General features: G+C 46.4%; 1 protein-coding gene and 1 long non-coding RNA gene across 2 annotated transcripts; both read left to right on the top strand.

Moving 5' to 3' along the window:
* The first annotated feature begins 5,025 nt into the window (after window positions 1–5,025).
* On the top strand, window positions 5,026–9,689 carry LOC142930432 (uncharacterized). Its single transcript, XR_012946375.1, has 3 exons — window positions 5,026–5,445; window positions 8,557–8,679; window positions 9,537–9,689. It is a non-coding gene; the product is annotated as an uncharacterized LOC142930432 (long non-coding RNA).
* A 24,804-nt stretch (window positions 9,690–34,493) lies between these two features.
* LOC142930444 (fructosamine-3-kinase-like) lies at window positions 34,494–50,861 on the top strand. Its single transcript, XM_076072802.1, has 4 exons — window positions 34,494–34,718; window positions 48,303–48,425; window positions 49,279–49,436; window positions 50,190–50,861. The coding sequence occupies exons 1-4, from the start codon at window positions 34,641–34,643 to the stop codon at window positions 50,206–50,208; spliced, it is 378 nt and encodes a 125-aa protein (XP_075928917.1). The 5' UTR covers window positions 34,494–34,640; the 3' UTR covers window positions 50,209–50,861.
* Window positions 50,862–72,089: the final 21,228 nt, after the last annotated feature.

Genomic DNA, 72,089 nt, shown 5'->3' with positions numbered 1-72,089 from the left:
AAATTATTGAGCAGCTGGGCGAGTAGGTGAGTGTATGGGTGAGTGTGGGTGGGTATGTGGTTGGGTGAATGAGTGTGTGGGAAGGAGGTTAGGTGGGTAGTGGGTGGGTTATACATTGAGTGAGTGCGTTAGTGACTGGGTGAGTGAGTGGGCAGGTGGGTGGGTGAGTGAGTGGGCAGGTGGGTGGGTGAGTGGGTGGGTTAGCAATTGAGTGGCTCGGTGAGTGAGTGCTGGGTCGGTGAGTGGGTGAGTAGGTGAGTGTGTGGGTGTTAGTTAGTGGGTGGGTGATTGATGGGGTGGGTGTGTGAGTGAGGAGATGGGTGGGTGGGTTGGTGAGTGCATGAGGGAGTAAGTGGGTGGTTGGGCGAGTGCATAAGTGAGTGGGTCAGTGAGTGGGTGTGTGGGTGTGTGTAGATTAGTTTGGTATGAGATTGAGTGGGATGCTGGGTGAGTGGTTGAGAAGATAGGTGGGCAAGTTAATGAGTGAGTGGGTGGGTAAGCGGAGGGGTGAGTGACGGGTTGGGTGAGTAAGTGAATGGGTGAGTGACGGCTGGGTGGGTAATTTAACATGGGAAGTTGAGTGGGTAAGTTAGCGTGTAAGTGAGCGGATGGTTGAGTCAGAGAGTGAGGCGCCAAGGTGGTGAGATGTTCACTATTTTGCCTAGTATACAGGAGGTGGTAGATTCGCTCCCGACCCTGTCGCCTGTATATTTGGAGTTTGCAAGTTCTCACCCGTGGTCGCCTGGATTTTGTTCTAGATCCTCAGGGTTTTCCCTCTGCATTTAGAAGCAACATGCGTTTAGAGGATTTGGCTGCAATAAATGTATCTGTGATAAGCCACTCGTATATCTATCATTTGTAGCCAGGTCTACTCTGAAAAGGATCTATATAGCTTAATGGGCCTTGCCTGGTGAAATAAAAAGTAAATTTCAGTTTAAAGCTTTCATGACTGCAAGGATTCATCTTCTTGGTTCTTTCGGTAAAGTCACGTAGAATGGGAATAAAATAATAAAATAAAATAAAACAATGAAATTCTCACGACATTTTGGCCACAACACAAGTGGCCTTCTTCAAGTGAAGAGACAGGTCTGTCCGGACGACAGAGCTTGAATGAACGCTGACATGCAAGGACCGCGTCTATTAAGCTGTGTTGGCGGAGTTAAAATATGAATTTGCATGTTACCTGCATCACCTCCGGAGAGGAGGAGGGAGGGGGCTGGGAACACAGGCAGAGAGGAAACAAGAAAAGGGGCAAGTGCAACAGCCAAGGTGCGCTGTTGTGTCCTGAGTTGCCTTATGACTATGCTGTAAACTGAACTACTATATAATACAATATTATACCTTCCAATCTAAACTACATGGTATAACATCACATCATAGACAAATTCCACTTTTGAATTATACAATGCGTTACTTTACACTACCCTATACTTTAGATTATAAAGTATTATACTTGTGATATTACACTATGTCTTATTCTATGAACCCAACTATATACCACACTGATGTATATTAATTATGCAATTACGATGCTATATATTGCCTTATGAGTTATGTTAAACATTACAATGTTATACTATTAATTATTATACTACATGTTGTAAACCATACCATTGACCGTGGTGTGAGAAGTATTAAGAGGCAGTGCCAGCGAAAGGGCTGCGGTCTGAAAATCACCATAAAATACAATCAATTAAGAACCGAAATGGTTTAAAACATCTTTCCAATGGTTACTAAGCCAGAATCCATCTTCTCGGTTGAAATTGTCTCTGTGCTTGTATATGTGGATGGCCTCATGAACGAATCTCTCATGGTAGCCGGTTGGCTTGCAAAGAACCTCTGTCTTGGAGAAGTCAATGTCATGTAAGCCCACTGAATTATAACAGTGATCTGCCACGGCAGAGGAGTTCGTCCTACCGTGTTTCAAGTCTGCTTTATGTTCGCGGATGGGGTCCGATATATGTCGTATGGTTTCTCCAATGTAGCTGCTACCACAGAGGCACTTTAGTTTGTAAACGCCCGGGTACTGTATGTCTGGAACCACATCCTTTACAGATGGAACCAGATCACGGATTTTTTTGTACTGTGTTGAATCGGACCTGGATCTTGTGTTTATTCAGGATTTTGGAGATATTTTTGTGACCCCCGCAATGTACAGTGAGGGAAAAAAGTATTTGATCCTCTGCTGATTTTGTACGTTTGCCCACTGACAAAAAATTGATCAGTCTATAATTTTAATGGTCGGTTTATTTGTGGTGAAGGTTGTTTTGAAAACGAGCTATGTAGCTCATTGGGCCTCACCTGGTAAAATAAACATAATTTAGTGTGTAGGTGAGTGAGTGGCGTGTGAGTGAGTGCATACGTGTGTAGGTGAGTGGGCGGTGGGTGAGTGAGATATTGGGTTAGAGATATAGTAGTGGGTGGCTTGCTGAGTGGGTGAGTGGCTCGGTGGTTAAGTTAATGGGTGGTTGAGGTAGTGGGTGGTTTAATTAATAGGCGATTTAGTTTGTGAGTGGTTGAATTATTGGGTGGTTGACTGATGGGTGGGTGAATAATTCCGTGGTAATGGGTGAGTAGATGAGTGGGTGGGTGGTTGGGTGAGTGGGGGATTAGAAATTGAGCGGATTGCAGGGTAAGTGGATGTGTAAGTGGGGTGGGTAAGTAGGTGAGTGGCTGAGGGAGTGGACAGCTGGTTGGGTGAGTGGGTGGGTTAGAAATTGAGTGGGTGGCAGGGTCAGTTGATGTGTAAGTACTGGGTGAGAAGGTGAATGGCTCATTGAGTAAGTGAGTGGATGGGCGAGTAGGTGAGTGGATGGATGAGGGAGTGAGTGGGTGGGTGAATTAGTGGGTGGGTGAGTGGATGTTTGGGTGGGTGGATGAGTGAGTGAGTGTGTGGGTAGGTGGTTAGGAGGTTAGTGTGTGGGCTAGAAGTTGAGTGGGTTAGTACCTGAGTGAGTGAGTCGGCGGGTGGGTTGGTGAGTTCATTGTTGGATGAGTGGGTGAGTATTAGTGGGTAGGTATGTAGGTGAGTGATTGACTGTGTGGGTGGGTGAGTGAGTGAAGAGATGGGTAGGTGGGTTGGTTGGTGGGTGCGTGAGTGAGTGAGGGAGTAAGTGGGTGCGTGAGTGCATAAATGGGTAGGTGAGTGAGTTAGTGGGTATGAGATTGCGTAGGTGGTTGGGTGAGTGGTTGAGAATTAATTTTCATGAGTTAGTGGGTGGGTGAGTCGGTGAGTGAGTGGTTGGGTGGCGTATGGGTAAGTGAGCAAGTGGTTGGGTGAGTGTGGGGTAGTGAGTGATTGAATAAGTGGGTGAGTGAGGGGCTGGGTGGTTGGCTTGGGTAGTGAGATTGTGGGTGGGTAAGTGAGTGGGTGAATGGGTGTATTGGTCGGTGAGTGTGTGAGTAAGTTAGTCGGCACGTGATTGAGCGGGTGGCTGGCTGAGTGCGGGAGAAGATGGGTGGGTGAGTTAGTGGGTAGGTGAGTTGGTGCGTGGTTGGGTGAGTGAGGGGGTGGTTGGGTGAATGGGGGAGTGACTGGTGGGTGGGTAAGTTAATGTGGGAGGTTGAGTGGGTGAGTTAGTGTGTAATTGGGTGAGTGGGTCAGAGAGCGGGGTGCCACTATGGTGAGATATTAACTACCTCACTGAGTATACAGGAAATCGTGTATTCGATTCTGACCCTGCTGCTTGTATATTATGAGTTTTAATGTTTTGCCTGTGTCCTCGTGGATCTTTCTCCGGGTCCTCCAGATTTATCCCTCCGCATTTAGAGTCAAGATTTGTTTAGAAGATTTGGTTGCACTAAATGTCAACTTGATAAGCCACTTCGTTCACGTATCAGTTGTAACCAGATCACTTCTAAAATGTTTTATATAGCTCTGTGGGGCTTACCTGGTAAAATACAAAATAGTTTAGTTGTAGTTTATTGGATGGGTGTTTGGGTAGGTGGGTAGTTCGGTGCGTGGGTGGGTTAGAGGTTGAGTAGGTGGCAGGATGAGTGGGTGGGTGAGTAGATAAGTGGCTGGTGAGCAGGTGGGTGGGTGAGTGCATGATTTATAGATTAAGTGGGTGAATGGGTCAGTGTGTGATTTGGGGCATGAATAGGTGAGTGGGTGGGTTCGTGGAGTGTTGAGTGAGTGGGTCGTTGAGTTAGTGAGTGGGGGGTATGCAGGTGGGTTCGTAGGTAAGTGGTTAAGTGAGTGGCTGGGTGTGTTGATGAGTGAGTGGGTTTTGCGATTGAGTGGGTGCCAGGGTGATTGGGTTCATGAGTGCTTGGCTGGGTGTTTGAGTGGGTGGGTGGGAGGCTGAGTCAGAGTGGAGCGCCAGGGTAGCGGAATGTTAACTCCCTCACCATTTGTATAGGACATCGTGGGTTCGATCCGGATCGTGACGCCTGTATATTTGGAGTTTGCATGTTCTCCCTGTGGTTGCATGGATTTTTCTCTGGGACCTCCGAGTTTTTCATGCATATTTAGAAATATATATTTAGAGGCTCTGGCTGCTATAAATGTCCACGTGATAAGCCACTTCTTTGAGCTATCATTTGTTTGCCACGTCGTTTCCGACAAGGATCTGTATAGCTCAGTGGGCCTTACCTGGTGAATTTAAAATAATTCAATTGTAGTTGAACTATTTTAAGTGAATAGGTGGATGAGTGGCTCGGTGGGTTGGTGAGTGGCTGGTTTAGCAAGTGAGAGGTTGGATGAGTGGGTGGGTGGTTGAGTTGTTGGTTTAGAGATTCAGTACGATGCAGGGTGAGTGAGTGGGTGGGTGGCTTTACGAGTGGGTGGGTGGGTGGATAAGTCAGAGAATGGGGCGCCATGGTGGCTAGGAGATATTAACTACCTCGCATGGTATATTTAACTTCGTAGGTTCAATCCCGACCTTGACGCCTGCTGTATATTTGAAGTTTGCATGTTTTCCCCATGGTCGTGCAGGTTTTTCTCCAGTTTCTCCAGTTTTTCCCTGCATATTTAGAAACATGAGTATTTTGAGCATTTGGCTGCTATAAATTTCTATGTGATAAGCCACTTCGTTAGGCTATCATTTGTGGCCAGGTCGGTTCTGAAAAATAGCTCTGGTAAAATAAAAAATGGTTTCATTTATAGTCTACATAGGATTGACTTCCCAGGAAGTAACACTCATTGTATAAACCCCAGAAGAATATTGTTTTGAGTCACCCAAACCAGAATGTGAACTGATATATTCGTATTTTCAAACGAGGTTCTCGGCCACAGACCACCTGGACAAATATGATGTAGTTTAGTTTGCATATGAATTATTACTTGGGGTTTGTTGACATGATAAAGTTAATGTTTTCTTTGACAGGTCTATTGTGTTGTACACTCTGACAGGGGCTCAGGCTTGTTGGGGCAGCATCTGGCTGAAATGCACCTTCACAACAGGAAGATTGGAGAGAGGCTTCACAAGGAAGAGAAAACTATCGGTATTGAATCATGAAAATGTAAAACATTTGGAAAACTAGGCCCACCGATCCAACCCTAGCATCATGTCAACTATGTGTTATGTTGACATTCCTTCGCACTGAGAGTAGGCATGCTAATCGGATCTAATGAATATGTGTAAACAAACACACATTTCATACAGCTGTTTATTAATCGTAAAAATCAAGCGATTGAGCTAGTAAATGAGATACACACATGCTGTCATTATTTCATACATGAACACAACCAGCCAGCCAGCAGTCATGATTTTCCACACCTAATCACATTCATCTCTTTGTTTTAGCCATCTTTGTGATGAAGGGAACTGTATTGTTCATGTGTGTGCACTGTACTTTTCAGAATATGAATTATGTTGGGTAATATATGAATTATGGATATTAAAAGTATCTGTATTTAAGTCCATCAGGGCAAACTCTTCTGCAAAGGAGACTTAAAGCATTCAACATTGCGTCCCTTTATATTTTTGCTAATCGCAATATTTTTCGATTTAAAGCTTTCGTGACTGCAGGGATTCATATTCTTGGTTCTTTTGGTAAAGTCACGTGGAAGGGAAATAATAAAATAATACAAATAAAACATTATATAATAAAATGTTCACGAAGTTTCGGCCACAACGCAAAGCAGACGTCCTCAGATGAAGAAACAGAGCTGTCGGAAAGACAGCGTCTTAATGAACACTGGGCAGTGAACACTGGGCAGTGTTCATTAAGACGCTGTCTTTCCAACAGCTCTGTTTCTTCACCTGAGGACGGCTGCTTGCGTTGTGGCCGAAATGTCGTGAGAATTTTATTATATTATGTTTTATTTGTATTATTTCCCTTCTACGTGACTTTGCCGAAAGAACCAAGAATATAATCGCAATATGTTCAGGAGATAAATGTCAAGGTCTGCTAGCCAAAAGAAGGTTTTAGGAGAGAGTTCATGTAGTTTTGCTATTCATTCATTAAAGGGCAATACAGTAAATGCTAAAATAAATGTTTTCAGCTATTTTTTTATATACGCTAGATTTACAAGTCTATAATGTACAGAAAATACCATGGTTGGTCAGACCATCGCTTGGCAGCTGCATGTGGCTCCTGGGCAGTTCAAGTGTGGCTCTGCAGAGGTGCTGCTAATGTGTAACTCTTCAATTTAACTTTATATGAAGTGAGAACAATCTGGTATCGGAGGCAGGCCATGAGTACTCCCAGGGCACTCAGATTTCTAAACTCAAAATTCCACAGCCAGTCGACACGAGTCAACTTCTGTATGGCTAATCTTTATCTCTTGTGACTCCCGCGGCCATCTGAAGATTATGGTATGCTGCTGGTAGGGTCAGGAAAGTTGGTCAACCTTGGTATATATCTGTATATGCGTTGATGACTTTGTGCAATGTTCAGCTGCTCCGTCACGACAGGGGTCCCAGTCAGTTTGAGACTGCTAAATTAAGGTTCTCATGTGCTTTACAGATTTTTATAAAAATTTCAGTCTTGAATTTCTCCCAACAGGTATGGACCCTGGGCAGGAGGATGTAGGGTATGTGGGTTTCATACGGCTATATGCTGTGGTTACATCCCACATGTGATCTCCGCTTTAAAGTCATGAAACTGGTTGTAGCCCATTTAAATTTTAATATACCCGTTTAACACGTAGGCTTTCGCGGCCAATATCCATAATATCGTTTTTTTTGGGTTAGATCGTTGAAATATAAATTTGTCGTTAAACCCGCCACCACCGACACAGCCAATTCGTAAGGTTTGTCACATAAACAACATTCCAATTCGTGAAGGGCTCACAAGTGACGTCATCACATCTATCCCTCCAAGGAATTAAACAAGAGGATTTCTCTACGAATTTGGCTGTCCACCTAATGATGATAGTTGTAATTACTGGCGAAACGTCATACTCAGATTGTAAATGTTGTGGATTTTCTCTCCAACACTTCGGTTTGCTGTACTAGTAGCGGATTGGCATGTTCCGTTTACGTGACAACCTTACTAATTGGCTGTTAGGTGGTGGTAGGTTTAACGGCTCATTTATTTTTATGCGATCTAACCCAGAAAAAACTATATTATAGATTTAATATACCTTTTGTTGAAGGACAGCCTGGGTGACCAAAGTTTTATAGGAACGGCAATAATGTTTACTTGATTAAATTATTTTTATCATGGAGCGGTGAAATCAGCTGTTGTTCAGATGTCAGTCTAATTAGTATTACATCGTTGAAATATGAGAGTCCTTTGTGTAATAGTCTATTAACCACTGATGATGGTAACATTGGTTTAAGGTTACATTTTAAGAAGAACTAGATTGGCGTACATTTTATCTTGCATAAGTACACAAATTTATAAAACAATATATTTAATTAAAAAATGCATTTCTTTTCTTCCATTGCACACAGTTGTACCATTGATAACAGGGCACACAGTTACAACTGACATCACCAGATGTCACTGAAGTTCCCTCAGAGATCGATCTTGCATAACCAGTGTTCACATAATCAGTTATGTTTTCGCTAATTACCAATTACACTCAGCCGGGTTTGACAGACTTGTATGAATGTATGTTGAACTTCCTTTCCACCGTACATAGCCAACCGTTCTAAACGGAGGTGTGGGAATTAAGCGCAGAACCTATCATTAGGATCAATGCTGTTGTAATTTTTTATGAGGATATCAATTGGTGGCTAAAATGAGATGTTCAAAGACTACAGCATGATAATCGGTACGTAACATGAGTGTCGAATTATGTCTTAAGAATTACCCAGCCATTTGTACGTAAAATTCAACGTTTCTGGGTGACATCTTAAGTCCGTGTTCTTCATTGCAAGGCCCGCGGGCCGGTGGCAGTCCCTGGTGTCCTTTTTACTGCGACCCCTGACGTGCAGTCCCCGACAATACACACAAGTGAAAACACCCCATCATGCTGTCAAACCCCCCAATGGTTTCAAATGTGAGATGGCTCTTTCACTGATAATGTCTTTTTCGCGAAAGTGGCCCCCCTCCGAAAATGAGTGAATATCACTGTTTTAGGTCAAGGATTGGCCAAATAAAGTAGGCATTATTTGCTTATGCTTTTAAATGTCCGTAATAAAACTATATTTATGCCACCAGCTGAATGAGTGGCAGGAGGACTGGGTGACGTTCTTCTCACGGCAGCGACTGCAGCTTCAGCTGGACATGATAGAGAACGACTACGGTGAACGGAAAACCCGCGAGCTCTGGTCTCGGCTTCAGGTTAGTAAGCTGTTTCACTCTCGCCCTTAACCCTTTCCTGTTCCGAGACGACTGCTCATTTCAGGATGGGTCTCGTTCACCACCGAATCTCGGAACGCGCAAGCGGTTCAGCGATAATTTTATTTAGAGAGGCATAGCGCCGTTGTTTTTAAAGACATTGTACTCGCCGCAGAGCACCGTAGCGACAGGACAGCACTCTATTATAGCTGGTACCAAACTGTGCTACACACCTTTCCGCACGGCCTTGTGGGATCCTCGGTACCGATAAAGTTATTTAATTTTTACTTCCTATTACGTTCCGATGACGTACACGAGATTCAGCGGTGAACGGGATGCACCCCGCAACTTGCAGTCATCTCGGAGCAGGAAAGAGTTAATACATGCAGCAGTGTAGCTCATCATGTGCACAGCCATATGGGAAACCCATTTGATCGCAGTGGGTTTTCGAGGTGACTTTAAAGGTAAAGTGGTGTTTCACACGCAGGTTTTCGCGACCAATATTATTCATGATAAAGTTTTTTTTGGCTTAGATCGCGTAAGTGTAAATGCGTCGTACACCCACATCCACCCAACACAGCCCATTATTAATGTTTATGACATGAACAGAACGTGCCATTTATGTTATTGCTCGGCACTCTGGTGTGTTAGAGAGGAAACGCAGAACATTTTCAAACGAGTACGACCTTTCGCTGGTGATTACAACCAGCATCATCAAGCAATTGCCAGAAGCGTTCTGACTTCTGGCAATTGCCTAATGGCAATTGGAGTGGGTGTACGACGCATGTAAATTCATGCGATCTAACTCGAAAACAACGTTATCATGAATAAAGTGGTGTTGTTTTTTGCGTGGTGTGCAGCTTCGGTTGGGGGATTTTTTCCGGGACGTAGAGGTGGTTCCGGCACTGCTCCACGGTGACCTATGGACTGGGAGTGCTGCAGAGATTAATGAAGGACCCGTCATCTTTGACCCAGCCTCCTTCTATGGGCACTCGGAGTACGAGCTTGCCATCGCTGGGTAAGAAAAAACTACAAACAACCAAAACAATAGCAGCAACTGCCGTTCACTGCCCTGTCTATGGCATGCAAGGTTCATTCGTATAACCTCAGTGTGGCAAGGGCTGGCTCATTAAATAAATAACAGAGACCAGGTAGAGTTGTGGTTGAGATGTCTACATGCTGAGGTCTCCACCCTCTCTATTTGCTAACTTACAAAGACTCATCCTTCCTTGCTAAGGCTTTTTGGGCAAATCTTGTTAAAGCTAATACGGTGCACAAAACAATAGTGGAACGATAAAACTCTTACTTATCCACGGCACTTGAGGATGCTTGAATGTTCCAGAAACACAGTTTGTCGAACAAGGAACCCCTGGTTCAGAGACAAGTTGCCACTGATGTGCTTTACCAGAAATCCAAGCTGAAGATAATTCATTACACGTCAAATGGAATTCAAACCCTCAGAGCTGGGATATGCTTCAGTGAACAAAAACACATTTGACATGATGTTTACTGTGCAGCCATTGGTGACCAAGTTGAGACCACAGCATTCCTGCCCTCAATTCGCAGGAACGTTTGTTGATAGATGGCTCACTGAATTTTGAACGGAGGACCTCAATGGCATTGGCTCGGTGCTCTGACATTGAAATTAACCTCAAGCCACTCAATTTCCTGCATTACGTTGAATTTGTGAAAATGTTGTTCATTGTTATGTTGTTCGTGCTGGAACAGCAGCATTGTAAGATTTTGAATGTTTGGTGTTGTTTGGGTACAGGATGTTCCAGGAGCTTTAGCTTCACGCTTCACTCATCCTACCACACTTCACTCATCCTACCACGCTCTCATCCCAAAGTCACAATCCTTCGGCAAGAGCCAGAAGCTCTAGCAACTCTTCCACTACCTGAACCACTGGAATCACTTTGGGACAGGATACCGAGGGTCATCCATCTCCACCATGCGCAGTCTCCTCAAGTGAATGAACGGTGCAGGAAATCGTGGGCTATGGTGTATGACTATAAAAATTATTATCGGCCATGATATACATTGTTGAATAAAGGCCTTCCCTAAGCCACCACTCAATCTCACAAAACTAGTCCATTTAAATGCTGTGCAATGCCCTAGGCATTCCACGTGAGTGTGACCGGTGGTCCCTTTGTTCCACATCCTGGCCGTGATCTCCACGCGAAAACTGGGTCAGTTAATGTCCGAATCAGAATCTTTAATTAGGCTGGACGAATCTGATGAGCTATTAAGCTCTTTTTTCACAGATGTCCAGTCGGGGCGAGTCAGAAAGTTACAACAACAAACAACAATACAAACAGATAGGAGGGCAAAGTAAAGGAACGCGAAGCAAATTTTGATTTAACTTTCGTGACTGCAGGAATTCATATTCTTGGTTCTTTCGGTAAAGTCACGTAAACAACAAACAAAAACAATAAAATAAATACCGCTTGTGTTGCGATTGAAACGTCCTGAGTTTTTTGCTTTTATTATTTTCAATTTATTTTTTATTTGTTTTTTTTATTTAATTTGAATTTTATTTCTTGTTTTCTATTTACGTGACTTTACCGAAAGAACCAAGAATATGAACGCTAAGCAAGTAATGAAATAAAAATATATAACAGTTCAAATTGCATTAGTGCATCAATTCCTGCCAAATCTTTTTTATCACCAAATGCCATTTTGGGCAAGGCAGCATAACAAAAACAATCCCAGATGTTTGGCTAGTACCAGTTACATTGTATGTGTTTGTTGTTGTTTTTGCTATGGGAGTAAACCCTTGCAGAGAAAGGGACCAGAATTAGGAAAGTGAAACCAGGCACTCCTTCAGAAGATGCCATGCACGGGCGTGACCACTGCACCACCCTGACGCCCAAACAAATGTAATTCAAATAATCTACAATACTGGCAAATAAACCCTATTAGTGTCAACCGAATATCCGGACAATCTGGCCTGTGTATAGCTGCATCGGTGTTTCTATAAGTCGTATTCAAATTGCCTGCTATGAATAATATTTTAAAGTACAGGTTGCCCACCTCTGGTTTTATTTAACTTACCAGTTGTACTCATTCTGTTTGTCACAGGTAATATGGCAAGGAAAATATTTCGCAGCACGATTAGGACAATTATGGTGACACATGTGACCCCCTCTACACAAGTAACAGTTGAGAGTCAATGCAGTGATGTTGTGCGATTGGTGCAAGCGACCCCATCATTGTGTTTTGATGTTGAGCGGTTAAACTTGCACTGTTGTGGGGTGAGGTCAAGGCCGATGGCTGCTTCCAGCGGTGTCAAGATGAGCGTTTTGAAGAGGCTCGCGAAGGATGATACTTGGCAGTTGGGTGCAGTCTCCCTCCATTAACAACAGAGGGCAGAGGAGCGACGCTCACAACAATTGGCTGAGCACTGGGCGTATACAACGCATGAAGTCGGCAGCAAGTTTATCTCAGGGAGTTGACCCGCGTGTTCACGCTATAACGCGGTTGCCTTCATTTAGGGAACGCGCACCGCCATAAGGCGACTTGTGAGCGGTCGCCGCCAAACTACTTTTTTGAGCTGCGCGGTTGAGCGAGACGAGACGGTAACGCGGCGGCGTCCCCTCAAATTGTTTGTAACCCAATTCTGACTGCGCTTGGACATTCATTACGGGGGAAATAGTTTTCGCTTAGCGCGGCACTTTTCAGGAACGCATCTACTGCGTTAAACGAGGACTCGCCGTACAGGTGCTGTGCACACTGTACTCGGAATCAAAATCCGAAGCGCTATCAAGCTCTCACTCACAGGTGTCCAGTAAGAGGCGGTGGGGGGGTCACCAAGTGACACGCAGCTTGACCGTGGAGTAGACAGCGAAGACGCCAACGTCGCCTAGGCAACGCCGCCCCCCTCTGGCTCTGCCTGCCTCGCTCTGTGCACGTGAGGTGCCAACCACGTGACGCGGGCCACTGCGCGCGTTGCGTCACCGCTCACCGTGGGGGGCCCCTCCGCTACGTCCACATCGTACAGTCGCACATTCATTAATAGTCACACTCTTAATCATGTTTATGGTCATCGTCATTAAAGGTGAGTTTAATAATAATACCACTACACAATGTGTGCATTAATATATACGGCATGAATAAAACGCACCTGTAAATATCCTAAGTAAGTTTGACCTGACATTATTGCACAACAATTGCCCAGCCACCGTGGGATGTTTATCCTCCAATGTGTATCTGGCTCTGACCTGACTTATATAAAAGTGCAGCTCTGCAATTGCTTGGTCACACCACCGCTGGTGAAAAGACTTTCATGAGAGCGAATTCTTTACGAGTATTTGGTCTACTTTTCCATATAACAATAGGTTTTACCCTTTCTGGCAATACAACAGGTGTCAAGATGTTAAAACACCAAACAGAATCCTCATTCAAGGAATCCTGTCTGCATTAACCACACGTACTTGTGGTGAACATGCAAACATGCTCTGATAATATATGCATTGTCTTTGAAACTGATTAGTCCACACCAGGAAGGTCCCATATTCTACTTTTCCACGTTGACCAGATGTGTTGGAAGAGCCGGCTGAAAGCCACACTTTGCTGCATCACACGTGACTTGCCGATCAGCTAACTGTGGTGTGCCCATTTAGCGACCTCTGGTCTGTGAGTTCAGTTTACTAACCATTAACAGCATGGCAGCTTTCTAATTGGCTTGTGTGACAATTAACCCATGTCATTATCTCTTGCACAGCCTGAAATAAGTTTTGGCGTCAGGGATGGAAATTATGACTCACCCACCTGCACCTGCCTTGTGCTCCCAGACACCTAAGGACCTTACTACCGCTGTGAGAAATTGACGGGCGTAGACTGCTGCATGGCGATGATGTATTCACGTCGTTCCTGCTGTTTTCCTCTTTTGCTAGGTGATGCAATTGGTGTGCCAACACCTCCAGATGCAGTTCCTGAAGGACGTGGGCATTCGGGACATGTTCGTTTTGCCTGTGATGAATGAGTTTGTCCAAAAACACAGGGAAGTCAGCCTGTTCATCGAGGTGCGTTTCCCATGTTTATTTCACTCGATTGGTCGTCTGTTTGCAAGGTCATGCTCTGCCCAGAGGTCACCCACTGAGATTTTTTTTACCGTAACATTACCGTCACTTGGGTTTGGTGATCGATTCAACGGGGCAAAAATATTTGTAAGAAGCGTAAACATGGCAACGTGATCATTGTCAGACCACGGAGGACCTTCAGAATGCCGAGTATGATCTTTAAATTGATCCTGGACTCGTTCGGGGGATATTTGAACAATTTGAATATTGGGGCGATATCGTCTTGCTACGGGTCTGAGTGAGAAGTCTCCCAGCCGTTTTTTGAGTCCATAATCGAGATTTTTGGGTTAGAGCACGTAAACATGCACTCAATAATACACTAAATATGCACTATTTATTTATATATACAGTGAGGGAAAAAAGTATTTGATCCCCTGCTGATTTTGTACGTTTGCCCACTGACAAAGAAATTATCAGTCTATAATTTTAATGGTAGGTTTATTTGAACAGTGAGAGACAGAATAACAACAACAAAATCCAGAAAAAAAGCACGTCAAAAATGTTATATATTTGACCCCCTCCCAATCAGAAAGAAATTAGGTTAGCTTTACATTTGACTGACAGTGAATCAGCAGAAGAAGCAGTCATGTTGTTTATGTGATTCCAATCAGAAGGTGACATTTTTTGTGTTAACATTAAATGAGCTTGTAGGAGAGTCCTGTCTAAAGTATCGAGTTCAAATCGGAGTAGCCTTATCCTCTCTGAGATTTAAGATAGGCTGGCCTTAAACAGAATCTGTTTAGAATTCGGAGAAGATACAGCAGAAGAAATGAGTGTGAAAGCGATGGGTATTACCTTGTGATCGCGGCATCTTTTGAGGAAGGTCAGCGTCTCGATGAGCTGTGACTTCTTGTCCCGTTGTCTGTTAAAAGCTCTAACAGATAGGTGAAAGCCCTCCCCGTAGAGGTGATCAATTCTAGATTTAAAGCTTTCGTGACTGCAAGGATCCATACTCTTTGGTTCTATTCGGTAAAGTCACGTAGGTAAATAATAAAACAACAAAAATCACGACGTTTCGGCCACAACACAAGCGGCCTTCATCAGGTGAAGGAACCAGGCTGTCTCGAGGACAGCGCTGGAGTGAAACACAGCCACGCTCAGACCGTGACCGTTAAGCTGTGTGCGAGGAAACAAGGTGCCTTGACAAAGGAATTAGCATAAAAATTAGCATTTGATTGGCTGACCTAGCATGATGAACGGTGTAGAGGTGGTATACATGTGGGTGCACATGCCGGTTGGTGCGGATTGGAATCACATAGACAACATGACTGCTTCTTCTGCTGATTCACTGTCAATCAAATGTGAAGCTAACCTGATTTCTAAATTCAACCAGCTATTAAAGAAGAACCCAGTTCCACGTATAACAAAACTCGACGTCAACAAAATCGTCATTAATCAGAGTAGCACGCCGATTTCGGACAATCTGAAAACAGTACTGGCTAGGGGACTGAATTTTGCTGTCACCCCAAAACACATACCAGTAGATGATATCATCTCTCAGGTCGATGTAGCCCTCAAAGGCGTGGCACACATCCAAGCAGACGTTGCGAGAGCTGAAATAGCCACTATTCTTAAGAATGCTAAGAAACCCATTAGTAACATCAGCAAAAATGAACGCTCTGAACTCGCGAATTTAAAAAACAGAAGTGATATAGTCATCTTCTCAGCCGATAAAGGCAACGGTACTGTAATTATGGATAAAGATTCATACAACAACAAAATCCAGAATCTGCTCAACGATGGAAGTTACTCAAAAATTAAAAATGACCCTACCAATAGCCTAGCGATAAAAACCAAGATCATCACAAGTTCGACCTCCCTAATCGACCCAACTAAACGTCCCTCCCTAAAACCTTCTGCTGCAAGACTCCCTAGATTCTATGGTCTTCTCAAGATCCATAAAGAAGGCACCCCACTACGACCCATCGTATCCACAATCAACTCACCTACCTATAGACTAGCCCGTTTTCTGTCATATTCCTTGCTGCCTTTCACTGGCAAGACCGCCTCAGCAGTAGTTAACTCAGCCCAATTTGTCTCTATGGTCAAAAACGTTGTACTGTCCCCTGACGATATCCTTGTCAGCTTCGATGTGGTCTCTTTGTTCACCAAGGTCCCAGTACCTGATACCATTGAAATAATTGAAAATTTGGTCCAACATGGACTAGACGCCGATACACCTGCACTGGTTAGGCACTGCCTCAACAATACCTACTTTACTTGGAATGGCTCCTTCTACAAACAAAATGAGGGTACCCCCATGGGTTCCCCCTTGTCACCAGTGATAGCCAATATTTTCATGGAGAAATTTGAATCAGACGCCATCCAGACTTCCACCCTCAGACCTTCCCAGGGGAAGAGATATGTGGATGACACTTTCGTCATTTGGCCACATAGCCTCCCAGCTTTGAACCTTTTCCTACACCACATCAATTCCAGACAATCCCGCCATCAAATTCACCATGGAAGTGGAGAAAGATGGCAAGCTACCATTCTTAGATGTTCTGTTTCAGAGGAGACCTGATGGCTCATTGGGGCATTCTGTCTACAGGAAACCCACCCACACAGATTCCTACTTGAAGCCTGATTCCCACCACCACCCAGCCCAAAAGAATTATCTCATCAAAACTGTATACCATTGGATTCATTGCATTTCGGACCAACACCACCTGACCAGTGAATTAAAACATGTGCACCTGGCCCTCAAAAGGAATGGATATTCTGACCGTACCATCCGCCAAGCTGTTTCTCCCTCCATACAGAAACAACCACTTGATACTCTGGTCAAAACCATCACACTACCATATATAGCAGGCGTTACTAAAAAGATTTCCAAAATTCTAAACAAACACAAGATCCAGGTCCGGTTCAATACAGTACACAAAATTCGTGATCTTATCCCATCCGTGAAGGATGTCATTCCTGACTTACAGTACCCCGGGGTTTACAAATTGAGTTGTACCTGTGGTGATTGCTATATCGGGGAGACAAAGCGACATGTCTCTGACCGAATTCACGAGCACAAATGAGATTTGAAACACGGCAGGACGAATTCTTCTGCTGTGGCTGATCATTGTCACAACGCTATGGGTGATCATGAGATTGTCTTCTCCGATACCAAGGTTCTCTGTAAACCTATAGGTTATCACCAGAGATGTGTTCACCAAGCCATTCAGATATACAAATACAGGCATACCTTCAACCGAGAGGATAGTTTCAAATTAAGCAACCACTGGGAGGACGTTTTAAATCATACCAAACGTCAACTAATTTCTAACAGCAATTTCAAGTAGTGGTATACCAAGCATATTCCTTCCGAACTTTCTCTTTCCCTTTTTTCTACTTCCCCCTTACAGCACATTCTTGCCGATCTTTAATTTTTCTATTTTTTTCCGTTTCTATTGCACACACACAGTGACCCATCCCCCGCACCCTCTACACAACAAAAGACGGATTAACTCAGCCCCGCACCCCACAAAGGTCCCCCTACATGGCTCCCCCCCCCTCCCTTAACCTGTATATAAGCCAGAGGTTCCCAGAGCCTCGCCACTTGGTGCAGCGATTTTTTGCTGTGACTGTTTCCACCTGAAGACGGAAGCCTGTGTTGCCTTCGAAACGTCGTGTTTTAATTTTTTCTTTTATTTAATTTTAATTTATTTTTTACCTTCGTGACTTAACCGAATAAAACCAAAGATTATAAAATAAAACCCCAATTCAGGACCTTACTGTGTGGATTTCTTGGAGTAAGTCTTTTATTATTATAAAGAATTACAGGGGCTGTTTGATGACACGACTAGCGAGCTGGCTTGCACTGCGGGGAACTTAATATTCAATTTGGATTCTGCAACCCTCAATGGCCTTTTTAAGTTCCATTTATGCATGTAAAACTCGCACAAACAACCATACCCAGAAACCCATAGACTCCAACAGAGACCCATGCATTCCTACAGACACTCAGACTCACACGGCAACCCCATAGACTCACTCAGAGTCCTTTTGACATGCACAGAGACCAATAGCCTCACACAGAGATCCATACACTCAAGAGACCCAAAAACTCACACAGAAATCCATAGATTCGCACAGAGGTCAATAGAATTTTAATCTGAATATTTATTTATACTGGATGAATCTGATGAGCTATGACGATCTGTTTTCACAGACGTCCAATCGGGCGGGTCAGAACATAACAAAAATACAATACAAAAACACGACAGGAAAGGTAAACAAATTGTTTAAATATATACAAATTAAACTGAACTGTTTTTATCTTACCATAGACTAAAATAAACCTGTTGGACTCGCACAGAGACCTTAACCACTAAACCTCGAACAAATAAAACCCTCTAAACCTCTAAACCCCGTAACTATCTAAATCCCTAACCATTTAAACCCATAACCATCTAAACCGCTAACCCTCTCAAACCCTTTACCCTTAAAACCCTAACCCACCAAAAACCCCTCACTCTCCAAACCCCTTAGTCTTTTAACCCTAACCTTCGAAGCCATTAAAAACCAAACCCTCAACCCTCTGAATCCCTAACCCTCTTAACCTTGAAACTCTATCCTTCTAAAACCCTAAATCCCTAAAATTCTAAATACCAACCAATCTAAACCACAACCCTCTAATGAACTAACCCTCTAGACCCCTAACCCTCTGAACTCATAACCTTCTAAATCCTCAACTTCTAAAACCCTAACCCTCAAAACCCTAACGTTCTAAAACCCTAAATCCCTAATCTAATCCCAACACATTTAAACCCCAACCCTCTAAAGAACTAACCCTCTAGATGCCTAACCCTTAAAACACCCATACCCCTAAAATGCTAACCCTCTAAACACATAACCCACTAAACCCCTAACTCTCTAAACCCATAAATGTCTTTTTGGGGTTAGATTGTGTAAATATAAATGTGTCGTTAAACCAGCCACCACCCGACACAGCCAATTAGGAAAATTTGTCACATCAACAAAAAGTGCCATTTAGTGTTGGAGACTAACCCAATATTAGTTGTGAAAGTCTAGGTGTTAAACCCTCTAAACTCTCTAACCACTAAACCCCTAACACTCTAAATCCCTAACCCTTGAATCCCCTATACCTCTAAACCCCTAAACACATACCCTTATAACCTCCTCAACTCCTAACCATCTAAACCATTCAACCTCTAACAATCGAAACCCATAAACCTCTAAACCCTCTAAACTCAAAACGTTCTAAACTCTAACCCTCTAAACACCAAATCCTATAAAGGACTTTACCCTGAAGACTCCAACCGTCTAAACACCTCACCCTTTAGAACCCTAACCCATAAACCCCAAAAACTCTTAACTGTCTAAACCCTTAACCTTCTAAACCAGACATGGGCAAAGTACGGCCCCCGGGCCGTATACGGCCCCGTTGGGATTTTTAATCCGGCCCGCCGAACTTGTACAATTATTATTATTATTAAATTAAATTTTACCTTTCTCCTGTAATGCCCCCATTTCCCCATTAGATGGCGCACTTTGACCGGGAGTTACGACGTTTTTGTATTGTTCATGCAATTTGTTAAATTGCCTTGCAAATAAATGCTTTGCTACCTGTTAAAGGCCAAATCCTTTCATGTTATTATTTTTACACGACATTTATATTAGTTCACACAAACACTCCATCCATCTGTTCCTGGCCCGGCCCCTCTGTCAAATTTTAGAACCCATTGTGGCCCGCGAGTCAAAAAATTTGCCCACCCCTGTTCTAAACCCTTAAACCCCAAACTGTCTAGACCCCTAAGCCTGTAAAACCATAACCCTGTAAACCCCTCACCTTATAAACCTCTAATCCCCGAAACACTGAAACCTCTAAACCCAAAACCTTCTAAAACTCGTAACCTTGTAAACCACAACACCGAGCAATCAAAACCCATAAACCCCCTAAACCTCTAAACACCGACAGTAACTCTAAACCCTTAACCCTCTAAACCCATAACCTTCTAAACTCTACTAAATAAAAACCTCAACCCCTTCACCCTTAAAACCCTATCCGTCTAAACTCCTCACCCTTTGAAATCATAACCCAAATACCCCGAAAACCCCAACCCTCTAAACCCCTCACCCTCTAATCCCCTAACCCTCTACACCCTTAACCCACTAAAACCCTAACCCTCAAAACCCCTAATATGCTCAACCCCTAAACATCATAACCCTTAAAACCACCCAAACCTCTAAACTGCTTACCCCCTAAAAGCCCCAAAACCTCTAAACCCCTAAGTCCATAACCTTATAAACTCCTAACCCTCTAAACCACTAACCCTTTAACAATCAAACCCCATAAACCCCTAATTCTCTAAATCGAGAACCCTCTAAAACCACAACCTTCTAAACTGTAACCCTCTAGAACTCAACCCTCAAAACCCCTTTACCCTTAAAACCATAACAGTCTAAACCCATCACCCTCTAAAATCCTAACCCATAAACCCCCAAACCTCTAACCCACTGAACCCCTAACCTAAACCCTTAAACACAAAATCTTTAAACCCAAAACCCTCTAAATCCCTAACCCTCTTAACCCCTCTACCCTTAAAACCATAACCCTCTGAACCCCTAAACCCCTAACTCTTTAAACCCCTATACCCCTAATAGCCTAATCCTCTAAACACCTAGCCCTTTAAACCCCTTTACCCTTAAAACCCTAACCCTCTAAACCCCTAACTCTAGAATCCCCTAAACCCCTAACACTCTCAACCCCTAAACCCTATAACCCTCAAAATACCTAAACATATAAACCCCGTATCCCCAAAATACCCCAAAACCTCTAAACCCATAACTTTATAAACCCCTAACCCTCTAAACCACTAGCTCTTTGTGTAGTGTGTGGTGGGTATCACGGGGTAGGTGGGTGCAGGGTGTGTGTGGTGGGTGGTGGGTATCACAGGGGGGTGTATGTGTGGAGTGTGCGTGGTGGGTGTGGTGATAGTGGTCGTGGTTCACAACTATCCATGACCACCACCTCTACTGTGTGGTGGACCGGCCACCACACAGCAGCGCGCGTCGGAGGAGTGCACGGATGGTTCTCCCTATGCGGGCCAGGCCCCCTCGCTTCCTCTTCTCCTCCTGCATCACCATCGCCTGATCCTCTTTCCTTGTCATCTCCTCCTCCACCACCATCTCCTGCACCACCATCTCCTGCTCCTTCTTCGTCTCCACCTCCTCTGTCTCCCCCCCCATCTCCTCTTCGTCCTGCACCACCAGCTCCTCCACCCGGGTTTCCTCCTCCTGCACCACCAGCTCCTCTACCCGGGTCTCCTCCTCCTGCACCACCAGCTCCTCCACCCAGGTCTCCTCCTGCACCACCAGCTCCTCCACCCGGGTCTCCTCCTGCACCACCAGCTCCTCCACCCGGGTCTCCTCCTGCACCACCAGCTCCTCCACCCAGGTCTCCTCCTGCACCACCAGCTCCTCCAGCAGAGTCTCCTCCTCCTGTACCACCAGCTCCTCCACCAGGGTCTCCTCCTGCACCACCAGCTCCTCCACCATGGTCTCCTCTTCCACCACAACCGTCAGCTTACATTTAGAGGCCAGGGCAAACGCGGAGGATGGGGGCAGCGCCGGCTCCGCTCTGTGAAGAGATGCGCACGACACCGTTCCAACTTCCTGCTACAGCAGAGATCGCAGTCCCCCCCCCCCCCCCCCCCACCATCATCCGCGTACGGACTAACTGTGTGCGGAGATATATTAACCAGGTTAATAACGCTGCAATAATGCAGCATACCATGCCCATCGTGGGTCTGGTTACAGAATCGTCATTAGTCTTGCGATATCACACTGGATGAAGGGCTACATGGCAAAGATATGGCTGCCTCATTATTTGTCCTCACCCAGGAACCAATTATAAAAATACATCCGTATATAACTGAATGTATACGTGGGGTTTGAACTGTACATGTGTTCGTTTGCAGGCAGCAGGGCTGGAACTCGGTCAAAGAGGGACCTGGGTTTGATTCCCATACTTGGGCCACTTCTCCGTGTGGAATGTGGAGTGTGTTCTACCCCCCCCCCTCGTTTTGTCCTGCATTGGTTTCCAAAATCAGAATACATTATTTAGACTGGATGAAGAGGAATCCGATAAGCTATGAAGCTCTTCCTTTACAGATATGCAGTCGAGGCACAGCGTCAGCAAGTTACAACAACAAACAAAAGGAGTGCAACGTGTAAAAATGTAAGCAAGTCACAAAAAATTGAGCACATAAGCACAAAGTACATAAAATCCGGCCAGATTTTCAACACTAAATGTAAACTTGGGCAAGGCAGCAAAACATCAACAAAACAGCCCCAGACCCCACCAAGACAACACACAGTCCCTCAATAAAATTGTACATTAAAATGTAACTTTCATTCCTTTGGGTTTGGCATTTTCCTCCACGTAACTGAACCCTGACACACGCAACGCAACCAGTGTTGGATGGACATCCTCGCCAGTGTTAGAAATTGAACCTCCAAATCACTCAATTGGGATCGCATAGCAGCAGTAGCAAAAGCAAATTTGTTCTGTACTGCAAACAACTTGGCAGGACTCTACTGAAAAAGAGTCTTGAGACTGAGTGAGGCTCATGCTGGCTAAATAAGGGTAGTAGTAATAAATGTAAATACATTAACAGGAGCAGAGCCGTCCCCCGGGTACGGTGTACTGGGGAAACCGCCCCAGGCACCGTGCTTTTGGCGGCCCTGTGCTTCGATGTTACGGTGTCAGACGTAAAATGTCTTTTTAACACGTAGGCTTTCGCACCAGATTGGCTCACAAATGATGACATCACATTCACATTTATCACTATTTAAGACCGAAACAGGAGTATTTCTCCACAATTCTGGCCGTCACCTTATGAGGCTGGTTGCAATCCCCGGCAAAATGTCGTATTCGAATAGTAAATGTGGTGGGTTTACTTTCCAACACACTGGTGTGCTGATCTAGTAACTAATTGGCACATTTTGTTTACATGATACACCTTACTAATTGGCTGTGTTGGGTGGTGGTGAGTTTAACAACACATGTATATCTATGCGATCTAACCGAAACAACCCCTGTATTGTTGGTAATACTTCCGATTTAATTGTGACTTGCCCCGGGCCCCACACCTCCCTATGGACTGCCTTGAACATTGGACAAGCAGCTCATGGCTTACCGTCGCTCAGCAGCTCCAAAACACTGTACACTGCCAGGAGCAGCAATGGTGATGGCGGTGGCGTTGCTGGTGGTGCTGGTGGCCACGGTCCGGAGCCAGCTGTGACCCAGCGCCTGCGCTGGCGTCATGCGACAATCCGGATCCCATCTGTTGAGAGACGCACCGGGGTCACACGCAGCGCACGTGGTGAGAGAGGCGTGGTGAGAGGATTGACGTTCCTTCCCTTCTCCCACGAGGTCCAGGATCGCACGGCATCAGCGGTAGTCGCGGTAGCAGCGGCAATCCTTCAATACGCAGTACTCTAAAAATGCCCTGAGCCTCGCACTGCCGAGGATCATCTTTAACGGACCTCCAAAGAGGGCGATCTTAACACCGGTGGTACTGGTTATCGGCAGGTTCACTCAGCTCCACATCTTCCTGGTGATCGGTGGAGGGCGTTCGTTGATCACCTTGGTGGGAGAAATCCTCATGGGGAGGGGGGAGGTGGTGGGGGATGATTCTTACCGCAGGCAGGAGCTGACAAAGTCAACAAACTCCGGGTCGTGGCTTTTGAGTGCCCCGTGAAGTGACAAGCTCCCTGGCACCCTTCTCTTGACTGGGGAGAACATCATGCCCAAACGATCTGCAGGAGACATGCACAGCAGGAGAGACACACAGTCACCAACCACCACTTTGCCCATCTACCCACTTGCCCACGCGCCCATTTACCCACCCACTCACCCAAGGAATTGAAAATACAAAGAGGCCCCCCCCCCCCCATGGCCACCCCCCCAAAAAGAACTACAACAGCTCCAGGCCACACCCTAACACTGAATCCGGCCGGTTGCTCGCCCCACCCTTCAACTCACCAAAGTAGTGCATTCCGTCAGGAGCTGCATCCATCATGCATCTTGGAGGCAACCCGAGGATCTGCACATGGTTGAGATAAAGGCAAAAGTCACCCGTGTAGCCGCAGCAGACTGTAGGGGCAAGTGCTTTTAGTAGTGAGTAGAAACAGCAGCAGCAACAGTAGCGGCACCTGTTGAGGGCCAGGACTGTGGCACACACAGAGAGGGGATGGTTGGCCATATTGAAGCAGGTACACACGGCACCAGGTACTCATTTGAGGCTGATTTGTACTAGGGGATGCCCAGTACCGGTTCAGATAATCATCACTGATGTTGGCCGTGAATTGGAATCAAACTCGCATTACCGGGTTTGTAGCTGAGCACGCTAACCGCTACACCACTGCTCCCCCCACACGTACAGACACACACGTGTACACACATAAAACATACAATGGCTGCCATTCGCCAGATCACCAAGTAGCCAATCGCCCCCCCTCTCCTGGCTCCCCCCCCCCATAGCCTACAACTTCAAGGAAGGAGGGGGGAATCACGAGCGGGTGAACGCCCAGTTGGAAATACCTCCATGCAGCACGGGAGGTGGTCGTCGCGGCTGTCCGAATGGAATAATTCCCTGCCGGTCGCCAACTCCGCCACTGTGCAGCCCAGTGCCCACATGTCCACTGCACACGTTAATCTGTAGCCCAGCAATACCTCCGGAGATAGGTATGGCAGGGTCCCACCAACATGCAGAGCTGCACAACAACAACAAATATATATATGTACGTGTGTGTGTATACTCACTGTGTCATGAACAGCATCGTTATCACACACTGTCACATGTACAGACACTAAGAGACTTGCACACACACACACTGGAACACAGACACACCCACACGCAGAAACTCACACCCACACGCAGAAACTCACACCCAGGTGAGGTTACTCACGTTGCCTTTTCACAAAAAAGCTGGTGCCGAAGTCCGTGACCCTGACGGTGCCAGTCACGGTATCCTTGAGTAGAACATTTTCCTAAAGGAAGAAAGGCAGAAGGAATTCACACTCGGATGTTACGCCGATAGCATTCAGCCAGCAGTGGATCAATTACGTACCACGGTACAAGCTAAACAGGGAACTAGGTGAGGCGTAGCACCGTCATCAACCTTGAGTCAAGTGCAACATTCGCTGTTTTCTGACAGCTGCCACTGGGGGTGCCCCTTTCAAATGCGTCAAGATGAGCGATGTTAGTCGAGGCTCATCACATTTAAAGCTCTCTGAAGCACCATCTAAGTAAAAGGGTGCAGCTCTATAGACAACTTATCATAGATGCTCACAGCTGCCCGATAACGAGTTACGGACCAAAAACCACAATCAAGGGCGCACGGATTTCGTGACGCTTTCCACCGCGCGTTTGTCTTGGGAAGCTGACAATGAGCAGCTGTCTGTTCAAACGCGTATTTGGCACGTTTTGAAATTCATTCTTTTCAGCTCCGGTTTGTATTTCCCAAAGTTTGGGGCAACGCTGTGATCTACATTGCTGGTTTTATCTGTGGTGAGTCCCGCAATAGCGACACGACTCTACACGACAGTTGAATTCATACCAGATCATCACCAGAGGTAACGTGACCCTGCTTCCTTCCAGATAGACGGACAGAGCTAACACATCGACCCTGTGACCAACGTGGTTAGTTTTCTCTATGGACCGAGTCCCCAATAATGACACAACTCCGGAACAAAGTCGCGCTGAATGCTGTGTCCACTCACTGGCTTGATGTCTGCATGGATGATGCTCCTGGCCTTGGTGTGGCAAAGGAACTTGAGGATGCCCCTGGTGTAAGTTTTCACCATCCCCATGTGCAATTTCCGGAGCCTCCCTTCCGTAATCACATCATAGAGGCTCTCCCTGTGAAAGAGGCAGCAGCAGCAACAACAATGACAACAACGAACCAGCGTCAGTGTCATACCCTGCAATACTGCGTGGATTCTGATAACGACAATATTAATATTCTATTTGCACATTCACGACTAATATGATTCATAGCTCAGTGTGGGTTTAGGTCATCGGTTTGCTGATAAACCAAATCAGTTAGCACATTTGTCCACTTGCTTTCATTGGCTCTGTTTCCGGGTGGTGGAATTATCCATTAGGAGATACAAACTCCACAGAGAAAGGCGTCCGAGTTGAGAATCGAACTCAGGGATTTTCACCGAGGGGCTCAAGCATTACCACTGCGCTGATCGAGTGGAGGCGTGGCTATATAAAAGTGGGCGGGGCTGATTGAGAAAAGAGGCGTGGCCTCGTGCACCCGGGACACATGACAGCTCCACAGTATCACAATGCGTGGGTGGCACAGGAATCCCAAAAGTAACATCTAGCCCCGGTGGTGTGACGTTATCACCCTCCCCTGGTGTGGAAGAGATCGGGGCTTTGATCCCGACCGTGACGCATGTATATTTTGAGTTTGCATGTTCTACCCCTGGTCACGTGGATTTTTCTCCGGGTTCTCTGGTTTGTCCCTCCACATTTAGAAACTTGCTTTTAGAGTATTTGGCTACTATACATTTCCACATCAGCCACTTTTTTTAGCTATCATTTGTAGCCAGGCCGCTTGTGAAAAATAACTGATAGGGCAGTGGGCTTTACCTGTTAAATAAAAGTTTTAGTTTAGCTAATGAAGTTAACCACGCTATGGGGGGGGGGGGGGGCGGTGGGAACACATGGTACGTACTTCAACAGCTCCAGGACAATGCAGTGGTGTCCTCTGAAGTCAAAATGGTTCAGGACTTTGATGACGTTGTAGTCCTCATCACTGCCCTCGCCCTGAAGTTCCAGAGCCATCTGGAGCTCCTTTCTCTGAAATTTATCATGCTTGGAGCTGTGCAGAGAAAATCCACAAATGAATCATGACTTAGACTTGCTTAAGGAATGACCAGAAACAAATTCTATTCAGAATTAATGAATAAATATTAGTTCCCCAAGTGTAATGGCATTGTGAGTTCCAGTAGTGCGCTCATGGAAGGTTCCAGAAAGGATCGGGAAGAGGATCAAATAAGCAAGGGATAGAAGGGGGTTTGGGGTGCTGCCTGAACGTAGTGATTCCCTAATGTGTGAATTGAACCGACTCCGAGCATGGCCCCAGCCACACTCAGGATTCCCAGGAGCTGAGCCAAGCCACGGCTGAGCCACTCATGTATCTTTAACAGCAGCTGAGCGGCTCAAGCCTGGGCCAAACCACGGCTGAGCTAGAGCTGAGCCTGAGTTTTAAAGACTGAGCCACAGCTGAGTCGTGACTGAATGTGGCTCTCACAGAGCAAGGCATTATAACGTGGAATATCATGGGACCTCCTTTGCCAGTACCAAAATATCAGAATATATTTTCTCCTTTTTTCTAGCAAGAAAACAGGTGTTAAGATGTTAAAACACCAAACTGAAACCTTTTACAAGGAATAATGTCTGCATTAACCACAATACTTGTGGTCAGAATGCAAACAAAAAACATACTCTGATAATATATGCATTGTCTTTGAAACTGATTGGTCCACACCAGAAACACCTTTCTTTTGAGCCTCGTCTCAAAAACGGTGTTAGACCAGGGGACGCCAAAAGGCGTACAGCACAAAGACAAGCGTTTTCAGAGTAATGAGAGCTCGGGGTGAATGGCTACATCATGGGACCTCCTTTGGGAGTATATTTTGGTACTGGCAAAGGAGGTCCCATGATGTAGCTGCTATAACGCAGAACGCACACGTTATAACACGGAACGCGCCCGTTATGACATGGGACAACTCCATTACAGTGTGGAACACGCCTTTTATAGCGTGGAACGTGCCCATGATAACGTGGAAGGCTCCCGTTATAACGCGGACCGCACCCATTATAATCCGGAATGCTTCTGTTCTAATGCAGGAAAGCGCCCATTATAACGTGGAATGTGCCCACAATAAAATTGCACAGCTGAGCGGTATGACACAGTAGGCGGAATGCGGAATGATCACGTGACGTGACAGCATGCCCTCCGTTACTGGTCTCTTCACATCACTGTGTGCATGTATTATATCTTGCAAAACTTTATCGTTACATTATATATGGGGATATTATGTTTGCTTAATGTGCTTTCCCTTAACGTGGCACTTTTCAGGAATGCCTCTACTAGGTTAAATGAAGACTTAATGTAATGTAAGAGTGAACTGATCCAGAACAGGGGGAGAACATACAAACTCCACACAGGAGGGCACCCGAGTCAGGAGTCGAACCGGGGACCCTCTACGTGAGGCACGAGTTGTCACCACCTCATCACACGGCCACCCACAGCACTGGACGTAACAACAACGTCGTCCTTGTGACGACACCATTCTGAATTCTTACCTCAATGGTGATACCAAGATCTTCACGGCCACCAGGGTGTTCATCTTGTGGTCAAGGCACCGGATCACCTGGCCTTGACCTCCGTGCCCAATCTTCTTCAGCACCTCATAGCGGTAGTGAAGGTGCTCATGGTGGACCTGCACAAAATTACACAAATTTAGACTGACTATATTTTAAAAATCACAACATGTGAGCATTATTTTACGAAATAATTGCTTTTATTAAGTGTTTGGCTTTCTTAAATCTGTAATTGTGGAATGCTCTGATGTCTGCTGGCCGAGTCACCCTAAAAAAAGCTCTTTAGCTCAATGGGCTTAACTTGGGAAATAAACTTATGATTGTGAAGTGTGTGGGAGAGTGCACGTGTGCTTTCTCTGGTTGGTTGGTGCTTAAGTTGCAATGACAAGAAGCCACGAACCCCGCGACCGCTGTGCCCTGTGACCGCCCCCACGGTGGGGGCCTTGTGGCGAGTCTCACCGGAATGTAATGATGTTCGTGGTCGTCGTATCCATCGTTGTTGTGTCCCCGGGATCTGTTGCTGAGCGCAAAGTACCATACTTTCTGTATGGCGACAAGCTCCAGCTTCTCCCGGTGGGTCATTTGTGGGCCAAAGAGAGCCAGGATTGCTGCAGGCAAGATAATAAAAACAGCTGTCGGTGATCTTTCGTTTAAGCAGCACAGCCTCAAAAAGTCTCAAAATTCCTTTTCAGGAGGTTCCTGCAGATGATTTACAGAGAATGGGGGCGACGCTGCTGCCATTACGTCTGCTGTGTGATCCCAATTTGAGGAATTTGCAGGGGATTTGAATGTTTTGGCCAATACCAGTTATGTCCGTATGTTAAACTGTGCTTCGGCAGCCCTGCTAATCAGAAGTGAGGGGGAAAGACAACAAACTAACAAGTTCGCAAAAATTATTGATGTAAAAGTGCATCGCTCCAGTGGCTGCCTAATGTCGGAAGAACATTCCAGATGACTGCAGAAGCACATCTGAAAGCGTGCCATGCAGTGACCATCTTTGTTCGATGTCCAGCTATATGCAGCTCTGAGGACATCTTAGGTTGCTTGGGTTTGAAAACGGGGTTAATGAATTAGATAAATATAACACAGATATGCAAGAAGGATTTTATGAAATAAGGATAGCTTTTACCCTTTCTGGCACAAAAACAGGTGTTAATATTTTGATTTAAAGCTTTCGTGACTGCAGTAATTCATATTCTTAGTTTTTTCGGTAAAGTCGTGACTTTACCGAAAAAACTAAGAATAGGTGTTAATATGTTCAAACACCAAATAGATACCTTTTGCAAGGCATCAAGTCTGCATTTACCACACGTACTTGTGGAAAAATATGCAAACAAACATGCTCCGATAATATATGGGCATTGTCTTTGAAACTGACTGGCCTGCACCAGAGACAGCCTTCTTTATGACCGTGTCTCGCCGGTGTTAGACGAGAGAACGGCAAAATTCGAACGGTACATCACCCATGCAACATGGCCACCATGAAGTCCCCCATGCATCATGGTCACTGTGACGTCCCCCTTGAAACATGACCGTCGTGATGTCCCACCATTCAGCGTGGCCATCTTGACGTCACTCATTTCTGTTCTTACCTTGTGGCGATTTGCTGCGGATGGAGCCGGTGCGCGCTGAGGACAGCGCACTCCACGTGGTGCAAGACTCGCCGTTACTCCGAGCCTCTCCAGCTCGGCTGATCTACACACGCAAAGACAAAGGTCCACCACATGGGCTTGATTAAGATGTTGGAGCAAGTGCAGTGGCCGAGCACTGAGCCAGCATCTCTGACATCCTGGGCTCCACATTCAGGAGGGTCCTGCCGAGATGTTGCCAGTTCTCAGCGTTGGGATATTTGGCCAATATCAGTTGCCATGCTTGGATTTACAATGAAAGACGTGTGGATTTCGAGGTCACACGCAGGTCAATGGGATCGTTCAAACTGTTAAGAGGAGTGAGTGGGACTCGGGCAGGACGAGCCATGGCTAGGAGGGACAACAATGGCTAACGGTCAAAGAATAATAACGGAGCGACAACCAAGGAACGGAACACATCAGAGAGCCGAGCCGCCAGAGAGATGGTGCGACGAAATCGGCGCTTGGCGGATTATTCTATGACAGCATGCGAAGGGTATCAGGGTCTCAGGGAGGGAGGCGTTCATCCATCAGTGGATAGAAAACAGCGCCATAGATGCTCACGCGTAGACGGGCACGTACACCAACAGGATCTCGGAGAGACACTCTGATAGACGCGCACACACTCAGGCGGGCAAGGAGAAGCACACCCAGGTATACAGGTGACAGGTAGGCACACGCAGTGGGGAGAACACACGTCCACCCATACTTCACCACACGAGTCGAGGAGCCACATGTACCTCCATGGTAGCAACTTGCAGACGAGGGTGCTCAGAGCTCACGGTGTCTCTCGTGCGGTCCGGGTCTCTGCGTGGAGAGCGGGAGACAGAGGTGAGGGACACGCAGAGTTGAAGGGGCGTGACACACCCACGTCTAAACGCACGTCACGTCACAATGCGGACTCTCATCATCAACACGGACTCACATCCTCACCAGTCACACACAATACGAAAAACACAAAAAACAACAACTGCCATTCGCCACTAAGTAGCGGTGATGTGACCACGGCGCCTGTGCCAGGCCAGGTGCACTTTGAGACCACGTGAAGTGCCGAAGGCTCACTGACAGGCAGTCACAGGTCAGACCCAGGTGCCATGAGTTGTCTGACTGAGATGACTGTGCCAACTTGCTGCATTTTAGATGCCCGGCTCAAAGGTTGTTGTCGTGAGCGTTGCTCCTCTGTTCGGACACCACTACTAACACTACTCCTAACACCACCAACACCACCACTACGAACACCACCACTACGAACACCACTACTACGAACACCACTACTAACACCACAATTAACACCACGAACAAAGACAAAGATCCCCCGTATAGCCTTAACAGACTGTTGGGGCAAGTGCTGTCCGCGAGCACCTATGAAGGCCGGCATGGCACACGAGGGGGTGGGTGGCCAACACCACGCCCGGCCGCCTTTGTCTCCCCAGTGGCAATGTTTGCACCTCGCACCAGGTACTCATTTAAGGCTGAGTCGATCTAGGGTGAGGCCCAGGACCAGTTCAGATAATCGTCACCAATGTTGGCCGTGAGCGGGAATCAAACCCAGGTCGCCAGGTTCTTAGCGCAGCACGCTAACCGCTACACTACCCCACTAACACCATCACTAACACCACTACTAACACCACCACCAATAATACCACCAACACTAACACCACCACTAAGACCACCACGAACACCACTACCAGCACCAATAATACCACCATCACTAACACCACCACGACTAACACCAGCAACAAAAATTCCACCATCACTAACACCAACAACAACAATCGCCATTCGCCTCTAAGTGGCGGTGATGTCACCACGACGCTTGTGCCAGGCCATGTGCACCTTGAGGCCACGTGAAGTGTCGAACGCCCGCCCGCTGGCAGGAGGTCATGGGGCAGACCCAGGTGCCAAAGGTCGACTGACTGAGATGACTGGCTGATGCACCACCTGTGCCCCTTACTGTGCCAACTTGCTGTGCTTTAGCCATCCGGCGCTCTGCTCGTTGTTGTGAGCGTCGTTCCTGCGCTCTCCGTTGTTGTTGGAGGGCGACTGCCTCCAACTGCCCAGTAGCGTCCTTCACGAGCCTCTTCCACAGAGGCCGATCTTGACACAGCTGGTACCAGTTATCGGCAAGTCCACTCAGCTCCACATCCTGCTGTACCACATCATTCCATCTCTTCTCTAGCCCGTGCTGCGTCCGTTCAGCCCCCTCGATCCGGCCAAATAAAAGCTGCTTGGGCATGCGGTGATTGGGCATGCGGGCTACATGGCCCAGCCAACGCAGCCTTGCCTGCCGGAGGAGCTCACTGATGGGGCTTTGTCCAGATCTTTCGAGGATTTGTGAGCTCCTCACACAATCCAGCCTGGTTAAACCCAGGATTGATCGGAGGCAGGCCAGCCTCAACGTTTCTAACCGGCAAAGATGTTCCATTAGGGGGGTCCACGTTTCACAAGCGTAGAGAAGGGAGAGAATGACTGTGGCTGAGAAGACCCGAAGCTTCGTGTGGAGCGACAGACCAGGTAGCTTCCACACAGCGTTACGCAACTACTGAAAAGATAATGCCGCTCGAATTATTCGGAGTGAGACCTCTGCTGTTAAACCGGAGACGGTCATGAGCACACTGCCCAGGTATGGGAAACTTTCCACTCTCTCCACAACTGCCCCATCACTGATTGGGAGTTGTGGAGGTGGAGTGCCCGATGGTACAAAATACCCAGGCAGGTGCTTCGTTTTGGTGGGGCTGATGGTAAGGCCCCACCTCTTAGTGGCACACTCCAGTTTTAGCAGCAGCGCCTCCAACTCCTCCTCTGAGTGAGCCGCAATTATCACGTCATCGGCATACATAACGTGGTTGACCAATAGGGAGCCATCCCTTGACGGCATCCGGGCATTGATCAGCCTCCCACTGTATCTGTACCAGATGAAAATTCCTCCGGTACAGCTACTGAAGGCCTCACGAACTACGTGGTCGAAATAGATGTTAAATAATGTTGGAGCCAGAGGACATCCCTGTCGGACCCCAAGGTGAACAGGGAATGGCTCCGACTCCCGGCAATGTAGTTTTACCCGGGTCCGCTGACCATAATGAAGGTCCTTAAAGATCGTGAGCAGCGGGTCAGGGACTCCGAAAGCACGAAGAACCCAGAGCCCAGGCCTACTGATGGTGTCATAGGCCTTTACCAGGTCAATAAAGCAGAGATGTAGGTCTTGTTGGAATTCCCTCCACCTCTGCTTTAGCAAACGGACAGAAAATATGGCATCTGTGCAGGACCACCCTTTCCTGAAACCACATTGGGGCTCCACAAGCCTCTCCTCAGCATGCCTGGTAAGGCAGTGTTGAATAATCCTTGCCAGGACCTTTCCCGGCACACTGAGGAGTGAGATGCCCCTGTAGTTGTTACAGTCTGTGCGGTCTCCCTTCTTAAAGATGGGGACCACCATGGCATCCGATCACCTCACTTACACCACCATCACTAATACCACCAACACCACCATCACTAACACCAGTAACACCACCACTATCACCACTACTAACAACCACAATCACTAACACCACCATCACTAACACAACTAACACCACCACCATCACGAGCACCCCCACCACTAATACCACCAACATTAACACCACCACTCCTCCCCCTGCCAGTATGGGACACCAAAGACAAAGATCCCCGTAGAGACTTAACAGGCTGTAGGGGCAAGTGCTGTTAGCCAGCAGTACGTATGAAGGCCGGCACGACACACGAGGGGGTTGGATTGCCAGCACCACGCCCGGCCACCTTTGTCTCCCCAGTGGCGATCTTTACACACCACACCAGGTACTCATTCGAGGTTGAGTCAACCTAGGGGAGGCCCAGCACCGGTTCAGATAATCGTTACTGCTGTTGGCCTTTAGAGGGAATCCAACTCGGGGTCGCCGGGTTCATAGCGCGGCGCGCTGTCAGCTCTACGACCGTTCCACACACACACAGATGCACACAGAGACTCGCACACGTACAGACTCACACACACAGAGACTCACACAGACTCACACACACACAGACTCACACAGAGACTCACACACACACAGAGAGACTCACACAGAGCCTCACACACACACACAGAGACTCACACAGAGACTCACACATACACACAGACACAGAGACTCACACACACACACAGAGAGACTCACACATACAGAGAGTCACACACACACACAGAGACTCACACAGAGAGTCACACACACACAGAGAGTCTCACACACACACAGAGACTCACACAGAGACTCACACACATACAGAGAGTCACACACATACAGAGAGGCACACACACAGAGAGTCTCACACACAGACTCACACACACACAGAGAGACTCAGACACACACAGAGAGTCACACACACAGACTCATATAGAAAGCCTCACACACACACAGACTCGCACAGAGAGACTCACACCACCACCGCCACCACTCACCCACAGCTCGGTTCCACTCCTGCTCTGGGGTCGGTCCGCGTCTCTCTAACGGCCAAACTGCCAGTGGGAAGCACGTGGCGCGAGACGCGGGTGGTGGTCCAAGGTAACCACGCCCCCGTGACGTCAGAGCCATGAGCTCCTCCCCCTCACATCTGAGCTCCTCCCCTCTGCCCCCCCTCGCAACCACGCCCCATGGTCCGCCATTTCCCTCCCCCTCACTACCCCCCTGCCCCCCCTGCCCCTCCTCGTGACCCCCCTTCCCCCCCCCGCCCCTCCACATTCGCAACCCCCCCATGCCCCCTCACAACCCCCCATGCCCCCCCTGCCCTCACCCCCCATGCCCCGCCCCCCTCCCCCGCTGCTACTTCAGCTTAGGCCGGGGCCGAGTGGAGGCGGCGCGCGCTGTGGATTGTGGGTGGCGAGCGGCTGATTTGGTTTCCCGCTCATGGCCACCGTCAGTGGCGCGCGAAAGCTTCTGAAGCGGCGGCTCGCTGGGCCTCCTCTACGTCGACTCAGCATGAAGGTGAGAACCTCGCGCGGTGTGTCCACATCAGCAGTGGCGTCGGCGGCGGTGGGGGAGACAGAGGAGGCGCCTGGCCCACAGCCGTCACGTTCTGCTGAGTTCACGGCGCTGCTTCAAGCAGAGCTCGGCCCTGCTGCTGCTGCAGTTGAGAGGCACTCCCAGAGGGCCGTGTGGCTGATGGGAATTATAATTGTGGTTAAATTATAGTTGTGGTTACAGTTGTTGGTCGTGGTTATTGTTGTGTGGTTGTTATTGTGGTGGTTGTGCAGGTGGTGGCACACGAGTTAACCCATAGCACCAGGGTCTAGCCCTCCTCTTGTACCTAGCCAGGCAGAGCAGTCAACCCATGGCACCTGAGTCTTGCCCGTGACCTCCTCCTGAACTTAGCCTGGCACAGCCGTCAAACCTTGGCACCTGAGTTATTGTGGGGACATCACCGCCACGTAGTGGTGAATGGCGACTGTTGATGTGTGTGGGCTTGTGTGTGAGTATGATGGTGAATGCGTGAGTATGATGGTGAGTATCATGGTGAGTGTATCATGGTTAGTTAGTAATACTGAGTGTGAGTTTGACTAATTCTCCTCCCTCTCGCTGTCTCTGCTTTCCCCCCTAACTACCTCGCCTGGTGTACAGGAGGTTGTGGGTTCGACCCCGACCCTGATGCCTGCTGTATATTTGGAGTTTGCGTGTCTCTGTCTCTCCCCGTGGTCGTGTGGACTTTTTCTCCGGGTCCTCCGGTTTTCCCTCCACATTTAGAAACATTCGTTTAAAGTTTTGACTTAAAACTTTTGTGACTGTGATGATGAGCCACTTCGTTGAGCTATCATTGGTGCCAAGTCGCTTCTGAAGAAGAGATGTTTAGCTCAGTGGACCTTAGTCTAGTTTTCTCTCTCCTTCCCGAGCACAACAACAAGCAGGAACAGGGGTAGGAGCATTCTCCACTTAGTGGTGGTGACGACACCACAGTGCTTGTGCCAGGATATGTGCACCAGAGATATCCATCACATAGAGACCCATAGAGTCATCACACATAGACCTATACACTCACCACGCACATACCCTCAGACTTGCACAAAGAACCATAGACTCACCACAGAGACCCATAGACTCATCAGACAGAGAACCACAGACTCAAACAGATCCACAGGCTCGCACAGAGCCCTATAGACTCACCAAACAGAGACATAGACTCACCACAGAGAGACAGACTCACCAGACAGATACCCATAGACTCAATCGTACCCATATTCACATAGAGACCCATAGACTCACCACAGAGACCCATAGACTCAGAGAGAGACCCATAGACTCACCAAACAGACCCATAGAATCACCACATAGAGACCCATAGAGTCATACAAAAACGCATAGACTCATCACACAGAGAACCACCGAATCAAACAGACTCGCACAGAGCCCTATAGACTCATAAAACAGAGACACATAAACTCACCACACAGAGACCCACGGACTCTCACAGAAACCCATAGACTCACCACACACAGATCCATCGACTCACAGAGAGACCCAAGGGCTCGCGTGTGTGGTTATTTAGTTGAAGGTGGGGGGGGATTACCAACCCCTTGCACCCATCCAGAACTCCCTGTTGCCATTGTGTGGCTGCGAGGCGACGTGAGGTTTACAGCTGGTCAGGTTTGGCGCCCCCCCCCCCCCCCCCAAAATGGCATTTCTCACAACCACCGCTGCGTTATCGACCGTCGCCATTCGCCAATAAGTGACAGTGACGTCACCACGGCGCCTGTGCCAGGCCAGGTGCACTTTGAAGCCACGTGAAGTGTCGAAGGCTCGCTGACCGGAGGTCCTGGAACAGACCCAGGTGCCATGGGTTGGCTGACTGAGATGACTGGCAGATGCACCACCTGTTCCCTGTACTGTGCCAAATTGCTGCATATTTATCATCCGGTGTTCCGCTCGTTGTTGTGAGCGTCACTCCTCTGTTGTTGGTGGAGGGCGACTGTCTCCAACTGCCCAGTAGAAGCGTCCTTCACGAGCCTCCCTCACAGAGGCCGATTCCGACACTGCTGGTACCAGTCGTCGGCAAAGCCCACTCAGCTCCACATCCTCCTGTACCGCATCAGTCCACCTCCACTCCAGCCCATGGCGTGCCCGCCCATCTACTCTCAACCACTTACACCACATATTCGTTAACGATGCGCACCCTAATCTGCCACTACGGTTGTGTGCAGGGTGTTGTGATGTCACGTAGCACGACGTTTCTCCTGGTCCCCCCCCCCCCCTCCGTTATAACGCGCCGTCTATCTATGGCCTCGTCGCATTGGCCTTCATGGACGAGTGGTGATGGTGAAAGATGATTCAGCGGTGGACACTGAATTACCGGGGCCCCATTTAACGTTCAGGTGACACGGGGCACGGTACGTGAAGAACCTCTTATCTGTCCTGTAAGCAGACTCCTCTACGTGGGATATTTAACACCTCTTAATGCACAGACAACAGCCAACTCAGCCTTGCCTGCCGGAGGAGCTCGCTGATGATCGGACAGTGTCCAGATCTCTCAAGGAGCTGTGAGCTACTCGCACACAAAGATCCCCCGTGTAGCCTTTAACAGACTGTTGGGGCAAGTGCTTTATAACATCATCAAAGGGGCGCTGCAGTATGATGCAATCAAAATCACAGATCAGAGATTTTCCTATATATGGTCTTTGTTGATCGTGAATCGAGACTAATTGTATTGATTCCACTCAATCGATCCGGCAGCAAGCTCAAAATGTCCGATTTTATCTGCAATATTCTGCGTTTCACAGATCATACAAAGCAACGGTATTGATGCCCGATTTGTATGAGTGGGTGAGTGGCAGGGTGAGTGGGTTTGTGAGTGGGTGAGTGAGTGTGTGGGTGGCTTTAGTAGTTGAGCGGGTGGGTGAGTCAGATAATGAGGCGCCGCAGTGGCGAGATCTTAACACCCTCGCCCAGAATACAGGATGTAATCAATTCGATCCCGACCCTGAAGCTTGTATATTTGGAGTTTTCATCTTCTTCCGTGGTCGCGTCGATTTTTTTGATTCCTTGGGATTTGTTTTACACGTAGGCTTTCGCGACCAATATTATCCATAATAGAGGGTTTTTTTGGGTTAGATCGCATAAATATATAAATGTGTCGTTAAAACCCACCATCACCCGACACAGCCAACTAGTAAGGGTTGTCACGTAATCAGAACATGCCAATTTATCACTAGTACAGCACACCGGTGTGTTGGAGAGTCAAACCACAACATTTACAATCTGAGTACAACGTTTCGCCAGTAATTACAACTAGCTTCATCAGGCGACAGCCAGATTTGTGGAGAAGTTAGTCTGTTTCGTTCCTTATAAAGAGGCATAGATGTGGTGACCACACTTTGGCGCTCTTGATGCAAAGTGGGGAGGGGGGGGGAGATTAATGAGTCAACGTACATTATGCATGCGCATTATGCGAACCCTTTGCGCTTGTCCTTCCGGTCCATTGTGTGCATTAAAATAGCCGGGTTTTCCCTCCGCATTTCAAATCAACATGCGTTTAAAGGATTTGAATGCAATAAATGTTTACGTGATAAGCCACTTCGTCGACCTATTATTTGTAATCAGGTCACTTGATATACCTCTGTGGGCCTTACCTGGTAAAATAAAAAAAAATTGTTTAGTTTCAGTTTATTGGATGGTTGAGTGGGTAGGTGGGATTTTGAGTGCGTGGGTGGGTCAGTTGGAGATTGAGTGGGTGTCAGGGTGAGTGGGTGGGTAAATTGGTGAGTGAGTGAGTGTGTTTGAGATCCAGTGGGTGGGTTTGTGAGTGGGTGGGTGAGTAGGTGGCTGAGCCGGAGAGTGGAGTGCCATGGTGGCGAGTTGTTAACTGCCTCGTCTTTTATAAACTAGGTCATGGGTTCGATCCCGACCCTGATGTCTGTACATTTAGAGTGAGTGGGTGTGTAGGTGGGTGCATAGGTAAGTTCTTGAGTGAGTGGCTTGGTGTGTTGATGAGTCAGTGGGTTAGTGAGTGAGTGGGTTTGTGAGTGGGTGAGTGAGTGTGTGAGTGAGTGTGTGGGTGGCTTTAGTAGTTGAGTTGGTGGGTGAGTCAGATAATGAGGCGCCACAGTGGCGAGATGTTAACTCCCTCGCCCGGTATATTGGAGTTCGTAGGTTCCCCCCAACCCTAAAGCCTGTATACATTTGGAGTTTGCATCTTCTCCCCATGGTCGGGTGGAATTTTCTCCGGGTTCTCCGGGTTGTCCCTCCATATTTAGAAACATGCATTTATAGAATGTGGCTGCTATAACGTTCTACGTGAAAAGCCACTTCATTGAACTGTTATTTGTCGTCACGTGGCTTCTGAAAAATATCTATTTTGCTGTGGGCCTGACCTGGTAAAATATAAAAAAAAATATTCAAAATTTAGTTTAGTGTGTGGATAATTGGGTGGGTGGATGAGTGGGCAAGTGCATGGGTGAGTGCCTGGGTGGGTTTATGGGTACTGAGTGGCTGGGTGAGTCAGTGCCTGTATGCATGTGACGGTGGGTGTTTAAGTGAGTGGGTGACTGTGTGGGTTAGTGGGTGGGAGAATCATATAGTGGGGGGCCACAGTGGCGATATGTTAACTACCTCGCATCGTATACAGAAGGTTGTGGGTTCGATCCTGACCCTAATGCCTGTATATTTCCCTCCACATTTAGAAACATGTATATAGAGGAGTTGGTTGCTATAAATGTATACATGATAAGCCACTTTTTTGAGCTATAATTTTTGGCGATGGTGCTTCTGAAAACAATATTTATAGCTCAGTGGGCCTTACCTGGTAAAATAAACCTGGTTGAGTTAGTGGGTGGTTGAGTTAGTGGGTGGTTGAGTTAATGGGTAGTTTAATTACTGGGTGGCTTTATTATTGTTTGGTTGAGTGATGGGTGGGTGGATGATTAGTTATTTGGGTAGTGGGTGATTTGGTGAGTCGGTGAGTGGCCGAGGGAGTGGGAGGTGGTTGGGTGAGTGTGTGGGTTAGAAATAGACTGGGTGGCAGGGTGAGTGGATGTGTAAGTGGGTGAGTGAGTAGGTGAGTGGCTGGGTAATTAGGTGAGTGGCTCGGTAAATAATTGAGCAGCTGGGCGAGTAGGTAAGTGTATGGGTGAGTGTGGGTGGGTATGTGGTTGGGTGAATGAGTGTGTGGGAAGGAGGTTAGGTGGGTAGTGGGTGGGTTATACATTGAGTGAGTGCGTTAGTGACTGGGTGAGTGAGTGGGCAGGTGGGTGGGTGAGTGGGTGGGTTAGCGATTGAGTGGCTCGGTGAGTGAGTGCTGGGTCGGTGAGTGGGTGAGTAGGGGAGTGTGTGGGTGCTAGTTAGTGGGTGGGTGATTGATGGGGTGGGTGTGTGAGTGAAGAGATGGGTGGGAGGGTTGGTGAGTGCATGCGGGAGTAAGTGGGTGGTTGGGCAAGTGCATAAGTGAGTGGGTCAGTGAGTGGGTGTGTGGGTGTGTGTAGATTAGTTTGGTATGAGATTGAGTGGGATGCTGGGTGAGTGGTTGAGAAGATAGGTGGGCAAGTTAATGAGTGAGTGGGTGGGTGAGCGGAGGGGTGAGTGACGGGTTGGGTGAGTAAGTGAATGGGTGAGTGACGACTGGGTGGGTAATTTAACATGGGAAGTTGAGTGGGTAAGTTAGCGTGTAAGTGAGTGGATGGTTGAGTCAGAGAGTGAGGCGCCAAGGTGGTGAGATGTTCACTATTTTGCCTAGTATACAGGAGGTGGTGGATTTGATCCCGACTCTGTCGCCTGTATATTTGGAGTTTGTAAGTTCTCACCCGTGGTCGCCTGGATTTTGTTCTAGATCCTCAGGGTTTTCCCTCCGCATTTAGAAGCAGCATGCGTTTAGAGGATTTGGCTGCAATAAATGTATCTGTGATAAGCCACTCGTATATCTATCATTTGTAGCCAGGTCTATTCTGAAAAGGATCTATATAGCTCAGTGGGCCTTGCCTGGTGACATAAAAAGTAAATTTCGGTTTAAAGCTTTCATAACTGCAAGGATTCGTCTTCTTGGTTCTTTCGGTAAAGTCACGTAGAATGGGAATAAAATAATAAAATAAAATAAGACAATAAAATTCTCACGACGTTTTGGCCACAACACAAGTGGCCTTCTTCAAGTGAAGAGACAGGTCTGTCCGGAAGACAGAGCTTGAATGAACGCTGACATGCAAGGACCGCGTCTATTAAGCTGTGGGCGGAGTTAAAATATGAATTTGCATGTTACCAGCATCACCTCCGGAGAGGAGGAGGGAGGGGGCTGGGAACACAGGCAGAGAGGAAACAAGAAAAGGGGCAAGTGCAACAGCCAAGGTGCGCTGTTGTGTCCTGAGTTGCCTTATGACTATGCTGTAAACTGGACTACTATATAATACAATATTATACCTTCCAATCTAAACTACATGGTATAACATCATATCATAGACAAATTCCACTTTTGAATTATACAATGCGTTACTTTACACTACCCTATACTTTAGATTATAAACTATTTTACTTGTGATATTACACTGTCTTATTCTATGAACCCAACTATATACCACACTGATGTATATTCATTATGCAATTACGATGCTATATATTGCCTTATGAGTTATGTTAAACATTACAATGTTATACTATTAATTATTATACTACTTGTTGTAAACCATAGCATTGACCGTGGTGTGAGAAGTATTAAGAGGCAGTGCCAGCGAAAGGGCTGCGGTTTGAAAATCACCATAAAATACAATCAATTAAGAACCGAAATGGTTTAAAACATCTTTCCAATTGTTACTAAGCCAGAATCCATCTTCTCGGTTGAAATTGTCTGTGCTTGTATATGTGGATGTCCTCATGAACGAATCTCTCATGGTAGCCGGTTGGCTTGCAAAGAACCTCTGTCTTGGAGAAGTCAATGTCATGTGAGCCCACTGAATTATAACAGTGATCTGCCACGGCAGAGGAGTTCGTCCTACCGTGTTTCAAGTCTGCTTTATGTTCGCGGATGGGGTCCGATATATGTCGTATGGTTTCTCCAATGTAGCTGCTACCACAGAGGCACTTTAGTTTGTAAAGGCCCGGGTACTGTATGTCTGGAACCACATCCTTTACAGATGGAACCAGATCACGGATTTTTTTGTACTGTGTTGAATCGGACCTGGATCTTGTGTTTATTCAGGATTTTGGAGATATTTTTGTGACCCCCGCAATGTACAGTGAGGGAAAAAAGTATTTGATCCTCTGCTGATTTTGTACGTTTGCCCACTGACAAAGAAATGATCAGTCTATAATTTTAATGGTCGGTTTATTTGTGGTGAAGGTTGTTTTGAAAACGAGCTATGTAGCTCATTGGGCCTCACCTGGTAAAATAAACATAATTTAGTGTGTAGGTGAGTGAGCGGTGTGTGAGTGAGTGCATACGTGTGTAGGTGAGTGGGCGGTGGGTGAGTGAGATATTGGGTTAGAGATATAGTAGTGGGTGGCTTGCTGAGTGGGTGAGTGGCTCGGTGGTTAAGTTAGTGGTGGTTGAGGTAGTGGGTGGTTTAATTAATAGGTGATTTAGTTTGTGAGTGGTTGAATTATTGGGTGGTTGACTGATGGGTGGGTGAATAATTCCGTAGTAATGGGTGAGTAGATGAGTGGGCGGGTGGTTGGGTGAGTGGGGGATTAGAAATTGAGTGGATTGCAGGGTAAGTAGATGTGTAAGTGGGGTGGGTAAGTAGGTGAGTGGCTGAGGGAGTGGGCAGCTGGTTGAGTGAGTGGGTGGGTTAGAAATTGAGTGGGTGGCAGGGTCAGTTGATGTGTAAGTACTGGGTGAGAAGGTGATTGGCTCATTGAGTAAGTGAGTGGATGGGCGAGTAGGTGAGTGGATGGATGAGGGAGTGAGTGGGTGGGTGAATTAGTTGGTGGGTGAGTGGATGTTTGGGTGGGTGGATGAGTGAGTGAGTGTGTGGGTGAGTGAGTGAGTGTGTGGGTAGGTGGTTAGGTGGTTAGTGTGTGGGTTAGAAGTTGAGTGGGTTAGTACCTGAGTGAGTGAGTCGACGGGTGGGTTGGTGAGTTCGTTGTTGGTTGAGTGGGTGAGTATTAGTGGGTAGGTATGTAGGTGAGTGATTGACTGTGTGGGTGGGTGAGTGAGTGAAGAGATGGGTAGGTGGGTTGGTTGGTGGGTGCGTGAGTGAGTGAGTAAGTGGGTGCGTGAGTGCATGAATGGGTAGGTGAGTGAGTTAGTGGGTATGAGATTGCGTGGGTGGTTGGGTGAGTGGTTGAGAATTAATTTTGATGAGTTAGTGGGTGGGTGAGTCGGTGAGTGAGTGGTTGGGTTAGCGTATGGGTAAGTGAGCAAGTGATTGGGTGAGTGTGTGGGGTAGTGAGTGATTGAATAAGTGGGTGAGTGAGAGGCTGGGTGGTTGGCTTGGGTAGTGAGATTGTGGGTGGGTAAATGAGTGGGTGAATGGGTGTATTGGTCGGTGAGTGTGTGAGTAAGTTAGTCGGCACGTGATTGAGCGGGTGGCTGGCTGAGTGCGGGAGAAGATGGGTGGGTGAGTTAGTGGGTAGGTGAGTTGGTGCGTGGTTGGGTGAGTGAGGGGGTGGTTGGGTGAATGGGGGAGTGACTGGTGGGTGGGTAAGTTAATGTGGGAGGTTGAGTGGGTGAGTTAGTGTGTAATTTGGTGAGTGGGTCAGAGAGCGGTGTGCCACTATGGTGAGATATTAACTACCTCACTGAGTATACAGGAAATCGTGTATTCGATTCTGACCCTGCTGCCTGTATATTATGAGTTTTAATGTTTTGCCTGTGTCCTCGTGGATCTTTCTCCCGGTCCTCCAGATTTATCTCTCCGCATTTAGAGTCAAGATTTGTTTAGAAGATTTGGCTGCACTAAATGCCAGCTTGATAAGCCACTTCGTTCACGTATCAGTTGTAACCATATCACTTCTAAAATGTTTTATATAGCTCTGTGGGGCTTACCTGGTAAAATACAAAATAGTTTAGTTGTAGTTTATTGGATGGGTGATTGGGTAGGTGGGTAGTTCGGTGCGTGGGTGGTTTAGAGGTTGAGTAGGTGGCAGGATGAGTGGGTGGGTGAGTAGATAAGTGGCTGGTGAGCAGGTGGGTGGGTGAGTGCATGAGTTATAGATTAAGTGGGTGGATGGGTCAGTGTGTGATTTGGGGCATGAATAGGTGAGTGGGTGGGTTAGTGGAGTGTTGAGTGAGTGGGTCGTTGAGTTAGTGAGTGGGGGGTATGCAGGTGGGTTCGTAGGTAAGTGGTTAAGTGAGTGGCTGGGTGTGTGGATGAGTGAGTGGGTTTCGCGATTGAGTGGGTGCCAGGGTGATTGGGTTCATGAGTGCTTGGCTGGGTGTTTGAGTGGGTGGGTGGGAGGCTGAGTCAGAGTGGAGCGCCAGGGTAGCGGAATGTTAACTCCCTCGCCATTTGTATAGGACATCGTGGGTTCGGTCCCGATCGTGACGCCTGTATATTTGGAGTTTGCATGTTCTCCCTGTGGTTGCATGGATTTTTCTCTGGGACCTCCGAGTTTTTCATGCATATTTAGAAATATACATTTAGAGGCTTTGGCTGCTATAAATGTCCACGTGATAAGCCACTTCTTTGAGCTATCATTTGTTTGCCACGTCGTTTCCGACAAGGATCTGTATAGCTCAGTGGGCGTTACCTGGTGAATTTAAAATAATTCAATTGTAGTTTAGCTATTTTAAGTGAATAGGTGGATGAGTGGGTCGGTGGGTTGGTGAGTGGCTGGTTTAGTAAGTGAGAGGTTGGATGAGTGGGTGGGTGGTTGAGTTGTTGGTTTAGAGATTCGGTACGTGGCAGGGTGAGTGAGTGGGTGGGTGGCTTTACGAGTGGGTGGGTGGGTGGATAAGTCAGAGAATGGGGCGCCATGGTGGCTAGGAGATGTTAACTACCTCGCCTGGTATATTGAACTTCGTAGGTTCGATCCCGACCTTGACGCCTGCTGTATATTTGAAGTTTGCATGTTTTCCCCGTGGTCGTGCAGGTTTTTCTCCAGTTTTTCCCTGCACATTTAGAAACATGAGTATTTTGAGCATTTGGCTGCTATAAATTTCCATGTGATGAGCCACTTCGTTAGGCTATCATTTGTGGCCAGGTCGGTTCTGAAAAATAGCTCTTGTAAAATAAAAAAAATGGTTTCATTTATAGTCTACATAGGATTGACTTCCCAGGAAGTAACACTCATTGTATAAACCCCAGAAGAATATTGTTTTGAGTCACCCAAACCAGAATGTGAACTGATATATTCATATTTTCAAGCGAGGTTCTCGGCCACAGACCACCTGGACCAATATGATGTAGTTTAGTTTGCATATGAATTATTACTAGGGGTTTGTGGACATGATAAAGTTAATGTTTTCTTTGACAGGTCTATTGTGTTGTACACTCTGACAGGGGCTCAGGCTTGTTGGGGCAGCATCTGGCTGAAATGCACCTTCACAACAGGAAGATTGTAGAGAGGCTTCACAAGGAAGAGAAAACTATCGGTATTGAATCATGAAAATGTAAAACATGTGGAAAACTAGGCCCACCGATCCAACCCTAGCATCATGTCAACTATGTATTGTTGACATTCCTTCGCACTGAGAGTAGGCATGCTAATCGGATCTAATGAATATGTGTAAACAGGCGATTTGTGTGTAAACAAACATTTCATACAGCTGTTTATTAATCGTAAAAATCAAGCGATTGAGCTAGAGAATGAGATAGACACATGCTGTCATTATTTCATACATGAACACAACTAGCCAGCCAGCGGTCATGCTTTTCCACACCTAATCACATTCATCTCTTTGTTTTAGCCATCTTTGTGATGAAGGGAACTGTATTGTTCATGTGTGTGCAATGTACTTTTCAGAATATGAATTATGTTGGGTAATATATGAATTATGGCTATTAAAAGTATCTGTATTTAAGTCCATCAGGGCAAACTCTTCTGCAAAGGAGACTTAGAGCATTTAACATTGCGTCCCTTTATATTTTTGCTAATCGCAATATTTTTCGATATAAAACTTTCGTGACTGCAGGGATTCATATTCTTGGTTCTTTCGGTAAAGTCACGTGGAAGGGAAATAATAAAATAATACAAATAAAACATTATATAATAAAATTTTCACGAAGTTTCGACCACAACGCAAGCAGACGTCCTCAGATGAAGAAACAGAGCTGTCGGAAAGACAGCGTCTTAATGAACACTGGGCAGTGAACACTGGGCAGTGTTCATTAAGACGCTGTCTTTCCAACAGCTCTGTTTCTTCACCTGAGGATGGCTGCTTGCGTTGTGGCCGGAATGTCGTGAGAATTTTATTATATTATGTTTTATTTGTATCATTTCCCTTCTACGTGACTTTGCCGAAAGAACCAAGAATATAATCGCAATATGTTCAGGAGATAAATGTAAGGTCTGCTAGCCAAAAGAAGGCTTTAGGAGAGAGTTCATGTAGTTTTGCTATTCATTCATTAAAGGGCAGTAGAGTAAATGCTAAAATAAATGTTTCCAGCTAATTTTTTATATACGCTAGATTTACAAGTCTATAATGTACAGAAAATACCATGGTTGGCCAGACCATCGCTCGTCATTTGCATGTGGCTCCTGGGCAGTTCAAGTGTGGCTCTGCAGAGGCGCTGCTAATTTGTAACTCTTCAATTTAACTTTACATGAAGTGAGAACAATCTGGTATCGGAGGCAGGCCATGAGTACTCCCAGGGCACTGAGATTTCTAAACTCAAAATTCCACAGCCAGTCAACACGAGTCAACTTCTGTATGGCTACTCTTTATCTCTTGTGGCTCCCGCGGCCATCTGAAGATTATGGTATGCTGCTGGTAGGGTCAGGAAAGTTGGTCACCCTTGGTATATATCTGTATATGCATTGATGATTTTGTGCAATGTTCAGCTGCTCCGTCACGACAGGGGTCCCAGTCAGTTTGAGACTGCTAAATTAAGGTTCTCATGTGCTTTACAGATTTTGATACAAATTTCAGTCTTGAATTTCTCCCAACAGGTATGGACCCTGGGCAGGAGGATGTAGAGTATGTGGGTTTCATACGGCTATATGCTGTGGTTACATCCCACATGTGATCTCCGCTTTAAAGTCATGAAACTGGTTGTAGCCCATTTAAATTTTAATATACCCGTTTAACACGTAGGCTTTCGCGGCCAATATCCATAATATCGTTTTTTTGGGTTGGATCGTTGAAATATAAATTTGTCGTTATACCCGCCACCGACACAGCCAATTCGTAAGGTTTGTCACATAAACAGAACATTCCAATTCGTGAAGGGCTCACAAGTGACGTCATCACATCTATCCCTCCAGGGAATGAAACAGGAGGATTTCTCTACGAATTTGGCTGTCCACCTAATGATGGTAGTTGTAAATACTGGCGAAACGTCATACTCAGATTGTAAATATTGTGGATTTTCTCTCCAACACTTCGGTTTGCTGTACTAGTAGCGGATTGGCATGTTACGTGACAACCTTACTAATTGGCTGTTAGGTGGTGGTAGGTTTAACGGCATATTATAGATTTAATATACCCTTTTGTTGAAGGACAGCCTGGGTGACCAAAGTTTTATAGGAGCGGCAATAATGTTTACTTGATTAAATTAGTTTTATCATGGAGCGGTGAAATCAGCTGTTGTTCAGATGTCAGTCTAATTAGTATTAAATCGTAGAAATATGAGAGTCCTTTGTGTAATAGTCTATTAACCACTGATGATGGTAACATTGGTTTAAGGTTACATTTTAAGAAGAACTAGATTGACGTACATTTTATGTTGCATAAGTACACAAATTTATAAAACAATATATTTGATAAAAAAATGCATATATTTTCTTCCATTGCACACAGTTGTACCATTGATAACAGGGCACACAGTTACAACTGACATCACCAGATGTCACTCAAGTTCCCGCAGAGATCGATCTCGCATAACCAGTGTTCACATAATCAGTTATGTTTTCGCTAATTACCAATTACACTCAGCCGGGTTTGACAGACTTGTATGAATGTATGTTGAACTTCCTTTCCACCGTACATAGCCAACCGTGCTAAACGGAGGTGCGGGAATTAAGCGCAGATCCTATCGTTAGGATCAATGCTGTTGTAATTTTTTATGAGGATATCAATTGGTGGCTAAAATGAGATGTTCAAAGACTACAGCATGATAATCGGTACATAACATGAGTGTCGAATTATGTCTTAAGAATTACCCAGCCATTTGTACATAAAATTCAACGTTTCTGGGTGACCGTGTTCTTCATTGCAAGGCCCGCGGCCGGTGGCAGTCCCTGGTGTCCTTTTTACTGCGACCCCTGACGTGCAGTCCCCGACAATACACACAAGTGAAAACACCCCATCATGCTGTCAAACCCCCCAATGGTTTCAATTGTGAGATGGCTCTTTCACTGATAATGTCTTATCCGCGAAAGTGGCCCCCCTCCGAAAATGAGTGAATATCACTGTTTTAGGTCAAGGATTGGCTAAATAAAGTAGGTATTATTTGCTTATGTTTTTAAATGTCTGTAATAAAACTATATTTATGCCACCAGCTGAATGAGTGGCAGGAGGACTGGGTGACGTTCTTCTCACGGCAGCGACTGCAGCTTCAGCTGGACATGATAGAGAAGGACTACGGTGAACGGGAAACCCGCGAGCTCTGGTCTCGGCTTCAGGTTCGTAAGCCGTTTCACTCTCGCCCTTAACCCTTTCCTGTTCCGAGATGACTGCTCATTTCAGGATGGGTCTCGTTCACCACCGAATCTCGGAACGCGCAAGTGGTTCAGCGGTAATTTTATTTAGAGAGGCATAGCGCCGTTGTTTTTAAAGACATTGTACTCGCCGCAGAGCACCGTAGTGACAGGACAGCACTCTATTATAGCTGGTACCAAACTGTGCTACACACCTTCCCGCACGGCCTTGTGGGATCCTCGGTACCGATAAAGTTATTTAATATTTACTTCCTATTACGTTCCGATGATGTACACGAGATTCAGCGGTGAACGGGATGCACCCCGCAACTTGCAGTCATCTCGGAGCAGGAAAGAGTTAATACATGCAGCAGTGTAGCTCATCATGTGCACAGCCATATAGGAAACCCATTTGATCGCAGTGGGTTTTCGAGGTGACTTTAAAGGTAAAGTGGTGTTTCACACGCAGGCTTTCGCGACCAATATTATTCATGATAAAGTTTTTTTTGGCTTAGCGTAAGTGTAAATGCGTCGTACACCCACATCCACCCAACACAGCCCATTAGTAATGTTTCTGACATGAACAGAACGTGCCATTTATGTTATTGCTCGGCACTCTTGTGTGTTAGAGAGGAAACGCAGAACATTTTCAAACGAGTACGACCTTTCGCTGGTGATTACAACCAGCATCATCAAGCAATTGCCAGAAGCGTTCTGACTTCTGGCAATTGCCTAATGGCAATTGGAGTGGGTGTACGACGCATGTAAATTTATGCGATCTAACTCGAAAAAAACGTTATCATGAATAAAGTGGTGTTGTTTTTTGCGTGGTGTGCAGCTTCGGTTGGGGGATTTTTTCCGGGACGTAGAGGTGGTTCCGGCACTGCTCCACGGTGACCTATGGACTGGGAACGCTGCAGAGATAAATGAAGGGCCCGTCATCTTTGACCCAGCCTCCTTCTATGGGCACTTGGAGTACGAGCTTGCCATCGCTGGGTAAGAAAAAACTACAAACAACCAAAACAATAGCAGCAACTGCCGTTCACTGCCCTGTCTGTGGCATGCAAGGTTCATTCGTATAACCTTAGTGTGGCAAGGGCTGGCTCATTAAATAAATAACAGAGACCAGGTAGAGTTGTGGTTGAGATGTCTACATGCTGAGGTCTCCACCCTCTCTATTTGCTAACTTACAAAGACTCATCCTTCCTTGCTAAGGCTTTTTGGGCAAATCCTGTTAAAGCTGATACGGTGCACAAAACAATAGTGGAACGATAAAACTCTTACTTATCCACGGCACTTGAGGATGCTTGAATGTTCCAGAAACACAGTTTGTCGAACAAGGAACCCCTGGTTCAGAGACAAGTTGCCACTGATGTGCTTTACCAGAAATCCAAGCTGAAGATAATTCATTACACGTCAAATGGAATTCAAACCCTCAGAGCTGGGATATGCTTCAGTGAACAAAAACACATTTGACATGATGTTTACTGTGCAGCCATTGGTGACCAAGTTGAGACCACAGCATTCCTGCCCTCAATTCGCAGGAACGTTTGTTGATAGATGGCTCACTGAATTTTGAACGGAGGACCTCAATGGCATTGGCTTGGTGCTCTGACAATGAAATTAACCTCAAGCCACTCAATTTCCTGCATTACGTTGAATTTGTGAAAATGTTGTTCATTGTTATGTTGTTCGTGCTGGAACAGCAGCATTGTAAGATTTTGAATGTTTGGTGTTGTTTGGGTACAGGATGTTCCAGGAGCTTTAGCTCCACGCTTCACTCATCCTACCACGCTCTCATCCCAAAGTCACAAGGCTTCGGCAAGAGCCAGAAGCTCTAGCAACTCTTCCACTACCTGAACCACTGGAATCACTTTGGGACAGGATACCGAGGGTCATCCATCTCCACCATGCGCAGTCTCCTCAAGTGAATGAACGGTGCAGGAAATCGTGGGCTATGGTGTATGACTATAAAAATTCTTATCGGCCATGATATACATGATATACATTGTTGAATAAAGGCCTTCCCTAAGCCACCACTAAATCTCACGAAACTAGTCCATTTAAATGCTGTGCAATGCCCTAGGCATTCCACGTGAGTGTGACCGGTGGTCCCTTTGTTCCGCATCCTGGCCGTGATCTCCACGCGAAAACTGGGTCAGTTAATGTCTTTAATTAGGCTGGACGAATCTGATGAGCTATGAAGCTCTTTTTTTCACAGATGTCCAGTCGGGGCGAGTCAGAAAGTTACAACAACAAACAACAGTACAAACAGATGGGAGGACAAAGTAAAGGAACGCGAAGCAAATTTTGACTTAACTTTCGTGACTGCAGGAATTCATATTCTTGTTCTTTCGGTAAAGTCACGTAAATAGAAAACAAAAAACAATAAAATAAAGACCGCTTGTGTTGCGATTGAAACTTCCTGGGTTTTTTGCTTTTATTTTAAATTTATTTTTTATTTGTTATTTTTAAAAAAAATTTTTTTATTTAATTTGAATTTTTTCTTGTTTTCTATTTACGTGACTTTACGGAAAGAACCAAGAATATGAACGCTAAGCAAGTCATGAAATAAAAATATATAAGAGTTCAAATTGCATTAGTGCATCAATTCCTGCCAAAATTTTTTTATCACCAAATGCCATTTTGGGCAAGGCAGCATAACAAAAATAATCCCAGATGTTTGGCTAGTACCAGTTACATTGTATGTGTTTGTTGTTGTTTTGCTATGGGAGTAAACCCTTGCAGAGAAAGGGACCAGAATTAGGAAAGCGAAACCAGGCACTCCTTCAGAAGATCCCATGCACGGGCGTGACCACTGCACCACCCTGACGCCCAAGCAAATGTAATTCAAATAATCTACAATACTGGCAAATAAACCCTATTAGTATCAACCGAATGTCTGGACAATCTGACCCCCTCTACACAAGCAACAGTTGAGAGTCAACGCTGTGATGTTGTGCGATTGGTGCAAGCGGGGTGAGGTCAAGGTCGATGACTGCTTCCAGCGGTGTCAAGATGAGCATTTTGAAGAGGCTCGCGAAGGATGATACTTGGCAGTTGGGTGCAGTCTCCCTCCATTAACAACAGAGGGCAGAGGAGCGACGCTCCCAACAATTGGCTGAGCACTGGGCGTATACAACGCATGAAGTCGGCAGCAAGTTTATCTCAGGGAGTTGACCCGCACACGACAACTGGGTCTGTCCCGCGTGTTCACGCTATAACGCGGTTGCCTTCATTTAGGGAACGCGCACCGCCATAAGGCGACTTGTGAGCGGTCGACGCCGAACTACTTTCTTGAACTGCGCGGTTGAGCGAGACGAGACGGTAACGCGGCGGCGTCCCCTCAAGTTGTTTGTAACCCAATTCTGACTGCGCTTGGACATTCATTACGGGGGAAATAGTTTTCGCTTAGCACGGCACTTTTCAGGAACGCATCTACTGCGTTAAACGAGGACTCGACGTACAGGTGCTGTGCACACTGTACTCGGAATCAAAATCCGAAGCGCTATCAAGCTCTCACTCACAGGTGTCCAGTAAGAGGCGGTGGGGGGGTCACCAAGTGACACGCAGCTTGACCGTGGAGTAGACCGCGAGGACGCCAACGTCGCCTAGGCAACGCCGCCCCCCTCTGGCTCTGCCTGCCTCGCTCTGTGCACGTGAGGTGTCAACCACGTGACGCGGGCCACTGCGCGCGTTGCGTCACCGCTCACCGTGGGGGGCCCCTCCGCTACGTCCACATCGTACAGTCGCACATTCATTAATAGTCACACTCTTAATCATGTTTATGGTCATCGTCATTAAAGGTGAGTTTAATAATAATACCACTACTACACAATGTGTGCATTAATATATACGGCATGAATAAAACGCACCTGTAAATATCCTAAGTAAGTTTGACCTGACATTATTGCACAACAATTGCCCAGCCACCGTGGGATGTTTATCCTCCAATGTGTATCTGGCTCTGACCTGACTTATATAAAAGTGCAGCTCTGCAATTGCTTGGTCACACCACCGCTGGTGAAAAGACTTTCATGAGAGCGAACTCTTTACGAGTATTTGGTCTACTTTTCCATATAACAATAGGTTTTACCCTTTCTGGCAATACAACTGGTGTCAAGATGTTAAAACACCAAACAGAATCCTCATTCAAGGAATCCTGTCTGCATTAACCACACGTACTTGTGGTGAACATGCAAACATGCTCTGATAATATATGCATTGTCTTTGAAACTGATTAGTCCACACCAGGAAGGTCCCATATTCTACTTTTCCACGTTGACCAGATGTGTTGGAAGAGCCGGCTGAAAGCCACACTTTGCTGCATCACACGTGACTTGCCGATCAGCTAACTGTGGTGTGCCCATTTAGCGACCTCTGGTCTGTGAGTTCAGTTTACTAACCATTAACAGCATGGCAGCTTTCTAATTGGCTTGTGTGACAATTAACCCATGTCATTATCTCTTGCACAGCCTGAAATAAGTTTTGGCGTCAGGGATGGAAATTATGACTCACCCACCTGCACCTGCCTTGTGCTCCCAGACACCTAAGGACCTTACTACCGCTGTGAGAAATTGACGGGCGTAGACTGCTGCATGGCGATGATGTATTCACGTCGTTCCTGCTGTTTTCCTCTTTTGCTAGGTGATGCAATTGGTGTGCCAACACCTCCAGATGCAGTTCCTGAAGGACGTGGGCATTCGGGACATGTTCGTTTTGCCTGTGATGAATGAGTTTGTCCAAACACACAGGGAAGTCAGCCTGTTCATCGAGGTGCGTTTCCCATGTTTATTTCACTCGATTGGTCGTCTGTTTGCAAGGTCATGCTCTGCCCAGAGGTCACCCACTGAGATTTTTTTTACCGTAACATTACCGTCACTTGGGTTTGGTGATCGATTCAACGGGGCAAAAATATTTGTAAGAAGCGTAAACATGGCAACGTGATCATTGTCAGACCACGGAGGACCTTCAGAATGCCGAGTATGATCTTTAAATTGATCCTGGACTCGTTCGGGGGATATTTGAACAATTTGAATATTGGGGCGATATCGTCTTGCTACGGGTCTGAGTGAGAAGTCTCCCAGCGGTTTTTTGAGTCCATAATCGAGATTTTTGGGTTAGAGCACGTAAACATGCACTCAATAATACACTAAATATGCACTATTTATTTATATATACAGTGAGGGAAAAAAGTATTTGATCCCCTGCTGATTTTGTACGTTTGCCCACTGACAAAGAAATTAGCAGTCTATAATTTTAATGGTAGGTTTATTTGAACAGTGAGAGACAGAATAACAACAACAAAATCCAGAAAAAAAGCATGTCAAAAATGTTATATATTTGACCCCCTCCCAATCAGAAAGAAATTAGGTTAGCTTTACATTTGACTGACAGTGAATCAGCAGAAGAAGCAGTCATGTTGTCTATGTGATTCCAATCAGAAGGTGACATTTTTTGTGTTAACATTAAATGAGCTTGTAGGAGAGTCCTGTCTAAAGTATCGAGTTCAAATCGGAGTAGCCTTATCCTCTCTGAGATTTAAGATAGGCTGGCCTTAAACAGAATCTGTTTAGAATTCGGAGAAGATACAGCAGAAGAAATGAGTGTGAAAGCGATGGGTATTACCTTGTGATCGCGGCATCTTTTGAGGAAGGTCAGCGTCTCGATGAGCTGTGACTTCTTGTCCCGTTGTCTGTTAAAAGCTCTAACAGATAGGTGAAAGCCCTCCCCGTAGAGGTGATCAATTCTAGATTTAAAGCTTTCGTGACTGCAAGGATCCATACTCTTTGGTTCTATTCGGTAAAGTCATGTAGGTAAATAATAAAACAACAAAAATCACGACGTTTCGGCCACAACACAAGCGGCCTTCATCAGGTGAAGGAACCAGGCTGTCTCGAGGACAGCGCTGGAGTGAAACACAGCCACGCTCAGACCGTGACCGTTAAGCTGTGTGCGAGGAAACAAGGTGCCTTGACAAAGGAATTAGCATAAAAATTAGCATTTGATTGGCTGACCTAGCATGATGAACGGTGTAGAGGTGGTATACATGTGGGTGCACATGCCGGTTGGTGCGGATTGGAATCACATAGACAACATGACTGCTTCTTCTGCTGATTCACTGTCAATCAAATGTAAAGCTAACCTGATTTCTAAATTCAACCAGCTATTAAAGAAGAACCCAGTTCCACGTATAACAAAACTCGACGTCAACAAAATCTTGATTTAAAGCTTTCGTGACTGCAGTAATTCATATTCTTAGTTTTTTCGGTAAAGTCACGTTGAAGAGAAACAACAAAATAACAAAATATATATAAAACAATAAAAAATTCTCACGACGTTTCGACCATAACTCAAACGGTCATCATCAGGTGTGTCGGTTTGCATAAATTTATTTTGAAAACGGCATATTTATTTATTTATTTATATATAAAAAAACGTTTGCGTCACGCGCAGCGATTGGCAGTTTGCCCAGGACTAGTCCATCTATTTTTTGAAAAGAGGAGGGGGGAGACGAAATTTGTTTTTATGTATGCTGTCTGAAAGCCACTGTAAGCGTGAACAATCAATCAAGAACTGAAATGATTTATCAAATCTTTCCAATGATTGCTAAGATAGAATCCATCTTCTCGGTTGAAATTGTCTCTGTGCTTGTATATGTGGATAGCCTCATGAACGAATCTCTCATGGAAGCCAGATGGCTTACAAAGAACCTCCGTCTTGGAAAAGTCAATGGCATGTGAGCCTACTGAATTAGAACAATGATCTGCTACGGCCGAGGTGTTGGTCCTACCGTGTTTAAGGTCTGCTTTATGTTCACGAATGCGGTCCGAGATATGGCGTTTGGTTTCTCCAATGTAACTACTACCACAGAGGCAACTTAGTTTGTAGACACCAGGGTATTGTATGTCCGGAATCACATCTTTTACAGACGGAACCAGATCACGGATTTTATGTAATGTGTTGAAACGGACCTGGATCTTGTGTTTATTCAAGATTTTGGAGATCTTTTTTGTGATCCCAGCAATGTAGGGTAAAGTGATGGTTTTGAAAGGCTCCTCAAGAGGGTTCTTCTTCATGGTTTGAGTGATAGCTTTGCGGATTGTATAGTCGGAGTAACCATTAGCCCTAAGAGCTTGGTGTACGTGCTTGAGTTCACTGCTTTTGTCATCTGGCCACATGGCCGGCCTGCTCTAGACCAATTCTTCGACCACATCAATTCCATACACCCAGCCATCAGATTTACCATGGAAGTCGAAATAGATGGCAAGATACCTTTTTTGGATGTCCTAATTAAAAAGAGACCTGATGGTTCAATGAGCCACTCTGTCTACAGGAAAGCTACCCATACGGATGCTTATCTGAAACCGGATTCCCACCACCATCCATCACAGAAGAATTCTCTCATCAAGACTCTGTATCATAGAGCCCAATGCATATCCGACCAGGAACACATAAGCAGTGAACTCAAGCACGTACACCAAGCTCTTAGGGCTAATGGTTACTCCGACTATACAATCCGCAAAGCTATCACTCAAACCATGAAGAAGAACCCTCTTGAGGAGCCTTTCAAAACCATCACTTTACCCTACATTGCTGGGATCACAAAAAAGATCTCCAAAATCTTGAATAAACACAAGATCCAGGTCCGTTTCAACACATTACATAAAATCCGTGATCTGGTTCCGTCTGTAAAAGATGGGATTCCGGACATACAATACCCTGGTGTCTACAAACTAAGTTGCCTCTGTGGTAGTAGTTACATTGGAGAAACCAAACGCCATATCTCGGACCGCATTCGTGAACATAAAGCAGACCTTAAACACGGTAGGACCAACACCTCGGCCGTAGCAGATCATTGTTCTAATTCAGTAGGCTCACATGCCATTGACTTTTCCAAGACGGAGGTTCTTTGTAAGCCATCTGGCTTCCATGAGAGATTCGTTCATGAGGCTATCCACATATACAAGCACAGAGACAATTTCAACCGAGAAGATGGATTCTATCTTAGCAATCATTGGAAAGATTTGATAAATCATTTCAGTTCTTGATTGATTGTTCACGCTTACAGTGGCTTTCAGACAGCATACATAAAAACAAATTTCGTCTCCCCCCTCCTCTTTTCAAAAAATAGATGGACTAGTCCTGGGCAAACTGCCAATCGCTGCGCGTGACGCAAACGTTTTTTTTTATATATAAATAAATAAATAAATATGACGTTTTCAAAATAAATTTATGCAAACCGACACACCTGATGATGACCGTTTGAGTTATGGTCGAAACGTCGTGAGAATTTTTTATTGTTTTATATATATTTTGTTATTTTGTTGTTTCTCTTCAACGTGACTTTACCGAAAAAACTAAGAATATGTCAACAAAATCGTCATTAATCAGAGTAGCACGCCGATTTCGGACAATCTGAAAACAGTACTGGCTAGGGGACTGAATTTTGCTGTCACCCCAAAACACATACCAGTAGATGATATCATCTCTCAGGTCGATGTAGCCCTCAAAGGCGTGGGACACATCCAAGCAGACGTTGCGAGAGCTGAAATAGCCACTATTCTTAAGAATGCTAAGAAACCCATTAGTAACATCAGCAAAAATGAACGCTCTGAACTCGCGAATTTAAAAAAACAGAAGTGATATAGTCATCTTCTCAGCCGATAAAGGCAACGGTACTGTAATTATGGATAAAGATTCATACAACAACAAAATCCAGAATCTGCTCAACGATGGAAGTTACTCAAAAATTAAAAATGACCCTACCAATAGCCTAGCGATAAAAACCAACAAGATCATCACAAGTTCGACCTCCCTAATCGACCCAACTAAACGTCCCTCCCTAAAACCTTCTGCTGCAAGACTCCCTAGATTCTATGGTCTTCTCAAGATCCATAAAGAAGGCACCCCACTACGACCCATCGTATCCACAATCAACTCCCCTACCTATAGACTAGCCCGTTTTCTGTCATATTCCTTGCTGCCTTTCACTGGCAAGACCGCCTCAGCAGTACTTAACTCAGCCCAATTTGTCTCTATGGTCAAAGACCTTGTACTGTCCCCTGACGATATCCTTGTCAGCTTCGATGTGGTCTCTTTGTTCACCAAGGTCCCAGTACCTGATACCATTGAAATAATTGAAAATTTGGTCCAACATGGACTAGACGCCGATACACCTGCACTGGTTAGGCACTGCCTCAACAATACCTACTTTACTTGGAATGGCTCCTTCTACAAACAAAATGAGGGTACCCCCATGGGTTCCCCCTTGTCACCAGTGATAGCCAATATTTTCATGGAGAAATTTGAATCGGACGCCATCCAGACTTCCACCCTCAGACCTTCCCAGGGGAAGAGATATGTGGATGACACTTTCGTCATTTGGCCACATAGCCTCCCAGCTTTGAGCTTTTCCTACACCACATCAATTCCAGACAATCCCGCCATCAAATTCACCATGGAAGTGGAGAAAGATGGCAAGCTACCATTCTTAGATGTTCTGTTTCAGAGGAGACCTGATGGCTCATTGGGGCATTCTGTCTGCAGGAAACCCACCCACACAGATTCCTACTTGAAGCCTGATTCCCACCACCACCCAGCCCAAAAGAATAATCTCATCAAAACTGTATACCATTGGGTTCATTGCATTTCGGACCAACACCACCTGACCAGTGAATTAAAACATGTGCACCTGGCCCTCAAAAGGAATGGATATTCTGACCGTACCATCCGCCAAGCTGTTTCTCCCTCCATACAGAAACAACCACTTGATACTCTGGTCAAAACCATCACACTACCATATATAGCAGGCGTTACTAAAAAGATTTCCAAAATTCTAAACAAACACAAGATCCAGGTCCGGTTCAATACAGTACACAAAATTCGTGATCTTATCCCATCCGTGAAGGATGTCATTCCTGACTTACAGTACCCCGGGGTTTACAAATTGAGTTGTACCTGTGGTGATTGCTATATCGGGGAGACAAAGCGACATGTCTCTGACCGAATTCGCGAGCACAAATCAGATTTGAAACACGGCAGAACGAATTCTTCTGCTGTGGCTGATCATTGTCACAACGCTATGGGTGATCATGAGATTGTCGTCTCCGATACCAAGGTTCTCTGTAAACCTATAGGTTATCACCAGAGATGTGTTCACCAAGCCATTCAGATATACAAATACAGGCATACCTTCAACCGAGAGGATAGTTTCAAATTAAGCAACCACTGGAAGGACGTTTTAAATCATACCAAACGTCAACTAATTTCTAACAGCAATTTCAAGTAGTGGTATACCAAGCATATTCCTTCCGAACTTTCTATTTCCCTTTTTTCTACTTCCCCCTTACAGCACATTCTTGCCGATCTTTAATTTTTCTATTTTTTTCCCGTTTCTATTGCACACACACAGTGGCCCATCCCCCGCACCCTCTACACAACAAAAGACGGATTAACTCAGCCCCGCACCCCACTAAGGTCCCCCTACATGGCTCCTCCCCCCCCCCTCCCTTAACCTGTATATAAGCCAGAGGTTCCCAGAGCCTCGCCACTTGGTGCAGCGATTTTTTGCTGTGACTGTTTCCACCTGAAGATGGAAGCCTGTGTTGCCTTCGAAACGTCGTGTTTTAATTTTTTCTTTTATTTAATTTTAATTTATTTTTTACCTACGTGACTTAACCGAATAAAACCAAAGATTATAAAATAAAACCCCAATTCAGGACCTTACTGTGTGGATTTCTTGGAGTAAGTCTTTTATTATTATAAAGAATTACAGGGGCTGTTTGATGACACGACTAGCGAGCTGGCTTGCACTGCGGGGAACTTAATATTCAATTTGGATTCTGCAACCCTCAATGGCCTTTTTAAGTTCCATTTATGCATGTAAAACTCGCACAAACAACCATACCCAGAAACCCATAGACTCCAACAGAGACCCATGCATTCCTACAGACACTCAGACTCACACGGCAACCCCATAGACTCACTCAGAGTCCTTTTGACATGCACAGAGACCAATAGCCTCACACAGAGATCCATACACTCAAGAGACCCAAAAACTCACACAGAAATCCATAGATTCGCACAGAGGTCAATAGAATTTTAATCTGAATATTTATTTATACTGGATGAATCTGATGAGCTATGACGATCTGTTTTCACAGACGTCCAATCGGGCGGGTCAGAATATAACAAAAATACAATACAAAAACACGACAGGAAAGGTAAACAAATTGTTTAAATATATACAAATTAAACTGAACTGTTTTTATCTTACCATAGACTAAAATAAACCTGTTGGACTCGCACAGAGACCTTAACCACTAAACCTCGAACAAATAAAACCCTCTAAACCTCTAAACCCCGTAACTATCTAAATCCCTAACCATTTAAACCCATAACCATCTAAACCGCTAACCCTCTCAAACCCTTTACCCTTAAAACCCTAACCCACCAAAAACCCCTCACTCTCCAAACCCCTTAGTCTTTTAACCCTAACCTTCGAAGCCATTAAAAACCAAACCCTCAACCCTCTGAATCCCTAACCCTCTTAACCTTGAAACTCTATCCTTCTAAAACCCTAAATCCCTAATCTAAATACCAACCAATCTAAACCACAACCCTCTAATGAACTAACCCTCTGAACTCATAACCTTCTAAATCCTCAACTTCTAAAACCCTAACCCTCAAAACCCTAACGTTCTAAAACCCTAAATCCCTAATCTAATCCCAACACATTTAAACCCCAACCCTCTAAAGAACTAACCCTCTAGATGCCTAACCCTTAAAACACCCATACCCCTAAAATGCTAACCCTCTAAACACATAACCCACTAAACCCCTAACTCTCTAAACCCATAAATGTTTTTTTGGGGTTAGATTGTGTAAATATAAATGTGTCATTAAACCAGCCACCACCCGACACAGCCAATTAGGAAAATTTGTCACATCAACAAAAAGTGCCATTTAGTGTTGGAGACTAACCCAATATTAGTTGTGAAAGTCTAGGTGTTAAACCCTCTAAACTCTCTAACCACTAAACCCCTAACACTCTAAATCCCTAACCCTTGAAACCCCTATACCTCTAAACCCCTAAACACATACCCTTATAACCTCCTCAACTCCTAACCATCTAAACCATTCAACCTCTAACAATCGAAACCCATAAACCTCTAAACCCTCTAAACTCAAAACGTTCTAAACTCTAACCCTCTAAACACCAAATCCTATAAAGGACTTTACCCTGAAGACTCCAACCGTCTAAACACCTCACCCTTTAGAACCCTAACCCATAAACCCCAAAAACTCTTAACTGTCTAAACCCTTAACCTTCTAAACCAGACATGGGCAAAGTACGGCCCCCGGGCCGTATACGGCCCCGTTGGGATTTTTAATCCGGCCCGCCGAACTTGTACAATTATTATTATTAAATTAAATTTTACCTTTCTCCTGTAATGCCCCCATTTCCCCATTAGATGGCGCACTTTGACCGGGAGTTACGACATGTTTTTGTATTGTTCATGTTCATGCAATTTGTTAAATTGCCTTGCAAATAAATGCTTTGCTACCTGTTAAAGGCCAAATCCTTTCATGTTATTATTTTTACACGACATTTATATTAGTTCACACAAACACTCCATCCATCTGTTCCTGGCCCGGCCCCTCTGTCAAATTTTAGAACCCATTGTGGCCCGCGAGTCAAAAAATTTGCCCACCCCTGTTCTAAACCCTTAAACCCCAAACTGTCTAGACCCCTAAACCTGTAAAACCATAACCCTTTAAACCCCTCGCCTTATAAACCTCTAATCCCCGAAACACTGAAACCTCTAAACCAAAAACCTTCTAAAACTCGTAACCTTGTAAACCACAACACCGAGCAATCAAAACCCATAAACCCCCTAAACCTCTAAACACCGACAGTAACTCTAAACCCTTAACCCTCTAAACCCATAACCTTCTAAACTCTACTAAATAAAAACCTCAACCCCTTCACCCTTAAAACCCTATCCGTCTAAACTCCTCACCCTTTGAAATCCTAACCCAAATACCCCGAAAACCCCAACCCTCTAAACCCCTCACCCTCTAATCCCCTAACCCTCTACACCCTTAACCCACTAAAACCCTAACCCTCAAAACCCCTAATATGCTCAACCCCTAAACATCATAACCCTTAAAACCACCCAAACCTCTAAACTGCTTACCCCCTAAAAGCCCCAAAACCTCTAAACCCCTAAGTCCATAACCTTATAAACTCCTAACCCTCTAAACCACTAACCCTTTAACAATCAAACCCCATAAACCCCTAATTCTCTAAATCGAGAACCCTCTAAAACCACAACCTTCTAAACTGTAACCCTCTAGAACTCAACCCTCAAAACCCCTTTACCCTTAAAACCATAACAGTCTAAACCCATCACCCTCTAAAATCCTAACCCATAAACCCCCAAACCTCTAACCCACTGAACCCCTAACCTAAACCCTTAAACACAACATCTTTAAACCCAAAACCCTCTAAATCCCTAACCCTCTTAACCCCTCTACCCTTAAAACCATAACCCTCTGAACCCCTAAACCCCTAACTCTTTAAACCCCTATACCCCTAATAGCCTAATCCTCTAAACACCTAGCCCTTTAAACCCCTTTACCCTTAAAACCCTAACCCTCTAAACCCCTAACTCTAGAATCCCCTAAACCCCTAACACTCTCAACCCCTAAACCCTATAACCCTCAAAATACCTAAACATATAAACCCCGTATCCCCAAAATACCCCAAAACCTCCAAACCCATAACTTTATAAACCCCTAACCCTCTAAACCCCTAGCTCTTTGTGTAGTGTGTGGTGGGTGTCACGGGGTGGGTGGGTGCAGGGTGTGTGTGGTGGGTGGTGGGTATCACAGGGGGGTGTATGTGTGGAGTGTGCGTGGTGGGTGTGGTGATAGTGGTCGTGGTTCACAACTATCCATGACCACCACCTCTACTGTGTGGTGGACCGGCCACCATACAGCAGCGCGCGTCGGAGGAGTGCACGGATGGTTCTCCCTATGCGGGCCAGGCCCCCTCGCTTCCTCTTCTCCTCCTGCATCACCATCGCCTGATCCTCTTTCCTTGTCATCTCCTCCTCCACCACCATCTCCTGCACCACCATCTCCTGCTCCTTCTTCGTCTCCACCTCCTCTGTCTCCCCCCCCATCTCCTCTTCGTCCTGCACCACCAGCTCCTCCACCCGGGTTTCCTCCTCCTGCATCACCAGCTCCTCCACCCGGGTCTCCTCCTCCTGCACCACCAGCTCCTCCACCCAGGTCTCCTCCTGCACCACCAGCTCCTCCACCCGGGTCTCCTGCACCACCAGCTCCTCCACCCGGGTCTCCTCCTGCACCACCAGCTCCTCCACCCAGGTCTCCTCCTGCACCACCAGCTCCTCCAGCAGAGTCTCCTCCTCCTGTACCACCAGCTCCTCCACCAGGGTCTCCTCCTGCACCACCAGCTCCTCCACCATGGTCTCCTCTTCCACCACAACCGTCAGCTTACATTTAGAGGCCAGGGCAAATGCGGAGGATGGGGGCAGCGCCGGCTCCGCTCTGTGAAGAGATGCGCACGACACCGTTCCAACTTCCTGCTACAGCAGAGATCGCAGTCCCCCCCCCCCCCACCATCATCCGCGTACGGACTAACTGTGTGCGGAGATATATTAACCAGGTTAATAACGCTGCAATAATGCAGCATACCATGCCCATCGTGGGTCTGGTTACAGAATCGTCATTAGTCTTGCGATATCACACTGGATGAAGGGCTACATGGCAAAGATATGGCTGCCTCATTATTTGTCCTCACCCAGGAACCAATTATAAAAATACATCCGTATATAACTGAATGTATACGTGGGGTTTGAACTGTACATGTGTTCGTTTGCAGGCAGCAGGGCTGGAACTCGGTCAAAGAGGGACCTGGGTTTGATTCCCATACTTGGGCCACTTCTCCGTGTGGAATGTGGAGTGTGTTCTACCCCCCCCCCCTCGTTTTGTCCTGCATTGGTTTCCAAAATCAGAATACATTATTTAGACTGGATGAAGAGGAATCCGATAAGCTATGAAGCTCTTCCTTTACAGATATGCAGTCGAGGCACAGCGTCAGCAAGTTACAACAACAAACAAAAGGAGTGCAACGTGTAAAAATGTAAGCAAGTCACAAAAAATTGAGCACATAAGCACAAAGTACATAAAATCCGGCCAGATTTTCAACACTAAATGTAAACTTGGGCAAGGCAGCAAAACATCAACAAAACAGCCCCAGACCCCACCAAGACAACACACAGTCCCTCAATAAAATTGTACATTAAAATGTAACTTTCATTCCTTTGGGTTTGGCATTTTCCTCCACGTAACTGAACCCTGACACACGCAACGCAACCAGTGTTGGATGGACATCCTCGCCAGTGTTAGAAATTGAACCTCCAAATCACTCAATTGGGATCGCATAGCAGCAGTAGCAAAAGCAAATTTGTTCTGTACTGCAAACAACTTGGCAGGACTCTACTGAAAAAGAGTCTTGAGACTGAGTGAGGCTCATGCTGGCTAAATAAGGGTAGTAGTAATAAATGTAAATACATTAACAGGAGCAGAGCCGTCCCCCGGGTACGGTGTACTGGGGAAACCGCCCCAGGCACCGTGCTTTTGGTGGCCCTGTGCTTCGATGTTACGGTGTCAGACGTAAAATGTCTTTTTAACACGTAGGCTTTCGCACCAGATTGGCTCACAAATGATGACATCACATTCACATTTATCACTATTTAAGACCGAAACAGGAGTATTTCTCCACAATTCTGGCCGTCACCTTATGAGGCTGGTTGCAATCCCCGGCAAAATGTCGTATTCGAATAGTAAATGTGGTGGGTTTACTTTCCAACACACTGGTGTGCTGATCTAGTAACTAATTGGCACATTTTGTTTACATGATACACCTTACTAATTGGCTGTGTTGGGTGGTGGTGAGTTTAACAACACATGTATATCTATGCGATCTAACCGAAACAACCCCTGTATTGTTGGTAATACTTCCGATTTAATTGTGACTTGCCCTGGGCCCCACACCTCCCTATGGACTGCCTTGAACATTGGACAAGCAGCTCATGGCTTACCGTCGCTCAGCAGCTCCAAAACACTGTACACTGCCAGGAGCAGTGATGGCGGTGGCGTTGCTGGTGGTGCTGGTGGCCACGGTCCGGAGCCAGCTGTGACCCAGCGCCTGCGCTGGCGTCATGCGACAATCCGGATCCCATCTGTTGAGAGACGCACCGGGGTCACACGCAGCGCACGTGGTGAGAGAGGCGTGGTGAGAGGATTGACGTTCCTTCCCTTCTCCCACGAGGTCCAGGATCGCACGGCATCAGCGGTAGTCGCGGTAGCAGCGGCAATCCTTCAATACGCAGTACTCTAAAAATGCCCTGAGCCTCGCACTGCCGAGGATCATCTTTAACGGACCTCCAAAGAGGGCGATCTTAACACCGGTGGTACTGGTTATCGGCAGGTTCACTCAGCTCCACATCTTCCTGGTGATCGGTGGAGGGCGTTCGTTGATCACCTTGGTGGGAGAAATCCTCATGGGGAGGGGGGAGGTGGTGGGGGATGATTCTTACCGCAGGCAGGAGCTGACAAAGTCAACAAACTCCGGGTCGTGGCTTTTGAGTGCCCCGTGAAGTGACAAGCTCCCTGGCACCCTTCTATTGACTGGGGAGAACATCATGCCCAAACGATCTGCAGGAGACATGCACAGCAGGAGAGACACACAGTCACCAACCACCACTTTGCCCACCTACCCACTTGCCCACGTGCCCATTTACCCACCCACTCACCCAAGGAATTGAAAATACAAAGAGGCCCCCCCCCCCATGGCCACCCCCCCAAAAAGAACTACAACAGCTCCAGGCCACACCCTAACACTGAATCCGGCCGGTTGCTCGCCCCACCCTTCAACTCACCAAAGTAGTGCATTCCGTCAGGAGCTGCATCCATCATGCATCTTGGAGGCAACCCGAGGATCTGCACATGGTTGAGATAAAGGCAAAAGTCACCCGTGTAGCCGCAGCAGACTGTAGGGGCAAGTGCTTTTAGTAGTGAGTAGAAACAGCAGCAGCAACAGTAGCGGCACCTGTTGAGGGCCAGGACTGTGGCACACACAGAGAGGGGATGGTTGGCCATATTGAAGCAGGTACACACGGCACCAGGTACTCATTTGAGGCTGATTTGTACTAGGGGATGCCCAGTACCGGTTCAGATAATCATCACTGATGTTGGCCGTGAATTGGAATCAAACTCGCATTACCGGGTTTGTAGCTGAGCACGCTAATTGCTACACCACTGCTCCCCCCACACGTACAAGACACACACGTGTACACACATAAAACATACGATGGCTGCCATTCGCCAGATCACCAAGTAGCCAATCGCCCCCCCTCTCCTGGCTCCCCCCCCCCCATAGCCTACAACTTCAAGAAAGGAGGGGGGAATCACGAGCGGGTGAACGCCCAGTTGGAAATACCTCCATGCAGCACGGGAGGTGGTCGTCGCGGCTGTCCGAATGGAATAATTCCCTGCCGGTTGCCAACTCCGCCACTGTGCAGCCCAGTGCCCACATGTCCACTGCACACGTTAATCTGTAGCCCAGCAATACCTCCGGAGATAGGTATGGCAGGGTCCCACCAACATGCAGAGCTGCACAACAACAACAAATATATATATACGTGTGTGTGTATACTCACTGTGTCATGAACAGCATCGTTATCACACACTGTCACATGTACAGACACTAAGAGACTTGCACACACACACACACACACTGGAACACAGACACACCCACACGCAGAAACTCACACCCACACGCAGAAACTCACACCCAGGTGAGGTTACTCACGTTGCCTTTTCACAAAAAAGCTGGTGCCGAAGTCCGTGACCCTGACGGTGCCAGTCACGGTATCCTTGAGTAGAACATTTTCCTAAAGGAAGAAAGGCAGAAGGAATTCACACTCGGAGGTTACGCCGATAGCATTCAGCCAGCAGTGGATCAATTACGTACCACGGTACAAGCTAAACAGGGAACTAGGTGAGGCGTAGCACCGTCATCAACCTTGAGTCAAGTGCAACATTCGCTGTTTTCTGACAGCTGCCACTGGGGGTGCCCCTTTCAAATGCGTCAAGATGAGCGATGTTAGTCGAGGCTCATCACATTTAAAGCTCTCTGAAGCACCATCTAAGTAAAAGGGTGCAGCTCTATAGACAACTTATCATAGATGCTCACAGCTGCCCGATAACGAGTTACGGACCAAAAACCACAATCAAGGGCGCACGGATTTCGTGACGCTTTCCACCGCGCGTTTGTCTTGGGAAGCTGACAATGAGCAGCTGTCTGTTCAAACGCGTATTTGGCACGTTTTGAAATTCATTCTTTTCAGCTCCGGTTTGTATTTCCCAAAGTTTGGGGCAACGCTGTGATCTACATTGCTGGTTTTATCTGTGGTGAGTCCCGCAATAGCGACACGACTCTACACGACAGTTGAATTCATACCAGATCATCACCAGAGGTAACGTGACCCTGCTTCCTTCCAGATAGACGGACAGAGCTAACACATCGACCCTGTGACCAACGTGGTTAGTTTTCTCTATGGACCGAGTCCCCAATAATGACACAACTCCGGAACAAAGTCGCGCTGAATGCTGTGTCCACTCACTGGCTTGATGTCTGCATGGATGATGCTCCTGGCCTTGGTGTGGCAAAGGAACTTGAGGATGCCCCTGGTGTAAGTTTTCACCATCCCCATGTGCAATTTCCGGAGCCTCCCTTCCGTAATCACATCATAGAGGCTCTCCCTGTGAAAGAGGCAGCAGCAGCAACAACAATGACAACAACGAACCAGCGTCAGTGTCATACCCTGCAATACTGCGTGGATTCTGATAACGACAATATTAATATTCTATTTGCACATTCACGACTAATATGATTCATAGCTCAGTGTGGGTTTAGGTCATCGGTTTGCTGATAAACCAAATCAGTTAGCACATTTGTCCACTTGCTTTCATTGGCTCTGTTTCCGGGTGGTGGAATTATCCATTAGGAGATACAAACTCCACAGAGAAAGGCGTCCGAGTTGAGAATCGAACTCAGGGATTTTCACCGAGGGGCTCAAGCATTACCACTGCGCTGATCGAGTGGAGGCGTGGCTATATAAAAGTGGGCGGGGCTGATTGAGAAAAGAGGCGTGGCCTCGTGCACCCGGGACACATGACAGCTCCACAGTATCACAATGCGTGGGTGGCACAGGAATCCCAAAAGTAACATCTAGCCCCGGTGGTGTGACGTTATCACCCTCCCCTGGTGTGGAAGAGATCGGGGCTTTGATCCCGACCGTGACGCATGTATATTTTGAGTTTGCATGTTCTACCCCTGGTCACGTGGATTTTTCTCCGGGTTCTCTGGTTTGTCCCTCCACATTTAGAAACTTGCTTTTAGAGTATTTGGCTACTATACATTTCCACATCAGCCACTTTTTTTAGCTATCATTTGTAGCCAGGCCGCTTGTGAAAAATAACTGATAGGGCAGTGGGCTTTACCTGTTAAATAAAAGTTTTAGTTTAGCTAATGAAGTTAACCACGCTATGGGGGGGGGGGGGGGGCGGTGGGAACACATGGTACGTACTTCAACAGCTCCAGGACAATGCAGTGGTGTCCTCTGAAGTCAAAATGGTTCAGGACTTTGATGACGTTGTAGTCCTCATCACTGCCCTCGCCCTGAAGTTCCAGAGCCATCTGGAGCTCCTTTCTCTGAAATTTATCATGCTTGGAGCTGTGCAGAGAAAATCCACAAATGAATCATGACTTAGACTTGCTTAAGGAATGACCAGAAACAAATTCTATTCAGAATTAATGAATAAATATTAGTTCCCCAAGTGTAATGGCATTGTGAGTTCCAGTAGTGCGCTCATGGAAGGTTCCAGAAAGGATCGGGAAGAGGATCAAATAAGCAAGGGATAGAAGGGGGTTTGGGGTGCTGCCTGAACGTAGTGATTCCCTAATGTGTGAATTGAACCGACTCCGAGCATGGCCCCAGCCACACTCAGGATTCCCAGGAGCTGAGCCAAGCCACGGCTGAGCCACTCATGTATCTTTAACAGCAGCTGAGCGGCTCAAGCCTGGGCCAAACCACGGCTGAGCTAGAGCTGAGCCTGAGTTTTAAAGACTGAGCCACAGCTGAGTCGTGACTGAATGTGGCTCTCACAGAGCAAGGCATTATAACGTGGAATATCATGGGACCTCCTTTGCCAGTACCAAAATATCAGAATATATTTTCTCCTTTTTTCTAGCAAGAAAACAGGTGTTAAGATGTTAAAACACCAAACTGAAACCTTTTACAAGGAATAATGTCTGCATTAACCACAATACTTGTGGTCAGAATGCAAACAAAAAACATACTCTGATAATATATGCATTGTCTTTGAAACTGATTGGTCCACACCAGAAACACCTTTCTTTTGAGCCTCGTCTCAAAAACGGTGTTAGACCAGGGGACGCCAAAAGGCGTACAGCACAAAGACAAGCGTTTTCAGAGTAATGAGAGCTCGGGGTGAATGGCTACATCATGGGACCTCCTTTGGGAGTATATTTTGGTACTGGCAAAGGAGGTCCCATGATGTAGCTGCTATAACGCAGAACGCACACGTTATAACACGGAACGCGCCCGTTATGACATGGGACAACTCCATTACAGTGTGGAACACGCCTTTTATAGCGTGGAACGTGCCCATGATAACGTGGAAGGCTCCCGTTATAACGCGGACCGCACCCATTATAATCCGGAATGCTTCTGTTCTAATGCAGGAAAGCGCCCATTATAACGTGGAATGTGCCCACAATAAAATTGCACAGCTGAGCGGTATGACACAGTAGGCGGAATGCGGAATGATCACGTGACGTGACAGCATGCCCTCCGTTATTGGTCTCTTCACATCACTGTGTGCATGTATTATATCTTGCAAAACTTTATCGTTACATTATATATGGGGATATTATGTTTGCTTAATGTGCTTTCCCTTAACGTGGCACTTTTCAGGAATGCCTCTACTAGGTTAAATGAAGACTTAATGTAATGTAAGAGTGAACTGATCCAGAACAGGGGGAGAACATACAAACTCCACACAGGAGGGCACCCGAGTCAGGAGTCGAACCGGGGACCCTCTACGTGAGGCACGAGTTGTCACCACCTCATCACACGGCCACCCACAGCACTGGACGTAACAACAACGTCGTCCTTGTGACGACACCATTCTGAATTCTTACCTCAATGGTGATACTAAGATCTTCACGGCCACCAGGGTGTTCATCTTGTGGTCAAGGCACCGGATCACCTGGCCTTGACCTCCGTGCCCAATCTTCTTCAGCACCTCATAGCGGTAGTGAAGGTGCTCATGGTGGACCTGCACAAAATTACACAAATTTAGACTGACTATATTTTAAAAATCACAACATGTGAGCATTATTTTACGAAATAATTGCTTTTATTAAGTGTTTGGCTTTCTTAAATCTGTAATTGTGGAATGCTCTGATGTCTGCTGGCCGAGTCACCCTAAAAAAAGCTCTTTAGCTCAATGGGCTTAACTTGGGAAATAAACTTATGATTGTGAAGTGTGTGGGAGAGTGCACGTGTGCTTTCTCTGGTTGGTTGGTGCTTAAGTTGCAATGACAAGAAGCCACGAACCCCGCGACCGCTGCGCCCTGTGACCGCCCCCACGGTGGGGGCTTTGTGGCGAGTCTCACCGGAATGTAATGATGTTCGTGGTCGTCGTATCCATCGTTGTTGTGTCCCCGGGATCTGTTGCTGAGCGCAAAGTACCATACTTTCTGTATGGCGACAAGCTCCAGCTTCTCCCGGTGGGTCATTTGTGGGCCAAAGAGAGCCAGGATTGCTGCAGGCAAGAGAATACAAACAGCTGTCGGTGATCTTTCGTTTAAGCAGCACAGCCTCAAAAAGTCTCAAAATTCCTTTTCAGGAGGTTCCTGCAGATGATTTACAGAGAATGGGGGCGACGCTGCTGCCATTACGTCTGCTGTGTGATCCCAATTTGAGGAATTTGCAGGGGATTTGAATGTTTTGGCCAATACCAGTTATGTCCGTATGTTAAACTGTGCTTCGGCAGCCCTGCTAATCAGAAGTGAGGGGGAAAGACAACAAACTAACAAGTTCGCAAAAATTATTGATGTAAAAGTGCATCGCTCCAGTGGCTGCCTAATGTCGGAAGAACATTCCAGATGACTGCAGAAGCACATCTGAAAGCGTGCCATGCAGTGACCATCTTTGTTCGATGTCCAGCTATATGCAGCTCTGAGGACATCTTAGGTTGCTTGGGTTTGAAAACGGGGTTAATGAATTAGATAAATATAACACAGATATGCAAGAAGGATTTTATGAAATAAGAATAGCTTTTACCCTTTCTGGCACAAAAACAGGTGTTAATATTTTGATTTAAAGCTTTCGTGACTGCAGTAATTCATATTCTTAGTTTTTTCGGTAAAGTCGTGACTTTACCGAAAAAACTAAGAATAGGTGTTAATATGTTCAAACACCAAATAGATACCTTTTGCAAGGCATCAAGTCTGCATTTACCACACGTACTTGTGGAAAAATATGCAAACAAACATGCTCCGATAATATATGGGCATTGTCTTTGAAACTGACTGGCCTGCACCAGAGACAGCCTTCTTTATGACCGTGTCTCGCCGGTGTTAGACGAGAGAACGGCAAAATTCGAACGGTACATCACCCATGCAACATGGCCACCATGAAGTCCCCCATGCATCATGGTCACTGTGACGTCCCCCTTGAAACATGACCGTCGTGATGTCCCACCATTCAGCGTGGCCATCTTGACATCACTCATTTCTGTTCTTACCTTGTGGCGATTTGCTGCGGATGGAGCCGGTGCGCGCTGAGGACAGCGCACTCCACGTGGTGCAAGACTCGCCGTTACTCCGAGCCTCTCCAGCTCGGCTGATCTACACACGCAAAGACAAAGGTCCACCACATGGGCTTGATTAAGATGTTGGAGCAAGTGCAGTGGCCGAGCACTGAGCCAGCATCTCTGACATCCTGGGCTCCACATTCAGGAGGGTCCTGCCGAGATGTTGCCAGTTCTCAGCGTTGGGATATTTGGCCAATATCAGTTGCCATGCTTGGATTTACAATGAAAGACGTGTGGATTTCGAGGTCACACGCAGGTCAATGGGATCGTTCAAACTGTTAAGAGGAGTGAGTGGGACTCGGGCAGGACGAGCCATGGCTAGGAGGGACAACAATGGCTAACGGTCAAAGAATAATAACGGAGCGACAACCAAGGAACGGAACACATCAGAGAGCCGAGCCGCCAGAGAGATGGTGCGACGAAATCGGCGCTTGGCGGATTATTCTATGACAGCATGCGAAGGGTATCAGGGTCTCAGGGAGGGAGGCGTTCATCCATCAGTGGATAGAAAACAGCGCCGTAGATGCTCACGCGTAGACGGGCACGTACACCAACAGGATCTCGGAGAGACACTCTGATAGACGCGCACACACTCAGGCGGGCAAGGAGAAGCACACCCAGGTATACAGGTGACAGGTAGGCACA

Source organism: Petromyzon marinus, chromosome 39, assembly GCF_048934315.1.
Source record: "Petromyzon marinus isolate PM22_M1 ecotype Great Lakes invasive population chromosome 39, UKy_Petmar_22M1.pri1.0, whole genome shotgun sequence".
Lineage (NCBI taxonomy): Eukaryota > Metazoa > Chordata > Hyperoartia > Petromyzontiformes > Petromyzontidae > Petromyzon > Petromyzon marinus.
The sequence above is the reverse complement of the archived record's forward strand: the minus strand, read 5'-3'. Positions and strand labels throughout refer to the sequence as shown.

Excerpts from the sequence above, each read along its gene's own strand:
- LOC142930444 (XM_076072802.1), top strand. The coding sequence starts at position 34,641 with ATGGCCACCGTCAGTGGCGCGCGAAAGCTTCTGAAGCGGCGGCTCGCT. Across the intron at positions 34,719-48,302 it reads TACGTCGACTCAGCATGAAG|CTGAATGAGTGGCAGGAGGA; the intron begins GTGAGAACCTCG and ends TTATGCCACCAG. Across the intron at positions 48,426-49,278 it reads AGCTCTGGTCTCGGCTTCAG|CTTCGGTTGGGGGATTTTTT; the intron begins GTTCGTAAGCCG and ends CGTGGTGTGCAG.